General features: G+C 34.1%; 5 protein-coding genes across 9 annotated transcripts; 3 read left to right on the forward strand and 2 right to left on the reverse strand.

Moving 5' to 3' along the window:
* The first annotated feature begins 624 nt into the window (after positions 1-624).
* On the forward strand, positions 625-1532 carry LOC110918805. The gene is made up of 4 exons (XM_022163091.2): positions 625-708; positions 787-901; positions 972-1032; positions 1156-1532. Exons 1-4 carry the CDS (start codon positions 678-680, stop codon positions 1441-1443), a joined length of 495 nt encoding a protein of 164 aa, XP_022018783.1. The 5' UTR covers positions 625-677; the 3' UTR covers positions 1444-1532.
* LOC110918804 lies at positions 1473-8309 on the reverse strand. Of its 5 annotated transcripts, none has more exons than XM_022163087.2 (6): positions 8162-8309; positions 6853-7332; positions 5574-5881; positions 5425-5481; positions 2732-3174; positions 1473-1969 (listed from the first exon to the last, which is right to left on the reverse strand). In XM_022163087.2, exons 2-6 carry the CDS (start codon positions 7191-7193, stop codon positions 1694-1696), a joined length of 1425 nt encoding a protein of 474 aa, XP_022018779.1. In that variant the 5' UTR covers positions 7194-7332; positions 8162-8309; the 3' UTR covers positions 1473-1693. The 5 variants fall into 5 exon arrangements, with proteins under 5 accessions (XP_022018779.1, XP_035841241.1, XP_035841243.1 ...); XM_035985348.1 differs by having other exon boundaries at positions 2732-3177; XM_035985350.1 differs by lacking the exon at positions 8162-8309 and adding an exon at positions 7974-8051 and having other exon boundaries at positions 2732-3177.
* A 15825-nt stretch (positions 8310-24134) lies between these two features.
* On the forward strand, positions 24135-25187 carry LOC110919866. Its single transcript, XM_022164114.1, has one exon. It carries the CDS (start codon positions 24135-24137, stop codon positions 25185-25187), a length of 1053 nt encoding a protein of 350 aa, XP_022019806.1.
* A 3628-nt stretch (positions 25188-28815) lies between these two features.
* On the reverse strand, positions 28816-37776 carry LOC110915886 (E3 ubiquitin-protein ligase RGLG4). Its single transcript, XM_022160630.2, has 11 exons — positions 37500-37776; positions 33458-33542; positions 32912-33052; positions 32721-32834; positions 32542-32639; positions 32203-32282; positions 30402-30507; positions 30073-30200; positions 29797-29905; positions 29435-29491; positions 28816-29173 (listed from the first exon to the last, which is right to left on the reverse strand). Exons 1-11 carry the CDS (start codon positions 37692-37694, stop codon positions 29087-29089), a joined length of 1200 nt encoding a protein of 399 aa, XP_022016322.1. The 5' UTR covers positions 37695-37776; the 3' UTR covers positions 28816-29086.
* A 29489-nt stretch (positions 37777-67265) lies between these two features.
* On the forward strand, positions 67266-69220 carry LOC110917171 (actin-related protein 2/3 complex subunit 5A). The gene is made up of 6 exons (XM_035985545.1): positions 67266-67336; positions 67421-67493; positions 67597-67697; positions 67793-67913; positions 68051-68059; positions 69062-69220. The coding sequence occupies exons 1-6, from the start codon at positions 67266-67268 to the stop codon at positions 69218-69220; spliced, it is 534 nt and encodes a 177-aa protein (XP_035841438.1).
* Positions 69221-72089: the final 2869 nt, after the last annotated feature.

Here is a 72089-nt window from a genome sequence, read left to right on the forward strand (position 1 = left end):
GCTTTCAAATGAACGGAGACCAAACCACAAAGATTCGTTAGCAACCGCAGTCAGATCATGAACCAAACCATCATATGACTTGAACAACATAACCCTTTGGATGAACTAAATTGCAGACCCACCCATGAACCGGATCAACATGACAATCAAATCCACAAATAGAACCAATGTGAGTGACCACCACAATCCATATAAATCCATGATGCTGCGAAGGCGTAAAGTGTACTCATGTTTTAAAATTTGAATTAAAATAAAAGTATTACCAAAATATATAAAATTAGATAATCTCGAAATTCTTCTGGTATAACCCGGAAACAATTTTTGAGCGACTGTTCGGTTAGTCATACTTCCGGTTTGGGTTGAGGGCGGTTTCTACATCCGAAAAACGAGCTAATCCATCCAATTAACCTGAAATAAAAACCAAATGAACAACCTTTCTCAGTTCAGGTGGTGATACTTAACAAAAGCATGTTAGATTCTCCTGTTTATATGCCACAAACCACATGTAAAGGATCAAGATCTAGGTTCACTTTTCACTCATGCTTTGGGTAAGCCTAAAGCAACCATGGCCCATGTTGGTTTGATACCTTGCTTGCATTAAGCTTTCTAAACCTACCAAATCTTTTTCTTTATAACATTTGTCCTACATTTCACTCATATTCTGCACAATCTTTACAATGGGTTTGCTTATGAGCTTCATGGGCAAAAGTAAACTCATATCTTTCTTTTGTTTCTCTCTTGATTTCATGAAAACGACATGATATGATATCGTCGATGTTTTTGTAGGTTTGCCAACCAACCAGATGTTGAGTCTGGTAATGGGCACATTACACAGTAAGTTCATGGAGAAAGAGATCAACTGCTTCGACGACTTTCACGTTGCCATCCTCGACATGTTCAAGTAAAAACTTTCATACATTTTATTTCCTCTGATCGTATCTTTATACGTGTTCATCTCAACCCGAATGCAGCACTATAAATGCAGCACTGCCTGGAAAACACTATGATGTTCCACCACCAAACAAAGTTCAGGTCACACACTTTCTCTTCATCTCCATAATTATATAGCATAAAAGGCAATAAAAATATTCGAAAAATCAAGCAAATAACCTAATTGGTTCTAGCCATGACCTAATGGGCTCATATGTAATGCAGGAAATTTTTGAACAGTGGGAAGGAGCCAGAGAGTCCGAAAAGAAGAAATTGTTTGTTGACTTCATGAAAACGAGTGTAAGCATGAGCAAATTCGACGACTCAGCTCTGATGGCCGGATTAGTGACCCCGCCAGCAGCCATGGCTGCAAAACGAGCCGGCGAAACCTTACCCCAGTTAAAGATGATCAAAGTCATCCCCGATGTCATCTTTGTGCCATCTGCAACCGTTTTGGCTCTCATATCCGCTAAGCTCTCCAAGAAAATGTTCTTAGGAAACGTAGCATCATAATTGTAAAATATAAAACCATAAACATTATAAGAAATTTAAATTCCTCTTGCATTTAAAAAACGAAGAAATACCAATCAAACCATTGCAAATTGCAAAGCTAAAATATCTACCAAGATTCATATACATGTATCTCCAAAAATGGTGATCGAAAGAAAAAGTACGCAAACGCGACTTTTTTATTCACAAAGAAACAAAATAACAGAACTACGGAAGAAAGCTCGTTAGCGGATGTACAAGATGATGCCAAGGCCTAACCTGAGGTTCTTCGGGTCCATAGGCCTGCACCACTTTTGCGTCGGCTCCTTGCAGCTCTCTTTTTTGTGTTGTTTGGGATGTTTAATCTAGAACCAGGCCGTGTTCTTGGAGCCGGTTGTTCGTTTTGGGTTGAATCTTCAGAAACGGGAGTTGTGTTACTTTTTTCTTCCACGGGATCCTGGAGATTCTCTACTGGATGAATCTTTACATCCCCTGAATCTGTTTGCGGCTTCTTTGCTCTGCGGTTGTATATCAGAATTCCATCTGAACCCTGCACAAATAAAAATGACCAGTTAAATTATTTACAACCTTGGCAAATGGGAACAACGATCAATTACCATGTAAGATTATTCAAGGGAAGTAGTCAACCGAATCGCCAACCCTATAGAAAATGGAACAGTTACAACACAAAAATCTCATACAGATAGGGCTGCAAACCTTGTTCATGTTCGTTTGTCAAGGAAATATGTGTTCATGAACTGTTCATGAACACTTACCGAACGAGATTTTCTATTCATGTTCATCCGTTAAGGAAATTGATGTGTTCATGTTCGTTTGTTAATTTTAGGTAATGTGCGTAAACAAACGTTCATGAACACAAACGAACACAAAAGAACACAAACAAGCGTTCATGGACATAACATATGATACATTGATACTTATTAAATATTTTATCGGTCATAATTTTGAAGTAATTAAATAAAATATAAAAATTGAAAACACCGAACATAAATGAACACGCTACCAAACGTTCACAAACATAAATGACTAAAATTTCTTGTTAGTGTTCGTTCATTTATTAGACGAACGAACACAAACGAGCTTCCCGCCGAACGGTTCATGAAGTGTTCGTTGAACGTTCGGTTCGTTTGCAGCCCTACATATAGAAGTGGAAAAAATGGGCAAGTTACAAAATGGGTCTAAACAGGTTTATTCAAATAAGCAAATACCCCTCAACAACAAGCAAATAGAAGAATATTGTAAATCACTAAGAACGGTCGACCTCAACGATGTAAAAGGTGTAGACACTCACTCGTTTTCTTGAATTAACAGGAGGCTGTTCCGTGGATTTATTTGCGTCTTCAGAACGAGTCTCCTCAGAAGCTGCATTTTCATCTTTGACCAGATCATTCGGTTTAACCAGATCATCATCACCTGTGTTTAATTTAATTAGTTGAGACGCAAATGTAGCAGCTACAGATGGTCCTGCCATGTTTGTTGGATAATCCGGTTTCTTAACGGGGCATGTCAACGCATTATTAGATTCATGCAATGTTATCTCCACAGTGGATAAGATCCTTTCGGAATTTTCAGTCATTACGGTGTTCAGTTTGTTCTTCATTTCGGAAACTTGAGACAGTGAGAGTTCAATCTTCCAAAGTATTTGTTCCAATGAATAATCATCTCTGAATTCAAGAGATAACAATTCATCTGGAACCCTAAATTCGTTGCCGGCATTCTTAGGGGAAGATGGACCTGACAAAGAAATAACCAACAAACACCATTAAAAATATATAAAAATTAAAAGAAGGGTAAATTACATTTTTCGTCCTTTATGTTTGTATCGAATTGCAATAGATAACCTTTAACTTCAATAATTACAGTCACAATCCTTTATTTGGAAAACTCGTTACACATTTCATCCTTTAGCACTAACCAAGTTAAAATTTCCAGTTAAATTTAATCACTTAAGGGTATACTATTCATTTCATGTTTTTATTTAAAATGTTTCTTAATGTTTCTTAATTAATGTTTCTTAATTAATTAATAAATAAATAAATTACATATACCACAACATCAGCCCCCATATATCTCGATTCCTGTAACCACCTCCACCACTCATTTCCACTTCAGCCACCCTCACTCTCTTATCCCTCCATCTTCAAGAACCCAAATCATCCCTAATCTCCTCCTTCACTTTCAAACCAAACCCCAAAACCAAATGTCTTGTTCTACAATCCCATTCAGAATGCATCAGACCCGCCATTTTCAAGCCAAAAAATTCCACTTTTTTGGTCTCTGTGGTGGCAGCTGAAGCTGAGGTGGGTGAAGATGTTGATGAGGACGTTTCCGGTGGCGGTGGTGGTGTTGTTACGGTGGCTCAAACCGCGGTGGTCGGACCTTAACAAGCCGGAGATTCCGGCGATGAACATCGCCATAAAAATAACTAACAATGTCCGATCCAATTAGGTTAAGAACCGCATTAATCTTAATAATATTATTCGAATTCGTGTGGTAGGCTTTTAGGATTGTAAACGATGCGATTTAAGATGAAATTGGGTTGAAATTGAATTGGGGGGTTTGAAACCCCAAGCTGTATACTGCTTTATCTAGCCGGAGAAAATTGTTGTTAGAATATTGGGTTTCGGTTGATTGGTATTCTTCAGCGACGTCGTTGCAGTATTTGGAGTACGAAAGTTGGGAGATTTGGTGTGGAATTAAGTTTGATTTTGTGATGAGAAGAGTGGAAATTAGAAGGAGGTGAAGGAGATTAAAAGGAGGGAATGGAACCTTAATTCTTGGTTCCATTGAAATTTGAAATCCAGATTTGTGGAATCTTTACATTCTCTTTCTAAATCTATATGTCTGTGTCTCTCTCTATACATATATTTTCTCTCACTAAATATAATGTACCATCAACCAGAAGCTTTGTAGAGAGAGAGAGATACAGTAAAGACTAAAGAGATAAAAAGTGGGTTTTATTGAGTTTGGGGATGAGTAAGTTTTTATTGGTGATGAATGGGGAGGATGATGATGATGACGACGAAGAGAGTGAGGGAGCAGTTTTATTGATTATTATAATATACAATATAAATAGATAGGGTAAAAAGACATAAATGCCCTTATGTGTAGGGCACATAGTTAACTGAAAATTATAACTTAGTTAGTGGTAAAGGACGTAGAGTGTAATGAGTTTTCCAAATAAAGGACTGTGACTGTAATTATTGAAGTTAAAGGCTATCCATTGCAATCCGATACAAACATAAAGGACGAAAAGTGTAATTTACCCTTTAAAGAATTATATGATCATGCGTTGTGCATACTCTTTGATTTATATCTTAATGCATTGGTTTTAGAAAAGTGATATCTAACGCCAATGCATAAACCAAACAACACTTTTAGTAATCATATCCATAGTTATCGATAGCGAATAGTGACAAGCTACCTATATGCTACGTAGTGATAGCGACGAAATAGTGCCCACTATTTCGTGTTTAGCGATAAGGTAGTTAAATATTTAAGAAACAAAAAATAGCTATTTATAATTTTTATGTATATATATAATGTTATTTTTATACTTTTTATGTATAAATTTATAAGTTTAAGGACCAAATGTAAACTAGTGAAATAGAGGGGGTTAAATGTTTAAATACAAAAACTAATATTACACTTTTAATGTAAATTTTACACATTTTACAATTTTAGGGACTAAATGTAAACTAGTGAAAGATAGAGGGGTTAAGTGTTAACATCCATAAAGTTATTTAACCCTAAAAGACTAAAATCGATAAACACGCAGCACCGGAGCCGGAATTCGTCATCGGAAAACAAATCCCGCTATAATCACGCTATGGAGTCACTAATTAACATATTGCAAGATATGGGCGATACGCGATGAAGCGTGTGATAGCAAACGCTATCTTCGCTATCGATAACTATGCATTAAACAAAGCTAATAAATGATCATCATCAGAAAAAAAATGTAAAAGAGAAATTCTTAGTTACCGAGATTAGTCGGATCAGCATCCATTGTTGGAGCATGAGGAGGGGACCCGCAAGTAGCTGTATGTGTAACACATTAGTTATTCATTTATAAGATTAAAAAAAATAATTAAAGTGTTTGTAACTGGAAGAATAATTAAAAGGGTATGTACCAATATAGGAGAATAAGCTGTGTTGCGACATGTACGCTTCTGGGTCCCGCTCTTCATGTCGTTTCCTTATCTTCCTCTTCATAGGTTTCTCTCTTTGAGAATCATGTAAAAAAGGCGTAGCCTTTGCACAACCGTAGTCTAATTCAGAGTTATTATATTTCAATCGTTTTGTTTGTTTATATTTCTCGATCTCTTTGCCGTACATGATGCCCATGGACTGGAATTTCCTAAGCTGCAATTCAGCCCATTTACAACGCCACATAATCGGTTGTACATACTTCCTCCAATGAGACGTCACCCTTTTCTTCCTGAAAATTCACCGTTTCATGAAATAAAAATATAGCACAAAATACATTTTATAATTGCAGATGCTCTCATTAGATACTATGATTTTGTTACGTATTCAGAAAGTACACTCATCCTTGATATTTTTTAGTTTGGTAACTTTTTGGTGTCTATATGGCTCTACCGGTGAACGTAATCACAAGCTTTATGCATGGTGTGTATTTCCATCAATTCGCACATGATTTTATAAAACGTGTTTGGATACGTTCTTATGTTTTTAGTATGTTTTTAGTGTTAAACCGTCACCACCATTCACCGCCCAAAATACGAAACAAATCTGAATTGTGATACCAAATCCGATAGCAAATCGCAATAAAAAACCCTAAAATCTTTACCAAAATCGAATAAAGATCTGATATCAAACAGAATCGAGACTTGGATCTTTCGTTATTGAATAAAACCTAAAGTAAAAAGATAGGGTTTATGATACAAAATTAACATAAAGATCATGATTCTTGGTCTTGGGTTTGATTTTAACTAATATTCACGTTCTGTTCGAAAAAACAATTTTGGTCTAAACATATGATTTTAGAAATTTTCTTCAAAAAAAAAAAAAAAGTTCAAAAAAATAAAGTGAAAGAACGAAAAATACTCATCACATGCCAAGCACATGACGGGCTTAGCAGATGTCTTAATATCTTAGACGACGGAGGAACCAAATCATTACCAAAACTCAAAAGTAGGGACGATAAATGGAATTTTTAAAACACGTGAATCAAATACACGATTTCCTACATACAACAAGGATCATTTTAGTACTTCACGATTGAAATAGAAACAACCATAGATCTCATCTAGCAAAAATTTGCAATAAGCAGAATATAACATTAATTAGTTCCATGTGGACGAAATAAAGTTAACATCCATAATTGTGCTAAGCATGATTCCCATATGCATATATTACGCAAAATAAAAATATTTAATGAGACATTACCTCAGGGGTATCAAATCCCCGCGAAAATCTGACATAACTTCATTGTCGCTTTCAAATTCACAAGCTCCAAAGTCAGAAAATGCGTCACCAAAAGAACTTGAAGACGCAGTAGAATCACCAGACTGAGGTTGGTTCGAAGCACCGCCGTTCTCATTTTTAGACTTCGATACGTCAAGGTCTTGCTCATTTAATGGAACTCCCATAGCAAATTTTCCCTTATACTTACTATCAAGTTTCATGTTTTTATCGTTTGGCATTGATGCAAAAGCTGTATGGTTTTTACTAGTCGAGGCTTCCATTGCGGTTTCGTTTCTTTCTTTAAAGTCGAGAACAGGACCCATGTTATGATATTACACGACTGAAACCATTCTTATTCGATGAAGGTATTCGTTATTCCAAACAAACAATAAGAGTAAATAAGACTACTCGGTTTTGTCAACGCGGGTGGACACGGAGGGTCTAAAACTCTAAATCGCTCACCTGCATTAATAAACAGAAAATGAAATGGTCGAAATAAGAAACTCGATAATGAACATGGCAAAACAAAACACAAAAAATAATTAAAAATATTGTAAGATTCCAAATTAGTAGATCAAATGTGTATCCATTATACCCCCCCCCCCCCCAAAAAAAAAAAAAAAAAAAAAAAAACTACACAAAGTGTTCAAGATACACATATTCTTCAGGTAATCAAGCATGTTAAAAACAGATCATAAATTTGTCGAAATAAGAAACTCGATAACGAACATGGCAAAAAATAATTATAAATATTGTAACATTCCAAATTATTAGATCAAAAGTGTATACCATTATAAAAGATTAAATTAAAAAAAAACTTATTACTTATGAAATTAAAGCGTTCAGAATACACATAATTCTTTGGGTAATCAAGCATGTTAACTCCATGTTGTGAACTTAATAAATTAAAAAAAATAATAATAAACAATTTGCCATTAATCATAAAAAATCCCCTAAAACATTAAAGTACAATTTCTTGGTGAAAATGACATAATTACATGAACCAAATTACCAAAATATCAAAAAACTACACAAGATTAAAAATTTACTCATCACAAACCCCAATTTCAAAATTAGGGCTTAAAGAAAACCCAAACCCTTACCCAAAATTAGGGCTTTTACATGAAAACAATCAAGATTTACGTGAATTACCTGTAGAGAAAAAAAGCAATCAAATTTACATGATAAATCAAACTAATTAGTCATTCAAAACTCACGGGGTCAAAATCCAATCTTTTTATTTCAAATTAAAGTGAAAAGATAAGAAAGAACGTGTGTAGAGTGTGCTTACGTGGACTCCGGCGGTGGAGGACGACGGCGTGCGGTGGTGGTGGTGAGAATTTTGAAGTTTTTGAGAATTTGGTGGAAGAAATTTCGTCAAGAAAAGTAGTGAGTGAGGATTTGAAGGAGAGAGAGGAGGAAATATTTAGTCTTTTTATTTTTTTACTTTTTCTTTTTTATAGGAGTTTGAAATTTCAAAAGAAAAGTTTTAATGGATTTATAACGTTTCCTAGTTTAAAAGATTTTCTTGATTATATTTTTATTTTATAGTTTAATAGAAAAACATAATTTAATGAAAAACACTAGACTACTACTTTTTGTGTTTTGTTTATTTTATTATAATAATAGAAATTTTTATTTTATATTTAATAGAAAAACATTAACCTACTACTTTTTGTACGTTGTAATATGATATGATATGATTTTGTATTAATTATGTGTATGATTTGTTGTTATGTGATATGATGATCATGTATCTACTTTACCTCGTGTATTTCACTTTAATTTGTTAATGTTGTCTAAAATCATATCGTACGTGAGCTGACTCTCGCAGAATAACATTTTCTTTGTGTATCCTCGACAAAACATATTGTTTGCTTATGAAATTCAATGTATGTGCGAAGAAGAGTGTATTGCATGTAATAATAGTGTATGCGAGTATTAGTAATTAGTATCCATATTTAATACATGTAATTTAGACACAACTGGATACACACATAAATCAATATGAACCAGTAATATTTTTTTTTTTTTTTGTTAATAACAATGCTTATAGTATGTCAAATGTCTTTAGAATCACAAAACAAATTGTTGTTTTTTGGTTGGTTTGTAAGATCAATCATGTTAATGGTTTGTGAAACGTGATCAACAAGATAAACGGTCAAAACATAAGTAGTGTTGATTTTCATGACGACTGTATGGAAAATGGTGGGACATGCATTTAATCTATTATACGTTTATACAAGGTCGGGTTGTCTTAACTTTTTAAAAAACTTCAACCTACATTCTCACTCGTCTTGACTTTTTAAAAAACTTCAACCTACATCCTTACTGGTTACAAGTCTCTTAACACCCTTATAGGATAGGGGCAAAGTAAAATTGTCTTATATTACCTACCAACCCATCCCACCTAGCTTAATTTTCTTGCTCTAGTTCTACCTAATGCATATTATGTGTGTTTAATATTGTTTATTGTGGTTTACTACTCTTTAAAGAGATCATAGAGTTAGATGGTCTAGAATGTTGGCACAATGCTGTATCTACACTTTCAAATCACAATTTGTACAATTTCAACATTTTACGTTGTTGATGGTGCTCATATATTCTCACCATTTGCTAGTTCGATAATGTGTAGGTTTTTTACCTTGTTAATATATTGGTTGCTGTTAACAATATAATGTAACATTGGTAACCTATCATACTTATTTATAGTGCATGATTTCTTATAGAGAGCGACATTTAGGGGTAGGGGTGTTCAATATCTAGTTCAAACCGATTCCTAAATTGAAACCGTTTAAAATACAAATTGAACGATCTCCGGTTCACTTTTTCCATAGCGTGTCCCTTAAAATTTGTAACGATTCCCCCATAACCAATATCACATTTTGTAGACTCCAAATCAAGCTCAACATCATTAATTGACATGGTGGTAGGTACCCATATTTTTAATTGTTGAACAAATTCAAAATCACAATATGGATAATCTGAAGTATGCCCAGTATCATTACCTATATTTGGTGGCCATTTATTCTCCCCTGCCACATCAAAATTTGCAAACATGGACTTGCAGTCTATCTTTTTAGTGGCATCCACCTTATCTATAGAAACCAAATTTTTATCTATGGCAACCGAACCATTTCCCTCACATTTATAATAATCTCCTATTTGAATACCCACATTCTTAGGAGATAACTTTATAAAATCGGTAGCCAAATTCACCATACTAACCTGTGTGATATGTGGATCAACCAAGGAAATCTCCTGACCAACCTTAGCCATCATAGGAACAATAGCACCACCATCTGCAGCCATTTTAATATCCTCAACAAAAATACCCGAAGAAACCAGATCATTTTCACGGACGTTGTTGGCCCCCTTTTGAGTGGGTAACTTGTTAAGAACATGTTTCACAAATAAACATTCATCTTCATCTAAATCACTTCCATTTTCATCAAACTACGGTCCATCATCAAACTTAGACTCGTCTTGCGACTCGCCCTTGGGATAAGTCAGCTCATAGAACCGAGGATGGGGATAGTCGAAAGGATGCTCCTCTTCGTCGTTAACATCGTCCAAGACGATGCTTTCCAGGTTGGTTTCCTTTACGTGCATCTCCTGTTGTAACTCAAGATCCCGGACTCGTTGACGGAGCCGTCTGATCTCTTCAAGGTCCCAGACTCGTTGACAAAGCCATTTGATCTCTTCGATATCTCGGACTTGTTAATGAAGCCGTTTGATCTTAAGATCTCACGGGTCTAGATAGATTCCATCGCTGCCTCGATCGGCGACTCTGCAAGTAGAGTGTCGATCTTCTCCCCGAGCACGTGAAATGAACATACTTCTGTCGTTGCCTCTGTCGGCGAATCTACGATTGAGCAAGCATCTTCTTCCATGTAGAACCATTTGAAAACCAAACCTCTGATATCAACTGATGTAGTTGCGCGAGCAATCAAATGGCTTAAGATCACTTCGTTACTCAAAGTCTCATAACGAACTAATAGGTTCAAGAACAATGTTCTTTTTCTATTAAAATTCAATAAAAAACAAACTAAACTAAATAAAACACAAACCCTAATACTTATAGGAGTTCTAAAATTTAATAAAAATAACTAACTAACGGATAAACATTAAATAAAATAAACTAAATAGAAGATAGTTGCAATTCAAATTAATACTTCTAACAGTTTCGAGTGCAATCAAATGGCTCAAGATCACTTCGTTAGTCAAAGTCTAATAACGAACCGATAGGTTCAAGAACAATATTCTTTTTCTATTAAAATTCAATCAAAAACAAACTAAACTAAACAAAACACAAACCCTAATACATATAGGAGTTCTAAAACGTAGTAAAAATAACTAACTAATGGATAAACATTAAATAAAATAAATTAAATAAAATATAGTTGCAATTCAAATTGATATTCCTGCATCAATAAGGTTTTCTGAGATTATTGTCGAACATATATATGATAAATTTGACTATTTGTAGGTTGCTTGTTTTACAAATATATTACATCAGATGTGTGATATTATTAATCCTTTATTGAGAACATCAGATGTGTGACATTGTTAAATTCTTATTTAGAATATGTAGGATATATTTTGTTGTGTGTATGTTAATTGTTTTATAAATGTTTACAGTAGATTGGTTTGAACGAGTCCATCACATCTATTTGTGTTTCTTTAATATTTTATGGGTGATTTATTTTGCTCCAACTCCCTCATATAGTTTGTGTACAATAATGTTTGGTGTGCACCAACTCATCTTAAGGTTCTGTGTAGGATAACATTTATGCGTAGGAAATATATAAAAGGTTGTAGCTAATTCTCTTTTAAGTATGTAATAGGGGTTAGGTATCGTAATATGTGTGGTTTTAGAAGTTGTAGCAAATATATTTTTTGTGTAGAGCCAGTGTATAAATTTGTTGATGTAAAATAGTTATGTATAGTGTTTTATCACATACATTACATTGATGCCATAATTTGTCTATTAGGATTGATACATTTGTGATTTTTTTTTTCAAAATGTGTATTAAATTATTTATTTGTGTCTTTAATAAATTAGTGTATGTTAAAGTTATTTCCCTATTACACCAATCATTTCTATCACATTTGTGTCTCCATACAAAAGAAAATGATACATAACTTTTTTCTTGATTGCATATGAATCAGATATAATAAATGAGTTGTTTTGTTCTATCTTTCCTTCCTTTTTATTCCTTTTTCAGTCAAGATTCAATAGCACAAAAAATGAGGTTTCACTTTTTTTACTCCATAAAGCAATCATTAAGGATCTTTATATCTTAATTTATGTTATTAACAAAAATAGGATAACACAAAATAAACAATACTTGCAAACATGTTTTTTTTCTCAACCTTAGAGTTTTTAGAATATAAAGAGAAAATAGTTCTTGAATTTTCTAATGGTTCAAACAAATTGGGCTCATCAGATTGTGGTCAAGAACTTACTCTTATGCGGATATTTATAGAGGGAGACTACAATGGATCCTCGATCCAAATTATTGTTATTCTACTCCAAAAATGGTTGTATTTTGTGTTTCTTAAAGTTCACACAGAGAGATATCGTGTTTAAAAGAATATTTGTATGTTAAAAGAATATTTTGTTGGTACAGCCTATAGGATGATTCAGAGGTTTACTAAGAACCATACCAAGTTAGTTATAAAAAATTGATTGTAACTTAGTTAGTTAATAAAAAAATAACTTCTATCTTAGGCGCATTAGATAATGTGCCATGTAGTTAAGATTAAGAATTACTTTGCACTAGCCCCTCATTTTATAGGGAAATTATTCTTAAGCTTTAACGAGACTAAGATAAAAAAAAAAAAGCCTTGGACAAAAGTTCTGGTTAATTCTCACACCTGCGTAAACCCTATATCTAACAAATCTGCATAAACCCTTATTTCTTTACAACAATGTATACTGAAATCAACCATGGTTATAACAGATCAATCAATAAGAAAGTTACATTGTTGTTCCAGCATAACACAATAAATAAAATGAATATTATTGAGTTCAACCTTAATATAGTTTAATCACACATGACGAGTTATGATCAAAACTTCAATATATTCTACAAGATAGTTTGATCGAAAGCAAGTATAAAAGCACGCCTAGACGAAATAGAGTCATCCATGTTGTAAGCTAATTTAATCACATCGGGCTTTAGAGATAATCAAATCATCAATGCAAATGCTCCATAATCGAAAAGTTCAGTTATTATTTTTTCCTTTTAAGGCAAATTTTCATTTTTTACATCACATATTCTATTTAGCTTTCTTACCTATGTTATGTGTAATCATTAATCACCTATATTTTTGTAATTTCTTCATGTTAATGTTTCTACTTTTACTTAACATTCTGTAGTTATTTGTTGCTAATATTTTATCTTTATTTGCTTTTTTACTTAGCTAAGTTTTATCTCCTCATGCATCTGAGATTTTTTTATAAAAGAATCATTTAGTGGTTCATGTGACCGAAATGGAAGCAAAACAAATTTCATGTCTTTCAATACGGGAGTATCTTCAAACATGCATGTGTGATCTATGATTTACCAATATCATTTGTGAATACATCTCTGTTTTATTTGAGTCGACATGCTTGCATAAATATGATAACATATATACTTTTGTAAGTGGGATCTCATTATTACACTTACCATAATCTTATTCCGGTGCTAGAAACTTGAGGGTCATTTTTAAACATGTTATCTAGTGACATCTTTATCTCATCAGCTAAGGGCTTTCCCTTTCAGACTATTGATTGAAAACAATCTTCATGAAGTGAGCATGCAGCAGAAGCCTACACACGTTGATAAATATGATTGGGAAGTTGAGGTAATGTCGACTATTAATTTTACATGTGAAAGTACGTATCATTCTTTGTGAAAATGTTACTCTGTAAATTTAAAGACTTATGTAGCGGTAGCAAGTCGAAATTTCTTTTTGAGTTCATAGTTTAGCAGCAAGAAGTTTCTCTCCTAGATACAACAAGCCACAAAGAGTAAAACAAATTCACAAAAAATAACAATCTATATCTATATCTATACTATATAATTAAAGAAAACTATTTGAATACGTGTCATAATTAGAGCTATATACTTTTCAAACACTTGCTATATACTTTTAGAACACTTACTTTTTAATTGAACATAGTTATTTTATCATTTTACCGCTTCTCTTTCATATCTAATTATGGACGTTTACTTTTAAATAAACATAGTTATTTTAATATTAACCAAATGAATTTAATATGAATTAATTATTATTTAAAAAAACTTATATATATATATATATATATATTTACTTAAAAGATTGGTGGTATTAAAATATCAAAGTTAATACCCAGTTGAAAAAAGAAATAATATTTTAAAAATTAACTTATTAAAATCTATAACATTATATTTTATTCTATTAGTATAATACTCATGCTTATTCAACTTTGCAATGCATGTGTTTTTTAAACTTAATTTTGTTATTATTAATTATATAACATTACATTATATTTATTAGCTCGTGTAATACACGTGATTGTAACATAGTAAATAATATGTATAAAAATACCAAATTATAGAAAGTTTCAAAACTAATGCCATTCTTCTTCCTCAATTCAGCTCTCCTCTTTTTTGCACCAGAAGACATGCTTAATTGCTTATATTTTACGGAGTTAGATCAGATACAAACCACATTTCGCATACAAACTATAAGAACCATTTAAAAAGTGTCACGTGGCATCGAACCAATTATATAGAAATGATAAAATAATATCAATTATATTGAATTCACTATAAATATGATAACAAGCAATTAATCCTTTATTTGGAACTTCCTTTTATTTTCAATGTGTTGATTAAAAAAAGTGTTGATATCATTCAAATATGTGCTAAAATAAATTATCTTGATTAATTTTCATGTGCTAATATAATTCAAAAGTGCTACTTTTATGTATGTATTGTTTTAGTATGTGCTAATTTAACTTTTTTAAGTGCTAGGATCTATTCTTACGGTTTGTAGGATAAATATGGTTTGTACTGGAATCAACCCCAAATTACAAATATTATACTACAAGCAACCGGGATGGAGGATTGTGATGAAGAAAGAACAATAATTTATAGGAGTTTTTTTGTCTATTCAGTTTTCCTCAAATAATTATTAGTGCGTAAAACTTTCTAAGGAGTTGTGTCCCTTCAAGTTCTTTTAAATTGCTATCATGTTACAAGTTAATTAAAAACTATCGGTTTCTTCTCAAAATTTAATGGATTAATACTAATTAAAATAGTAATAAGAATTATATTTAATATTCATGTAGAAAGACTACCCCTTACTAACTTAATTAAGTATTGTACAATAAACATAAACTGTTGTAGTTACTTAAATTTTGGTAGAGCCCTTCTCAAATGCATTATAATATAGTAAGTGTGTGTGTGTGTGTATATATATAGTGAAAGTTTTAAATACAATTGAGTTTTAACGTGCGAAAGTGCGAAGTGAACAAATAACGTGCGTAATTTGAGTTTAACCCATGCGTAATTTTCGTGTTTGATGGCATGCAGGATTTGGATTTTGTAACGTGCGTATTTTAAAAATGAACATACGTAATTGTAATTCACTTCGTACCTTCGCACGCTAACGCTAAGGGGATATTGTACAATAACCTTCCCATGTTCATTGCAGAACCAAATTTAAGTCAAGAATCATGAAAAAGATTTACAACCATAGATTAAACAAATCAAAGGCCTCGACTAACGATGAGAATTTCGTAACTATCTTCGAAATTAGAAACTGTAATAGAGAGTATAAGGGTAGATTGAGAATTTCGTTCCCATTTTTGTAAAATCCCTCTAGATAATATGGCACCATGTAGAGATAATGGAACTTTAATGCTTAGAGAAAACATGTGGATGTTAACTTTCTTTTTGTCACAAAAAGATAGTCTAGGGAAATTTGCATATGCAATTTATCTTCTCGACATATGATCAAATTGATAAAATGCCACTATCAACTCAAAGATTTATTTCTTAACGTTCTAGGATATATGTCATTTCCCCTCATTAAATTGCTCGAGAATATTAGGCTATTACAATTGTATAAATATATACATTCAGCACATAGATGGCCTTTATTATGTTATCTCAATGTGTGGTACAGATATAGATTGATTAGCCCTTCATATATATATATATATATATATATATATATAGGGAGCCGCTAGAATGAGAACCACCTCGAGTTGTAAGAACCGCGAGAACTACACCCCACGGAGCGCCGTTCACCATGATTTTTTTTACAAGTAGATGTGTATATTATAAACACAGCCGTAAAAAATCATGGCGAACGGCGCTCCGTGGGGTGTAGTTTTTTACACCACAAGTTTGGTGAAAAAAAAGAAAAAAGAAAAAAAATTAAAAAACACCAAACTTGTGGTGTAAAAAACTACACCCCACGGAGCGCCGTTCGCCATGATTTTTTACGGCTGTGTTTATAATATACACATCTACTTGTAAAAAAAATCATGGCGAACGGCGCTCCGTGGGGTGTAGTTCTCGCGGTTCTTACAACTCGAGGTGGTTCTCATTCTAGCAGCCCATATATATATATATATATATATATATATATAACAAAGTGCATGCTTGTGAATAGTGAGGTGGTGCTAAAATGCACCATCTCCCTTTGTTATGAGCAACCCTATTTAAGCTACAATAAGACCTTTTTATGGTTTTTGTCATTTTGTATGTTTCTAGAACTTTCAGTCGCACCCTATACTTTAAATAATTTGTGTGCATCAATTATACTGATTGGGTATTGTACTTTTGGAGCTTTTCTTTTCGGTTGTTACAGTAAGTGTCAGCACTATATCGATATCGTAACGAATTGAACTGATACCGACTAGATTTCCGCTGGAAATTTACTACTTCAATACAATTAACCTTTTTGGTTTAATTTAATCACTTCACCATTGTATTGGCTGAGTATATATGAACGCAATGAGTTTTGTAATAAGTGTAAAAACACATCATATTCATTGCTGAATGCACTATATAGCCAAAAACCAATATACATTAATAGAAGCTATAGTGTATTGAGTAACGAATACATGTACTCACAACATCACAACGTATATTATATATAATCCATTAAAGATCATCCACTTGAACATTGTTTAATTTTTATCGGGCCACATGGCACCCACTACCTTTTTTTTTTTATTTTTCTAGAACTACTATGTATAGTGTAAGTATTGAGGAGAAACCCCCATTTAGTGAGAAAACAGAACAAACCCTATTATGTGGCTAAGGTTGAGCCGCATCACGACATTCCAAGAGAAGATTCCCATGTCTTCAAGGGCAATTTCAATATTTGCACCATGTGTTCCCTATGTACCATCACCAACTCCATATCTATAGTACAAGTCATATCATACCCACACCAACCCATCACCTTTTGTACTTGACTCACCAACCCATCTTCTTATCTCCTTTTCTTCTTCTCATTTGCTTTTTTACATTCTCTCATTGGAAAAAAAAATAGATGCTCCTCATGACTTTGTTGCTGATTTTGAAGATCATACTCCTCCTCATGTTACCTCTAACAACTTTTTTGGAGATTCACCCCCTTACATTTTTCAGTTCAACAAGTATAACATATCATCAAGTTATGGTTAAAACATCAGTTTGTTTATACATTTTTTTTGCATCGCTATGTCTTGGATGATGGGTTGTGTCTTTGCATATATTTATGTGAAACATGTGTTTTACTTTGTTTTCTTATGGTTATAAACTTGATTTTTTCTTTTTCTAGGGTTGTTGAGTCATGGCCTAATATGTTTCAATGTTTTTCAGTGTTTCCTTTATGTGACGTTTTTGGGTATAGTTTGATGTGTTCATGTTATTTTTTACTAAATGTTGTGTCTTATACAGATGTGATCATATGTTTTTTTAGGATATGATGCTTTTGACAGAAATTTCGTGTGTTATAGTTTGTTGAAGATGTGTTCTTTTTTTTAAAGTTACGTTGTTGAAAATATATATGGAGCTAACTCGTAATCTGGGGGGATACAATTGTGATGTTTGATTCCTCACTTTTGAGAATTTTTTTTGAATTATTTTTATTTGGTTGATGTTATTTTTTAAAATGTGTGTTTTTTTTTTCATTATCACCGGTGGTGATTCTGCTGGATGCTCAAATGTACTCTTATACGGACCCGTCACTCGAAGAAGGTGTTAATGCATGTCTTTACCTTTGTTTAAACTTTTTTTTGGGTTCTTGTATCTAATCATATTGTTTCCACCAATACGTAGGTTAGTGGTGTGATATGGATGATGAAGACTCGCCATTATCTCCACGTATGGGCTCATTTACTCACGAAGGTTTTGAACTGATATTAGTACTTTCATGATACAAAGCAGGGCCCAACCCATGTTTAACCAGGTTACACATGTTACATAAGATGTAATATGTGTAACACGGAGTACATGTGTTAACATTTCGGTGTAATACATTTACAATTAAAAAATGTGTCGCCAAAACATGTTTACCTATAAGTACTTACATGATATAAAGTAGGGACACAACTTTTAACCAGGTTACACACAATGTATAGAAGATGTTACATGTGCAGACATAAGTACTTATATGATATAAAGAAGGAACTCAAGTTTTGACCATGTTACACATGTTACAAATAAGTTGTGACATATGTAACACAATATAAATGTGTTATATATATGTGTAACACATGTAACATTTGTGGCAACATGTAAAACATGTTACATGACTCACGTAACTTGTGTAACATGGTCACACATGTCATGCTCTGTATCTTTTTTAACACATGATAACACATGTACAACTAGGTTACCATGTTACATATAGGTAGTTACATGAGTTACACCAGAGACTAACACATGTATAGTCAGGTTACACATGTGGCCTATATGTTGTAACACGTGTTATATTGCAGGTAACATATATTGCATACAATTGTTACATGTGTTACACACCCAGTGAGTTAGAGATGTATACCTATGTTACACATGTTACATCTTGATGGTACTTGCGTTTACAGCCTCTTGTCTAACGCATGAGTATTTATACTTGTTAATGTAGTTCTTAAATCTATGCATGTCTACTTTCTAAAGATGATCAACAACACCCACCTCGCTACTATGTTTATGAGAAGACATACGACACCAAATAGGCAAATACTGGACACCTATTGTCGACGGGCAATTTCATCCTCTTATTAGTAAATCATACGGGATGTTCTTGCCGTGTATAAGACTTATGACGACCAAGTTGGGGTTCAATGGAAGAAATATACGTTAATGTAGTTTTGTTTTACCTACATACGCTTTGAGTTTGATGAACTTGTTGTTGGTGTAGATGAATATATTTTTTGTGTCTAAGATAAAGATGCTTATCAAGAAATGAAGCACACTTAGATTTTTATTAGCTTATGATAGTTTTGGATCATTATTATATTTTTTAGTTGTATAAAACACTTTGTTATGTTTAAATGTGATTCTAATGATTTTTTTTATAAATTTATACAATTTGTTTGTAAATTTGATTATAATGATATTTTATAACTTTATACAATCTGTTTGTCCATTTATTTTGTTACACCAGTCTCATATATAACTAGTTTATCAATTGGTGTGACGTTTTGAATGATGCAATACGATGTTACATAAGTAACTCTGTATGTTTTCAGCTCTAAAAACAATGATCAAATTATACAAAAGTTAGAGAAAGAGGGTTGAAAATGTGAAGAGAGAGAGAGAGAGAGTGTGGGAAAGGTGGAGAAGGAGAGGAAAAGGTGTAGAGAGAAAGTTAGTGAGAGAAAAATATGAAAAGAAAATGTGCATAAGTTGAAAAGTGGAGAGAGAAATAATATATTCTTCCTAATATGCCCTTAATAGTCATTTTCTTTATTAAACATTATTTAATTTAAATCAAATTACCATCTAACAATCTCAACTATTGGATCATGTTCATCAGTGGCTACCATAGAGTTTACTAGGTTTTCTCAATAACCTAAGGTCTACTATATAACCCTCCCCTATGTATGTACGTACGTACGTACGTACGTACGTACGTATGTATGTATGTGAGAGTGCGCGCGCACATGTTAAATAAAAACCTTAACAAGTATGCCTAGTGATAGTGTTATCCTCCCTTAACATGAAGGTCATGAGCCCTGGCCTCTTTCCTATACTCGGTTTGATGATGTCAGCAATGTATCATGCTGACGTTGCATTTAATAATTTTTATTTATTTTTTTCACATTTTAAATCTTTATACTTACTTTTAGACTAAAACTTTAAAATATTATGCTTTTTTATATTCCAAATGTATTGTTGTAACGTTTTTATCTTTATCTATGTTTTAAAACGGAGCCACCGCACACTAATTCGTTTTATATTTCTTTTTAACTTTTGTTTTTTGAAGTCTTATATGTTATTGTTTTAACATTTTCAAAATCGTTTTTGTGTTCGGCCCGTAACGTTAACATTACTTTTTAAATTGAGTCGAGTCTATGTTACCATTCAAATTTTGTTAAAAATCATTACCTTTCATAACCGAGTTGCCCTATACGCGCCCCGCCACCACACGCGGTTTTTATAATATTTTTTTTAACTTTTGTTTGTTTCTAACTCTTATTCATTATTTCTTAACTTCTTTTTAATCTATTTTGTGTCTGTTCCACCACGTAAATGTTATTTTTTACACGCTTACATTTCCATTAAAATTTTGTTAAAAGTCGTTCCGTTCTGTCACGGAGTACGAGTTCACTTTAGTTAGAAAAGTTTCACTACATTTTAATAAAGTCTTAAATGGTTGTTATATTTTTATTGGTTCTAGTATAATATTTGGTAAATAAGTAGTTAGGCACAAGGATTAAAAAATATGTAATATTATTTTTAATAAATGTTGGTACAAGATATTATCTTATAATGTTTCAAATCCAATAAAATTACAAGTTATTAGTCCATTTTTCATTTTTGACATTAAATACCTTCTCTTTTTTTTCTTTTTCTTTTTTTATTGAAGAAGGATTAATAGCTTACCTGAAAAGTGAAAACTAAGAGCGTCATATTAGTCCTTAACAATTTAATGTTCCCCATTACCATTTAATACTAATTTTTTAATCAAGCAAAACAAAGGTGGACATAACCTGATACCGTTTGAATTAACACATAATCACACGTGTAAAATAGGTAATGTAATTAGTATTACAAAATGTATTAACTCAACATTACTGATGTGCTTAAGAAAAAGAAACACAAATAGAAAACAAGTTAATTCTTCAATATGAAACTATTTTGAATGAAATTTTGGTCTTAGCTGTAAATTCAAATCCACTTTTGAAAGAAAATCTTATTATCAACATATGATATTAAGAGTATGAACACCATTTATTGCCCTTATATTATCGTTGTTGTCAAACATCCGTGTGTCTATATATTCATGAAATCACTTATCATATTTCATTCACTTTTGTGTTACAAACTTGAAGAAACAATGGCTTCACAAAACTCTAACTATCCCCAAATTCATGCTTTTGCTGATTTGGCACATTTTGAAAAGAAAAGTCCTGATCTAGGACAAAGCAGTACTGGGATCAATGCATCACAACCAACTGAGACAACAATCTCAAGTAGGGTTGCTGCAAAAAACCAAAATGTCAAGTTGAAGAAGCAGCTGGATCTACAAGAAGAAGGTAGTCAGCCAAAACCTCTAAGATTCTCCATTTCGCTCACACCAGAGGAGATTGAAAAAGATCTGATTGCCATGACAGGCAAAAGGCCACTTAGGTCCAAGAAGAAGAGAACCAAGAAAGTGCAGAATGATCTTGATGTAAAGAAAACACTCTACATATGTATTCACTATTATAAATAAATTTATACATCATTATGTCGTCGCTAATGTACTTCGCTACTACTTTTGCAGGTTCTCTTTCCTGGGAGTTCACTCGATGGCCATACCCCAGAGACTCTTCGCAAGACATATGGGTCGTTTTCGTCAAAACGCTTTTAAATCTGTTGTTTTTTAGTTACATAATAATAAGTGGACTGTTTGGTTTTAGTTTTCAATGATTATCATTCCTAAGTTTAATAAAACAAACTCCATAAAATAATGTGGCATGGTGAAGTATTGCTGTTTTTAACTTTCTTTAAAAGTTGAATATTTGAGTGTTTGATATATTGATTTACATGTTACATTAGTTCCTAGCCCATTGGTTTATTTATTCTATGGGGCATTTCAATATAAAGTTAGTTGATATATAAAGACAACTCATGTAAATAAAAATGGCAGCACTTCAAATAACATTTGATTTTAAACATTATTAGTGTAACAATAGTTGCTTGTTACCCTTACTCCTAAACCACACCAATAAATACTAAATTACACCTCATGTCAGGTTTGAACCCTGGTCTTTCTCCAAGAGGCTCTACCACAGCCTCTGCTACCGAGCCAAAGCTGGAATGGCAATTTGAGGCTGAAATACATTTATTTTTTAGTTTTGATATAGATCCTGCCAAAGTGGTTTTTTGCATAGTAGTTCCAAGTATTTTCATTTGCATAAAATTGGTTGGCTTGCCATATGATGAAATCGAAAGAGTTCATTGCTGTGATTCCATATGATTCTTTTCACTGTCAATAAATATCATATCAATCGAATTTAGACATTTGATTTCTGCTTTGTCTTCATAGTACTGTCTTTTCAGATCTGTAATACAACAGATACCGGCATGGACATCCTTAATTCTTTTTGTTCATCATGTCTGAGTTTATGCAAGTCCCTTTTGTTCTGGAAAATTAATTGATTAGCTGGTATATACACTACTAGATTTGGTGCCTATATAGTATCCTTCTAAATCGAGCTGGAGTCTTGGCGGGAGCACGCAATCTCTCTATCTCCTGGGATAGAGGAAAAGTTTGCCCTCATCCCACCTTCCCCTGACATAAGTGGGATTATATTGGCTACGTTTATTTGTTGTAGTATCATGCTTAAGTGGGCACTGTGATAACTAGTGAATTTGGTTGGGAAGGGATAGTTATTTCTTGAAATGCATTTTAAGTAATTCAAAACCATACCAAGCAACAATTTGAAACCATAACTAACACACTGAAACAAATTGAACAACTAGAAATGTTTATATGATTGAAAGAAAAACTCGTGTCCTTGGATGGGGTGATCCAAGAGCTAAAACCTGAAACTTTTTGAGTGTTAGAACATTATCTTGGACATCTCAAACAAACAAAGGTGACCTGACTTGAAGCCTGTAATAACATTGTGATTTGATAACTGATCTTGATACCGAATTCTTCCAACCTGTGAGCTTGCTCTTATTTGAAATGAAGAATTCCATTTACTTGAAGGATCCATTTACTTTTTAATATTTCCTTAGTGTTAGGACTTAAATGTGGGTAACGGACGGTGCAACCCAGCCAGCTTAGAGTAAATTAAATATTTTAGCCAAGTCGATCTATTATACTTGTTTTACGTTTTGACCAAAACATTTAACAATTTTTATACAATTGCCGTCGGCATTTTTATGACAATGGGGATGTAGTACAAGAAACTAGCTAGTATGTAAATGTTGAGCTTCGTTTCTCCCTACAGCTTTCATATGATTTTTCAAACATTAGCACACTGTTAGTTTAATAAAGGTTGAAATACGATTTAGTTTTTAGTCTTGAGTATCTGTTAGACAAGTATAGTTAATTATATAAGCTAGATATAATGCAAGTTATTATTATTATTTAGTCATATGTCACGGCGGTTATAGCCAGGTTATGTACATACATATATATTTCCTGTATCGAACATATGTTTTAGTTATCAATTTATGAACAAAAGTAGATCTGGTAGAAACCCTAATCCAATTCGTATAATTCGTGGAATTCCAACATAGTGGTATCAGAGCCACAGCGAGCGATCGGATATCGTTTCAATACAAACAACTGTATTCGCACAGAATCAAGATGAATCAAACACAAGGGATTCAAACCCAAATTCCCAAACTTACTGGACAGAATTATTACCATTGGCATATTCAAATGAAAGTGTTACTCGAATCACAAGAATTATATGGAGTATCGTTGAAGACGGATACCAAGAGTTGGGAAATAATCCTACTAATGAAGCCACTGCAGCATATCGTGAGTCAATTAAAAAGGATAAACGTGCACTGCACATCTTATTTCAATCCGTAAATACCGTTTTCGAGAGGATCGCCATGGCCAATTCATCAAAGGAGGCTTGGAATATTCTGCACAAATCGTACAAAGGAGAAAATCGGGTAAAAACTGTAAGACTCCAAACTCTTAGATGTGAATTTGATGCGTTAAATATGAAAGATGGGGAATCTGTTGAGGAATATTTCAATAGAATAACCCTATTAGTGAATCAATTAAGGACGAATGAAGAAAAGGTCAGCGAACAACGAATTGTAGAAAATATTTTACGTAGTATGACTCGAAATTTTGAGTCTGTTGTAATCGCTGTAGAGGAAACTAAGAATCTAGAGGACGTTTCCACTGAAGAGTTGATGGGAATTCTGCAATCCCATGAGTTACGAATGAAAGGATATGAAGATCCTCCGATTGAACATGCATTCCAAATTCAAAATGCAAGTCAAGATAAGTTTCGACAAAATCGAAACAGTGCAGGAGGAAGAGGAAGTTGCAGATATAAAGATCAATATTTAAGTTCCATTAGATGCTATAATTGCCAAAAACTTGGTCACACCGCCAAGTTTTGCCAAAAGAAAGATGAGAATGAAAGTTCTGATAATATGTTGATTCACCGAGAAGATGAACCGGAAGGAAAGGAAACGGATGACTCAATGTTTATGATTTTCAATGTAGAAGAGACAGTTAAAGATGATTACTGGTATTTAGACAGTGGATGTAGCAATCACATGACAGGAAACAGAGACTTGTTCATAAACTTGGACGAGTCCTTAAAAAAGGAAGTGCGAACGGGTGATGACAAGAAGTTGGAAGTATTAGGCAGTGGAGAAGTCATGATTACAATACAGGGACGAAGCAAAAAGATACTAAACGTGTTTTACGTCAAAGGTTTAAGACACAATCTTCTGAGCGTGGGACAACTCATAAAAAGGGGTTACACGGTTAAGTTTCAAAAGGATAAATGCATCATAAAGGATGCTAGCAATGAAACCTTGGGTATCATAAGAATGACAAACAACAAGATGTTTCCTCTCAATCCTGAAAGAGATTTAACACTAGCAATGACCATGACAACAAAGGACACCTCTATACTCTAGCACAAACGGTATGGACATGTAAATCTAGATACTCTAGCAGAAATGGGAAATAAAGAATTAGTATATGGGTTGCCCAAGATTTCGAGAGATATAAGTATATGTGAAGGATGTGTATCAGGCAAACAAGCAAGTAAAGGATATAAGCTGTTTAATCCTTTAACCAACAAGATTACAATAAGCAGAGATGTAATTTTTTATGAAAATAAAAGATGGGTCATCAACAATGAAACAACCGAAACTCCGTATATGATAATAGAGGATAATGCAGAATCTGCAGGTCAAAGTATAAATGATCAGGAACCTTCGGATGATCATCATGAATCGGATCCTGTTCAACATGAAAATATGACAGATGATGCAGAGGTGAACTCCGAGTTAACTCATTCTCGACAGACACAGCAACATCAAGACAACGGTGAATTAAATTCTACATCAAGTCAAAATCAACAACAGCATCAACGTGATGATGAGACTTCCTCCACAGACTCGGAAAATGAAACGATCCATACAAGAAATATTAACAGTATTTATAGAGACACAAGGGCTCTAACCAATGAAGAAGTATTACGTAAGTATAATGAAAATCAAGTGATTAATTTCGTACTTTATGCTAGTGCTGATCCTACCACCTATGAGGAAGCCAGTAAAGATGTGAAACGGATTGACGCAATGGATAAGGAAATGGAATCAATTTACAAAAATCAAACTTGGGATCTGGTTGATCCTCCAAGAAACCAGAAACCTATAGGGGTTAAATGGATCTACAAGACAAAATATGATGAAAAAGGAAATGTAGATAAATACAAAGCAAGATTGGTGGTAAAAGGGTATAAACAAAAGTTCGGAATAGATTATCAAGAGGTATTTGCACCCGTGATTAGATTTGAGACAGTACGTTTAGTATTGGCTCTTGCGGCTCAAAATGACTGGTATCTTCATCAAATGGATGTAAAAACTGCATTTTTGAATGGAAAACTAAAGGAACAAGTCTATATAGATCAACCACAAGGATACATCAAACCAGGAGAGGAAACAAAGGTATGTCATCTCAAACGAGCTCTATATGGTTTAAAACAGGCACCAAGAGCTTGGTATAGCAGAATAGATACGTATTTCATACACCACGAGTTTAGGAAATGCACATATGAACATACCTTATACATTAAAGACACCAAGGAAGGAAAGTTGGTGATATGTTTATATGTAGATGATTTGATCATAGCTAGCAATTCTATGAAGTTAATTTCTGGGTTCAAAGAAGATGAAATGAAAAGGGAATTTGAGATGACTGATATGGGAAAATTACATTATTTTCTCGGCATGGAAGTTTTATATGAAAATGGCAACATAATTTTATCTCAAAGAAAATACATGAGGAATTTACTTGAAAAATACAGAATGACTCAGTGCAATACTGTCTCGACACCAATGGAATACGGGATCAAATTATCAAAGGATGATCCGGAAGAGTTCATAGATGAAGGTGTGTATAGAAGTCTTGTAGGCAGTCTAATGTACTTGACAAACACGAGACCGGATATTATGTTTGCAGTAAGTAAGATAAGTAGGTTTATGGAAACCCCTAAAAGAAGTCACTGGGAGGCAGCTAAACGCATACTCAAATACGTCAAAGGGACTCTTGATCAAGGAATCACATACTCAAAGGGTGGAAAACAGAAACTAGTAGGTTTTAGTGATAGTGACTATGCAGGAAATGTGGATGACAGCAAAAGCACACCAGGGTATATTTTTCACCTAGGATCTGGACCCATATCTTGGCAATCAAAGAAACAAAAGGTAGTAGCACTATCTTCAACGGAAGCAGAATATATGGCTCTAACCCTAGCCGGTTGTCAAGCAATATGGTTAAAAGGGATTCTAGATGAATTGCAGGGAAAAGATGATTATCCAATACCTATTTACTATGATAATAAGTCCACCATATGTCTAGCAAGAGATCCTGTGTATCATGGAAAGAGCAAGCACATACGAGTCAAATATCACTTCATAAGAGACCTGATCAAAAGAGAAGATGTGGCAGTACTGTTCTGTGCAACCAAAGATCAGTTGGCCGATATTATGACTAAAGCGTTGCAACCGAAGGATTTTCTACGTTTAAAGACTCTACTACACATGATGCTATGATGATCTAGCTTACGGGAGGGTGTTAGACAAGTATAGTTAATTATATAAGCTAGATATAATGCAAGTTATTATTATTATTATTTAGTCATATGTCACGGCGGTTATAGCCAGGTTATGTACATACATATATATTTCCTGTATCGAACATATGTTTTAGTTATCAATTCATTTTATGAACAAAAGTAGATCTGGTAGAAACCCTAATCCAATTGTATAATTCGTGGAATTCCAACAGTACCCACCATGCTATTCAGGAAGACCACTTTATCGGTTTTAACCTTTCAGGGCATTTTATTCCAAAGTGGTCCATAGATAAGTTGGTAAGGGTGAAGACATTAACTTACAGTGCAGGTTCTGCATAATTAGTACCAGGTTCTCAATGTGCAATCCAAATAGCTACCACACTCCTTGAATTAGGATAGGTATCAAACAAGAGCTCGACAAAGATTCTCAATTTGAGGTGCCTAATGAAGCAACTCATCCTTATTTGGTTCAACATATGTAGCATATGTTTTCTTTAACTCGTGAAGGAGTTGGCGCACCATTACTGAATTCAGCTTACAATTTGATTTCTTTTCTTATGCAGTAAGTGCAAATCTTCATCAAAATCTGAGACAGCTAGTTTTGTAGCCAAACTCATTCGTAGGAGACGTAAAGGTGATGTTACGTAAACAGAAAAAGTTGCAACGTATTGCTCAGAATTATGGAGATAAAAGTGAATATGGAAACACATTTACAATCCAACTTCATTCAAAGCACAATCAAGATTTTATGGGATCCCATTAACTAAATCCCAATTTCACGAATGCATTTCCACACGTCTCTCACGGTTCCTATTCTTAGCTCTCTACTGTTTCGTATGCACTACAATTGTTAAATGAGTGCTAAACAGTTACATGAATCTTCTTCGGCTACGTACTAACTACTAATCTCAAGCTTCGCCACTTATCTAATGTTATTTATAGGATTTGAAGTGGTCACCTGTTTGTTTAATTACTGTTTGATAATTGTTGATCCATCCTAAGTCTGAGGAACCGATTATTTAAAATTCAAATTAAGTTCAGATAATTCCTAGTTTTTAGAGTTTAGTATTTGGGTCAAATTAGTTTCCTTTCCATGTTTTGGTTAAGTATAAATAGATGTGTTAGGGCTAGGTATTTTTTGAGTTTTTTCTGTTCATTAACATAAATAAAAGAGTCATGATCATGTGTTGATCAAAAATTACATGCTTGATAGCATGCATGGTTACCAATTACTTGGTGTCAAAGCTGGGAGAAATGCATCTGCTTTGATTCCATTAAAATGAGGCCTTGGTTGTCTATGATAGTGTGATACCTTTTACGAAATGGTACGACTTTTCAGTAATAAATTGCAAGAAATATCTGCTCAGCCATTCAGTTCAGGGCGGGGAGTTCGTTCTCAATTTTTAATATATCTTTATAATCTACGGAAGCAGAAAATTTAGCCAAACAATTATTACATAAAACACACAAAGATTATTATTTAATTTCCAAACAACTATACATAATGTTTGGAAGTTTTCATGAATGCAAATACACACAGTCTAACGGATAGACATAAAATATGAGGATACTACCAAGTACCAACTATCCATTTTAGGATGATAAAAATGGACACATCAATGAAGCAATAAACCTAGAGTATCCCATATAGTTTGCATTTTCCATAACTTAATTTAAAACTTTCATATAGCTTAATTAGTTAATTTGTACATATTATGCATAGCCATATAATCACCCAGTGTATAGCCTGATCCGGGAGCTGATTTGTTGACGACATATGTGGCAACGACTTAATTGTGATCCACATTCTTTACAAGCCTGTTGCATCAGTTAGTTAATAAATAATCGACAAATCTCACTGCAAGTAACACTTTTGTAGTCATGCTTGCTTAGTTAATTAGTGATGATTTTAGTGACAACAAGTGGTTTTTGTGCCATATCAGATTAATGGGCAGAAAACATGCCACAACATTATATATTCGTGACACCTTCGAACAAAACTTTTGGGCCACTACTCATTTTATAAGATGTCTTACAAAGAAACAAGAATATAAACTTAACAAGAGCAACGCGACTCACCATGTGTCCACATCCGAAGGCCATATCCTTTTCATTTGTTAGACAGATTGGGCAGATCTTCATTGGAGCAGAAAAAAAGAAAGAAAGGAGTCAAGTCTAATAAAAATACAGGGGGAAACTAAACCGTTGAGGTCAAACTTTATTATTGAGTTAAAAAGGGATGTGAGTTTTGTAACAAATTTAAAGATACAGTTTCCTAGTTTGGAAAACCTTTTTCAATATCAATGCAGTTAAGGGTTTTTTTTTTTTTTAATTTTATTTCCAAAACTTAGAATAATTTCATATCAGTTTGGAAGCAATAAGTAGTTTGATCTCCAAAGTCAATGAAAGTACTATTGTAGTATTGAGTGAAGTGGTAGAACCTTATTTTCATCATCTTGTGTTGGTGTTGGGTCATTTACGGACTGTGTGCGGCCCCTTGGACGAGGAGGTCGCCGTGGAAGAATTCTCTTTGCCTTCCCAGTCACTTGTCTTGTTTGGCCAATACAAACATTAAAAGAATCATTCAAGATTAATCATATTTACTGAAAGTGTGTCAGAAATTAAGTATTCCTTTTCTTTATCATTGATCATGTTTATCTTCTGACGAAAAATGGAGAATAAAGTAAAATACATCATAAACTTGATGGTATGCATACCCAAGTAAGCCAAGTTCATTGACTGCCATATATTGTATCGGAATCTCCATAAGCGCAGCGAGTGCAAAAGCTGCTTCCTTGTGATCTGGGCTTAGATCTTTGGACATGATACCAGTAAAATTAACAAACTGCAGTTAATAAAGCCAAAGTACTGTGAGTTGTCTTTTGAGATAAAAACTACTAATGTCATCTTCAAACCAACAACAATCCCTCCAACCTTTTAAAAAATTTCCTAATAACCAAACCTCTATAAAGAAAATCACTACTAAACATTCTAAAAAAACTTGAATATGAAAAGAGTTTATTGAAAGTGAGGGATGTGTTTGTACCTGAAAGTTATCAAATCCACGAGTAGGAATCTTGTCATCAAACCTTTTCATGTCATCCCAAGGACCGTCGCCAACGCCAACAAGGACGATTACTAGAGGATACAAACTAAAAACAAAAAAAAAATGTAGATTTCTAGAGTTTGATTATAAAATAGGGTAACTAGAACAGTAAAATAATAGTCAAACGGAATCGATCACCCACACCCAGCAAGTTGAAACATGATTCTGTTGGACATCCGGTTTCATATCAGCGGAAGCATTACCGAATTACCGGTGTTCGATGAATTGGTTTTCATTGTGTTATGATTAACCACACAAAAACAAAGTATGAAATATGGGAACAAGAAGAAAACAATTCTGGACAATTCGTATGAAATGAAATTGTCTTGGTAGTCCAGCAAAGATTGTCGGCCACTATCATATATACATAATAGAAAATGGTTATGCAGCGGTTAATTACGGCGGGAACAACCGTCATTGGAAACGGTGTCTCACCAACCTACATGCCTCTCCGATTATATTGTAATACATAAATATAATCCTAAGTTAATTAACTAAATAAAACATAACATATAATAATAATAATTAAGTTTATTTACTAACACACTCCCCTAAACTTAATTGCTTCTTCGAGAATGCATCATAACGCTCCTGTTTGCTTCATCCATTGTCTTCCAGCCTGCTTGAAATCGAAACGTTTCCTTTCTGCAGCCTCTTCATTCCATGCCAGTCACTTCCAGCAAACAGGAGCGTTATGATGCATTCTCGAAGAAGCAATTAAGTTTAGGGGAGTGTGTTAGTAAATAAACTTAATTATTATTATTATATGTTATGTTTTATTTAGTTAATTAACTTAGGATTATATTTATGTATTACAATATAATCGGAGAGGCATGTAGGTTGGTGAGACACCGTTTCCAATGACGGTTGTTCCCGCCGTAATTAACCGCTGCATAACCGTTTTCTATTATGTATGTATGATAGTGGCCGGCAATCTTTGCTGGACTACCAAGACATTTCCTTATTCAATAACGATTTGTCCACCATTTGTTCTATATTCTGATTTCATCACAAACACACACACGATGCAAACCCAATTTGGTACATTACCAAATATGTATTCAAACGATGTGAATACTTCCGCTGCAAACACAAATTCTGATCCCCTACATAGTGGTATCAGAGCCACGGTGGGAAATCAAAGAAAATCGATCGATGTTATACGATTCCGGGCACAACCGGATGAAGAACAAAACAGAGTGTACGGAGACGGAGACGAATTCAACACTGATCGCACACGAATGTTTGCAAGAATGAAGCGAGAAACAATGCGATGCAAACACTGTTCGGATGAAATGAATGAAAGACGAAGGAAGATGCGATTGGAACAAGATGTTCCAACAATGAATTACGTCTGCAAGAAGAACCGTGGAATGAAGAGGCTGCAGAAAGGAAACGTTTCGATTTCAAGCAGGCTGGAAGACAATGGATGAAGCAAACAGGAGCGTTATGATGCATTCACGAAGAAGCAATTAAGTTTAGGGGAGTGTGTTAGTAAATAAACTTAATTATTATTATTATTATATGTTATGTTTTATTTAGTTAATTAACTTAGGATTATATTTATGTATTACAATATAATCCTAAGTTAATTAACTAAATAAAACATAACATATAATAATAATAATTAAGTTTATTTACTAACAGATTCAAACTGATAGTGAGAAAAAAAAATTTAAAAGGCATGGACCAAGGCATTTTTTACACATAGAGAAAGTTGATTGTCATTTGAATTTTATACCTTGCTTCAACAATTGAGCTAATAGTTTTTTGTTCCTGTGGACTGAGTTCCCCATTACTTGTATTGACGCTTCTTGTAACCTTCACTTAAGATGAACCTCCATCACAAAAACATCATTCAATGCATAAAGCTGAATTTGCAGTAGAATATTATAGTTGTTTGAGACTAGAATCTTTTAATCCGTGGAAAAATATTGGGAAAAGCATGAATTGGGGTGTGTTTCTTTTTAAAAGACCAATTATAGTGAGGGAGTTTAGCTCTTGCATGGGGGCAACACACTTGCAAATTGATTTTTTTTTCTTGTTGTTAGAGATAGGGAGATTGATCTTTAATACAGACCTGGCCATCTGCTATGATAACTAGTATATGGAATTGACCTCCACGTTTCTCTACTATATCCATGGCAGCTTCGACAACAGGCGCATAAGATGTTGGTCCTTCAAACAGAAATTTGTTTATGGGTTCAATTTTCAATAATAGTCTGTTTTCCATCAAGAATAGAAACATATCAAATATACCAGCCAGCTGCACGTTTGCGACAACCCTCTTGTAGCAAGTTAAGACTTCTTCAAATCCATGACATGGGGAGCCATCATCATGAAAGTTAAACACTTCTTGATCATGTGTTGTTGCTAGGAAAAATAATGAACATATTTAGATGACTAGTAAACATTTCTTTCAAAATTGTGTTTTTGGGATGAAGACCTACCATCACCAAATCCAAAACAAGGAATTAAATTGTCATCATCAAAAGGAGCAAGAGTTTTTCCAATAATTGATATGGCCTTTTCATATGGATTTGGAGAATCCCCAATGGCATGAAGGCTGCGGTTATTAAACGAAGCTTTACCTATCACAAACAAACCTTGGGGTTTAGATTTCCTAGCTTTTATGATCATACTGATTATAATTGTGGCAAAATGGGAAAATCGAACACGTACACATACGTGATTCGGCAATGTGCTTACATATATCTATCGTATATGCTAAGATTCATGTTCTGTTTCTTATTTTATAGTACTTGAAGACTATCTTTTATGGCCTAACTATCAAACTAGAGTAACTTTTTTTCTTGAAAAGCCTGGTCCACATGTACACAGATTGAAAAGATAATTGAAAGAACATCCAACATTTGTACTAAAGATATAGAATCTAAAACTATCATATAGTTAGGAAAAATGATTAGAAATCATTGCAAAAGTAATGGAATCACAAAGCAAAGTATTAATGCTAGAGTTTTCTCATGCCAACAAACCTGTCCATTCGTTACTCTTAGTGAAATCTACACCAAGGATAAGGTTAGATGACTCCAATCCAGATTCTCTTAGTGCCTTTGTAACCTACAAAATGAAATTCAAATCCAGTTCATATCTCTCTATGCATAAGTAGTAACTTTACCATGGCATTCATGTGCAAGAAACTTTCATGTATGCTTTATTAAAACAATCCTTTTCGAAGGGGATGCATCAGCAATCAGTTTGGTTCTCCAGAAGCATCAACCCAGTTATGGCCGGCTCGTATGGATTTTTAACCATATAAAACCTCTAGAAATACAACTCTTATGTAGTGTTACACCATGATAAATCTCTACCAAAAATAGAAACAATAAGATTGCTTTTGTTACCATGGCTGTGGACCATGTCTTTCCCTTAGACCCAACCTTGTAAAAACCGATCTTTATGGGTTTCATGCTTTATTTGATTCAAGTTTCATAGAATTGTGTTTGTGTGATCATGATCATATGTTTGTTGGATGATTTATCCCAAGAGTTCATACAAGGCCTTTTAGGTTCATCAAGAGCAATAATAGAAGTCAGCAAGACGAAGATTGTCAAGTTTGAAGGCCGTGAATTAAACTTTTGGACAATCTAACCAAAGACTACATACACAAGTGAACATGAGAAGACGCATCACACATGATGTGATATGGTATGTGTGGCTAAGAATGTGACTCACAATAGTGTCACTTAAAAGATTACTCGCAATTTCATCGTTTGTTGTCCAACAGAGAACTGGCCTATAAAAATGTATTAATTAAGAACTCGCCTATAAAAGAATGTATCAAGGAAGGCCCACGTGTTACCTACAAGTTTGAAGGCCGTGAATTAAACTTTTGGACGAATCTAACCAAAGACTACTTACACAAGTGAACATGAGAAGATGCATCACACATGATGATATGGGATGTGTGCCTAAGAATGTGACTCACAATTTCATCGTTTGTTGCCAACAGAGAAGTGGCCTATAAAAAATGTATTAAGGAAGGCTCGCATGTTATCTACTAAGCAGACTATTTCAATTCAATAATGTCAAGACTAACGTGTTAATATTAAATTTAATGATGAAGTTCGAGACACTTGTTATTATCTTCATTATGTAAGAGCTAGTCAAGAAACCTTACCATAGTTAGTAGTTCATACAGAACCACTAAGGTAACACTTGAAGGTATTTGAGATTTGATTCTTAGTAAGGTTATCTAAAGAATATATACACAATCAACTAGTTTCCATACAGAGTAAGGAAGATGCAAGAGCGTATAGAGACTTAGAGGTATGTTAAGATCCTTAAAGAAAGGCTAGTGAAAGCAATGGCGCAATATAGTGGGGGCGGGAGGCCGGGGGCGGCCGTCCCCCCGAACTTTTCGCTCAGTAGTGGAGAGTATGTAGTTTTCTTATACAAATTTTTTGGTATATACGTTTTTGACCCAGTTTTATATAAATTTTTGGGTATATACGTTCTCGACACCCGGTTGGAAATCTCAAGCTTCGCCTTTGCCATTGAGTGAAAGAAACATATGATGTTTCAATATTACATACTGAAATTACATAATAAACTAGGAACTTATAGAAATTAGTGCCTGTGTGAAAAGGTAGAACACTTCAATGTTGATATTAGAGAGAGTAAACTGTCGTTTTGGTCCCTGAGGTTTGGTTACTTTTACCACTATAGTCCAAAACTCAAACTTTTTGCATCTGGGTCCCTGTGGTTTCAGTTTTATTGCCATTTTGATCCAAAAATAAATCAGGTCATACTTGTCTTATAAAATCCTGCAATTTTGTCATTTTCCTCAGGGGCAAATCAGGTTATATTTGTCTTATAAAATATGGTATTTATTTATAAAAAAGAAATGATCATTTTGCCCTGCGGAAAATGACAGAATTGCAGGATTTTATAAGATAAGTATGACCTGATTTCATTTTTGGACCAAAATGGCAATAAAACTGAAACCACAGGGACCCAGATGCAGAAAGTTTGAATTTTGGACTAAAGTGGCAAAATTGACCTAACCACAGGGAGCAAAATGACAGTTTACTCTATCAGAGAATATAGTGATACATTAAGGGCTTTATTATCATTTTTTTAATTTTATTTTCTTTTTGTCTAGGAAGTCTTATTTACTATATAGGCTCATTTGGAGTTTAAATATAGAGCAAGAGCCTTATACCCTTTAACATTGAAAGACTTTAAACTCTAATAATTTTGCAAATCTTGGCTTTGAGGAGCCTCTTTTAAAGTAATTTTCTTTGACACCACTTTGTTCCCCCATCAATGTTGGATGCAGCACCTATGTTATTGATATTTTCTTATCTCATCAATGTGGGATAATTTATTTATTTTTATGTTTGCACTTCTTTCTTATTCACCAATATGGGATGATAATTTGTAGATGTATTAAAATATACTGATTATGAAAAAGGCACAAAACTAAAAATTCGCTTGAGGCCTGAATCAGTTTGAGCTTGCCCGTGTTTACGTCATGAATTCATCAGTTATCAAGGATGATGTGAACTTGAGATAAGTATGTTTTGGTTGTGTTTAACTAGCTATCTCACTCGCTAATAATGAATCTCTCTATAGATAGGCATATGAAATGTAGTTCTCAGCTCACCAAATGGGATTACTTGTTTTACATTGTGTAACACACTTGAGTTGATGTTATCAACCTCCATGTGGAGATTGTAAAGTGGAGCCTAATGGGGTAACTTTGTAGAATAGTAATCAAGTTTTAAAAGTGTTCCAATTAGGTCACTCAAGTTTTAAAAGTGTTACAATCAGGTCACTCAACATTCATTTTCGATTAAAATTAAGGGTTTTTTCATCCTTTTCATATGTAACCATGGTGATGTGGATTTTTGTTTCTTTTTTCCCTTTTTTATGCTAACTTCGAGTGATGAAGTGGATTGTAACTTGTTTTTTTAGTTTTTAATGTAATTAAAATGTTTTTAATTTTTATAAATATAATTTCGTATACTAAAATAATCCGACCCCAACATCTTATTCTTCATTTTTTTCTTGACACATAGAAAAAAGGACATGACTCGATTTGATTGTTAAGTTATCTAATTGGGACAAAAACGATATGAGTGACCTAATTAGAACACTTTTAAAACTTGGTTACTATTCTGTGACATATTCCCTAATCTAATCGCAATCAGAATTGTTGCGACACACAATTTGTTTTACATGGTGTAACAAATTGTGGGATTCTATCCTCGAGGAACAAGTTATAGAATACTTTGTTGCCACTATACTGCGGAGAGTCGTGGACACTCCGACTATGTAGTGAGCGGGTGTAAGGGGGGATGCCCTTTGCAAAGATCTCCAAGAGCGAATTAGAATTATGAATTATGGGCTTGGCACTATGGAGATTTTAACACAATAAACATAACTCTTAGGTAGTTGTAAACCTAAATCAATGTGTATCCAAAAACATATATAGGTGGATAAGATAGGCATACATGCATAAGGTCTTTTTCCTTGGACCAAAACCATGAAACCTTTATCATTCTATTTTTAATATTCCTATGCTTTGTGATTTGTGATCATATGTTTCATGGACGAGTTATACCTAACAAACACTCCCTGTGAAGATTTTTAACCGAATAATTCAACTTCTATTAGATCGTATCCTTGGGGAACAACTACTTGATAATCTACTGCTGCTATGGCGCAGGATTTACGGACACCCAAGCGCCTCAGCTGAGATTCGGCTGGTTAGCTAGGAGTCAAGGGAGACGTGTTTGCGGAGTTCTCCTAGGGAAATTAAGGATCAAGTCCAACCCTTGTGGTATATAATTAACATAATCTGCTCTCCACAAATACTACTTTTAAGCACTTATAAACCTTAATCAACCAGGATTTTGCGAAACTACGATTTATCCCTAACAGTACACATGATCAAGAAATGTTTTGCTTATAGTAGTTCCTATTAGATTAATTAATTTATGTAACTTGCATTGGAAAGTTATTATATTTCAAAACTACACATATACATACAATTAGATGTGAAGAATGAACCTGTTCTAAGGATGAATAGTTGTCTGGGATGTATTCATACTTTTTCCTGAAGCTTTTTCCAGACTTTGAAGAACCAAAACTTGGACCTTTCCGATTAAAAGACGTTGCTGTATCCCGTTGCGATGATGATGATCTGTTTGCTTGTGTTTTCCTTTCTCCACCAACACCACAAATTATAGATACTAGATTTCCCATAATCGCATTTTGTGTAAATTCTTTCTACACAAGCACCCCTCTCCGTGGCCTTTTATCGTCGATTCTTTGCTACTTTCTACGCAGTTTCGCAAAATCCATAGTAAAATATCTTGTCTTGTTCGTTAAGTTATTCCATGCTTCTACATGGTCAATTATTATTTATCACTTTAACTTTTTCTTTAGTGGAAGAATATTCTTATTTACAGTTAGATTTTACAATCTTTCAAGCGTATGCACTCAGGAAGCACATATTCTATTCTTCTTAAGCTTTAAAGCCTCATCACGAACTTTGGTTGCATAGAAATTTCCACCTTCTTTCCTACAAGTTGATGTTGAATTGATGATGTCCAATCTCCTTTTTTAAGCCAGATAATTGTACAGAAAACTAGTCAAGAATCTAATGTTCAAAAAAGATACCCCGACGTCGGATATAGGGGTGGATCTACCACACCCGTGGGTGGGCGGCTACACCCCTTGAAAAAAAATTAGTGTTAATTTTCCTTAAAATCCCGACCGCACCCCTAAGAAAGTTTCAACCCCCCCCCCCCCCCCCCCGAAAAAAATTTTAATTTATAAAAAACTGACTGATTTTTATAAAAGTATAATCTAAACACTGATTTTTATAAAAGTATAACCTAAATACTGATTTTTATAAAAAGAAAAAATACAACTTAATTTATTAGTTTGTAACACACTCAATTTCATTAAACAATTTAGCCCAAGCCCACTTATCCCAACTCAACAAAATTTGAAGTATAATAAAATAACCTAACCGAAACCGCCCTTTCCTATTTTGTTTCAATTTTTCTGCCACTCTCTCTCGTCTGCAATCCCCAGCTTCCCACTGCCCAGCGACTGCAACAGTAGCAAACCCCAATAAAATAACAATTTAGCAGCGTACCTTCGTTTTTTAATGTTGTATTGTTGTTTTAATTTATGTTGTTTTTTAGAAGAAATAGAGTTATAGAGATGATAAAAAGGTTTGAAATTTTATGTCTTTTGATGTTTTTTTGTTGTTCTAGTCTTTAATAGGGTGTGTTGATGCAGATTTTGTGTCCGATGCTTGTGGAATAGATTAGTTATTATTTTACGCTGAATTTGTAATAGTTAGTGAAACGGTCTATCGAACGTGTATAGACCCGCTCGTTTGAAGTGGTCAAACGAGAGGGTTATTCGGTTGACCGTGTGTGTGTTTGCTAGACAAATTATGGTTGTATATGTTGATGTCGAAGGATAAGGCATCGAAGGATTATGAATATCCTTCGATGAGCTCGAAAGATACCATCAAAGGATGAAGATGGACCTCGAAGGATATGTGATCCTTCGAGGTATGTATGTGTCTTTCGAAAGCTGGATGGTCGACAGATGATCTGTCGACCAGTCAGCTTGATCCTTCGACTGTGCAACCTGTGTTTGGTATAAATACCAACACCTTGTCTTGTAAAACACAAGAGTGAGAGCACAAGTGTGTGCAAGAGAGTGTGAGGAGGTCTGAGACCTCACCGGGAGAAATCACCACTTGGTTTCTCCCCGGATGTATACTTCTTTGGTATTAGTTCGGTTGTCATGTAACCGGGCCGACTTGTAATGTTTACTACCGGATTAATACAAAGTTTGTTTGTTATCATCTCTCTTATCTCTTCCATCTTTGAACATAATCATGAAAATCACGGTTTGGATCCCGAAACAGGGACCTACAATTGGTATCAGAGCCATGGTGCCCGATTTAGTAAAACTAACCGTTTACTAAGTCACATGTGCTCTAGATCTGTGATTTTTGTGGGTTTTTGTTCAAGATGTAAAAAGGGGGAAAATGAGAAAAACTCAGATCTGGACCCGGATATCCAGATCTGTGCTAAACCGGGTGTTGGGTTTTATGTTTTTCTCCTAAATCTTCAAGTTTCCATCATCAAAAACTGTATACAAAGCATTTTCGTCAAATCTGCAGATCTCACCGTCACTGTGTTCTTCATGTTCTTGACAGCTTCATACTTCGAAAGATGTAGAGTTTCATACTTCGAAAGATGTTCAGGTACCCCGAAAGATGAAAAGGGGGTATCGAAGGATCATTAGTGTATCGAAGGGTCATCTTGTGGTTTCGAAGGATCAAGATATTTTTCAACAATCTCGAAGGATCAAGATATTTTGGATTCAAGATCTGATATGATCGAAAGATAGCAACTGAGATGTTCGAAAGATATGTTCGAAGGCCAGTGTTCGAAGGGTCATCCTTCGGTCTGTCATATCTTTCGATTGTGGAGTCTTTCGATGGATCATCCTTCGGTAGTGGCAAGACAGCTTTCGAAGGATCATCTTTCGGTTGGTCAGTCTTTCGATGGAGATCAGACAGATTGTTGGGGTTGCGGGGTGATGCAGCATGATGAAAAGAAGAGATGATGAAGACTTGATGTTTGATATATGTGGGGTAGTCACGTTTACCAATGCAAATGGCAAAAATGGTAACGCGACTATTATGGGCCAAAAACAACACGATATGTTCGCTTCCGCGCATCAGTATTTATGATTGTTACCGGTTATTCGGAAATGTTCGAAAGGATTTTGTTTATTGTCATATTCTCGCATTTGAAGACGAACGTATGAACCTGGAACGTCTATACCGGTCCTAACGAGTTCACAAAGTCTTTGGTCTTTGGGGGGATACAAGTCAGATCCTACGGGGTACCAGGGGACGTTCTTATTCAACTAGATTATGCAAAGAAGAAAGTCATGTTCGTGAATTTTCAGAACCGAGAACATTCAATGAAGATTGATGACAGTTCCGCTCAGTGGAGGGAATTGGTGAACATTTGACGACAGTTTCTTTGAAGTGGAAAGAATCTGTTAAGGTTTAGAGATTTTACCAAAGAAATGGGGGGATAAAAATTTTCAAATGTTGAATTTCTTCGGTAAATTTCTAAACGCAATCACAGGTGGTAGAGTTTGTGATTTTCTGGTGATACAAACGGTTCAGCGTGGAATGTTTTACACAGACACTTGAAGATCAAGACTTGATGTAGTTGTAAAAGAATGGAACCCTTATCAAATGCCGGTTGGAGTATTGGAAGATCAGCGGAAGATCGGTCAATTGAGCCTTTTGAGGAAATTGCACAACACTCAACACGGATGCGCGTACTCTGAGGGGGAAATCTTATACAATGAGCATCAAGATACTACCTACCTGGATCATCGGTCAAGGGGGAATTTGTCAATACAGAGAAGATGAATACTTGACTGAAGATTGATTGCAGTTGCATTTTCAGCATTCGACAGCAACGGACAAGGGGGAATTTGTTGATGCAGATTTTGTGTCCGATGCTTGTCGAATAGATTAGTTATTATTTTACGCTGAATTTGTAATAGTTAGTGAAACGGTCTATCGAACGTGTATAGACCCGCTCGTTTGAAGTGGTCAAACGAGAGGGTTATTCGGTTGACCGTGTGTGTGTTTGCTAGACAAATTATGGTTGTATATGTTGATGTCGAAGGATAAGGCATCGAAGGATTATGAATATCCTTCGATGAGCTCGAAAGATACCATCAAAGGATGAAGATGGACCTCGAAGGATATGTGATCCTTCGAGGTATGTATGTGTCTTTCGAAAGCTGGATGGTCGACAGATGATCTGTCGACCAGTCAGCTTGATCCTTCGACTGTGCAACCTGTGTTTGGTATAAATACCAACACCTTGTCTTGTAAAACACAAGAGTGAGAGCACAAGTGTGTGCAAGAGAGTGTGAGGAGGTCTGAGACCTCACCGGGAGAAATCACCACTTGGTTTCTCCCCGGATGTATACTTCTTTGGTATTAGTTCGGTTGTCATGTAACCGGGCCGACTTGTAATGTTTACTACCGGATTAATACAAAGTTTGTTTGTTATCATCTCTCTTATCTCTTCCATCTTTGAACATAATCATGAAAATCACGGAATCGATCCCGAAACAGGGACCTACAGGGTGATTTTGTTTTTTAAATGATTTTTTGGTTGCTACAACTTACAAGATACAAGTAATCAAGAATTACTTGGGCTTGAAAAGTAAAATTGAAAATTATGGAGCGATGAACTTATGGAGCGATTCGTATGTATATGGAGCAATGAACTTATGGAGCGATTTATATGTTTAGTAAAATTGAAAATTATGGAGCGATGAACTTATGAAAACCCGTAGGGAGACATTTTAAATATGTCTGTAACGATGTTTGACGTGTTCTTGATGATTATATTAATTTTAGGTAGATGTTCTTTCTATTTACATGACCCGACCCGACCCGAACCAACCCAATATGAACTGATTTTTTATATACATAAGGGCCTAAAATCTTTAAAAATATTTCGCACCCCTATGAAAATATTCCTGGGTCCGCCACTAGTTGGATACCATATATATTATATACTCCAACAAAATGATTACAATATATGGGTGAGGTTCCTGTAAAAAGGACATTTTTCGTAAGAAATGTGAGTATGTATAGGAATTGAGATATAGGCATCATGTTTTGGACTTAGCCATAATGTTTTGACAAGAAAATAACAAACATAACAATTGAAATTATTATTCTATTTCCATGATTAGGATATTGTGTTTTACTAGTTTATCTATTTTCCTATTTGTTTCCTTGACTTTAGCTGCAAGATAGAATGTGGCTATATATTATGTTTTGATCGATCATTGAAATAATAACAAAAACCAACAGATTGTTACCCCAATCAATATTTTCATGGTATCAGAGCAGGTCATCAAGAACCGCTCTTTATAAGTCGACATGGCTGGAGAAAAGGCAAGCGACATTAGCAAGAGTGTAGGTCCCTGTTTCGGGATCGATTCCGTGATTTTCATGATTATGTTCAAAGATGGAAGAGATAAGAGAGATGATAACAAACAAACTTTGTATTAATCCGGTAGTAAACATTACAAGTCGGACCGGTTACATGACAACCGAACTAATACCAAAGAAGTATACATCCGGGGAGAAACCAAGTGGTGATTTCTCCCGGTGAGGTCTCAGACCTCCTCACACTCTCTTGCACACACTTGTGCTCTCACTCTTGTGTTTTACAAGACAAGGTGTTGGTATTTATACCAAACACAGGTTGCACAGTCGAAGGATCAAGCTGACTGGTCGACAGATCATCTGTCGACCATCCAGCTTTCGAAAGACACATACATACCTCGAAGGATCACATATCCTTCGAGGTCCATCTTCATCCTTTGATGGTATCTTTCGAGCTCATCGAAGGATATTCATAATCCTTCGATGCCTTATCCTTCGACATCAACATTAAACAACCATACTTTGTCTTGCAAACACACACGGTCAACCGAATAACCCTCTCGTTTGACCACTTCAAACGAGCGGGTCTATACACGTTCGATAGACCGTTTCACTAACTATTACAAATTCAGCGTAAAATAATAACTAATCTATTCGACAAGCATCGGACACAAAATCTGCATCAACAAAGAGCACTGCCATCGACACCAACTCACCTTACTACGTACATGCACCCATCCGATCTACCAAAACAAACACACGTAAACGATGTCTTGACCGATGGAAACTATAACGATTGGGCCAAGGAGATGGCCAATTTCCTGTTTGCGAAAAAACAAGATGGGATTCGTTGATGGAACGATCCCGAAACCAGAAAAAACCTCTGATGAGTATATGCAGTGGATGCGATGTGATGCTATAATTATTGGATGGTTCACAGCGGCGATGGACAAAGAAATTAGAGCAAGTGTTCGATATGTAAATACGTCTTCTGAGATATGGAAGGATTTGAAAGAATGATTCGGTAAAGAAAGTGCACCCCGGGCCTATGAGTTAAAGCAATTAATTTCTTGTTCGCATCAGGATGGAGCCTCCGTTTCATCTTATTATACCAAGCTTCCAGGTATATAGGATGAGATACGATCTGTTTTACCAATCCCACAATGCACATGTGGGAATTGTTCATGTGATATTGGAAAAAGGTTGAATAAATTTCAAGAAAAAGAACGATTGTACGAGTTTCTAATAGGACTCGATGACGACTTTTCAACCATAAGAACTCATGTTCTCTCATTGAAAACGACACCCACTCTTGGAGAGGCTTATCATCTTGCCTCCGAAGAAGAACAACAAAAACTGATCACTTCATCCAAAAGAACAGTTGGAACCAGCAGCGTTCAAAGCATAAGAATGGCGTGAAAGTTCTTCCAATTCACAGCGGAATTATAAAGGCAATGCTAGAGATTTTAAGAGAAACGCGGATGACAAGGCTGATTATTGTAGCGAGTGCAAGAAAGAGGGTCATAAGCGTGAAGGTTGTTTCAAGCTCATTGGATATCCCTAATGGTGGCCGGGAAAGGGTAAGATTGATAAGCCTAAACCGAAAGTGGCACATATGGAGACCGAATCTGGGCTGGCTGGACTCACTAATGCACAATACCAATTGCTTATGAAACATTTTAATGCGAATGAACATAAGACAGAAGGCGACATCTTGCGTAAGGCAAATATGGCTGGTAAGATCGATAAAACCTTTGATTGGATCGTAGATTCGGGTTCCACCGACCATGTGGTTAACAAACTTGAATCTCTTGAAAGTAATGTTCCCATTACACAGGAAACACCTATTATGATTCCCAATGGGGATAACATACCCGTCCATGCTAAAGGAGTTTGGACCTTAAATGGTGAAAACAAAATCAATGAAGTGTTATATGCTCCTGATTTTAATTGCAATTTGCTTTCTGTTAGTAGACTTTCAAAGGAATTGCAATGTGTGGTAAGTTTTTTTCCGGATTTTTTTGTAATGCAGGGCTTACACTCGAAGAAGTTGATTGGCACGGGCAAATGCAAAGGGGGTCTTTATCGGATGGGGATGGTAGCGCAAGCAAGGAAAGCCATGGCAATCAAGGTTGACGCTAAAGTTTGGCATTCAAGATTAAGTCATGCTTCTCATTCTAAATTGTCGCATATAGATTTTTTAAGGGATGTTTCTTTTAATTTTGGAGATTATGTGTGTGATTCTTGTGTTAAAGAAAAGCATACATGAACCCCTTTTCCTAAGAGTTGCATTAAGACCAATGATTGTTTTGAGTTAATTCATTGTGATATTTGGGGAAAATACCGAAAATCGTAAACGACTCATGCAAATTTTTTCTTAACTATTATTGACGATTTTAGTAGGGCTCTTTGGGTGTTTCTTATTAGACATAAAATCGATGCTACCAATTGTTTGATCAATTTTCATAAAATGGTCAAGACTCAATTTTCGAAACCCATAAAAAGAATTAAAAGTGATAATGGGGGTGAGTTTACTTCAAATAGGATGAAAGAGTTTTATGCTAACGAAGGCATTTTACTTGAGACAAGTTGCCCTCATACACCTCAACAAAACGGGGTCTTAGAGAGAAAACATAGACATTTACTTGAAACCGCTCGGGCCCTCATGTTCCAAGCCAACATTCCAAAACGTTTTTGGGGAGAATGTATAGAAACCGCTACTTATATTATAAATCGTCTCCCTTCCAAAGCTATAAAAAATAAAACTCCATATGAGATAATTTTTGGAGAAAAACCAAACTATGATCACATGAGAGTTTTGGGGTGTTTAGTTTATTATAGTAGCATAGAAACAGGAGGCGATAAGTTCGAATTCAGGGGGAGACCGGGGGTGTTTATGGGTTATCCTCAAGGAACTAAAGGATATAAGATTTTTGATATTGAACATGGCAAAATGGCAACTTCTCGTGATGTTAAATTCGTTGAGACCAATCTTCCTTTTTTGCATTTTAAATCTAATGATGAAATGAAAGAAATTTTTGATATCTCAAGTTGGCATGAAAATGATCCCATTAAAAAAGATGATACTGAGATTTCTAATGACACTACTTTTGAGCCGTCCTCTCCTCATGAACCCTTACTTTAAATGATGACCAACCTCTCACTAATGAAACAGTTGAACCAGTTCATAATGAGAATCCAATACCGAGACCATCAAGACCCAAATTTCCTTCATCAAGGTTACAAGATTTTGAGGTTGAGCTACCACCATCCATCGACCATGCAAAGCTCGTGCATGATCAGACTTCTTCTACGGTACACCCTCTTACAAATTATGTTTCCTATGAAAAATTTTCGGATTCTCACAAAGCTTTTTTAACAGCCATTACTTCGGTCAATGAGCCGAATTCTTTTAAGGAAGCCATGCAGGATAAAAATTGGCAGGATGCAATGCAACGTGAGATTAAGGCTCTAGAAGATAATGAAACATGGGTCTTAGAAACGTTACCGGAGGGAAACATGCAATAGACTCAAAATGGGTTTACAAAGTTAAATATAAACCCACTGGAGAAGTTGAAAGATACATGGCCCGTCTTGTTACGAGAGGCTTCACTCAAATCGAAGGAGTTGATTATCATGATACGTTTGCTCCGGTTGCAAAATTAGTCACGGTTTGAACACTGATTACTATAGCTGCCAAACGGAATTGGATGTTGCACCAATTAGACGTCAATAATGCGTTTCTTCATGGCGATTTACAAGAGGAAGTATATATGAAGATTCCGCAAGGTTTTTCCAACAAAGAAGAGACTAGAGTTTGCCGGTTAAAAAAGTCGTTATATGGATTAAAACAAGGTTTACCAAAAAATTCACGGTCTCTTTGTTACAGATTGGTTTTACACAGTCGAAGGCGGATCATTCCCTTTTTATTCATCAAGAAGGTGATAAGTTTGTGGTGCTCTTAATATATGTTGATGATGTGATTGTCACAGGGAACAATGTTGAGATGATTGACAAAACCAAGGCATATCTTTACAAGACTTTCAGCATAAAGGATTTGGGATCCTTGAAATATTTCTTAGGAATCGAAGTCGCTCATACCGAAGATGGGATAGTTCTCAGCCAACATAAGTACTCCATGGGTATTCTCTCTAATTGTGGACAACTTGGATGTCGACCTAGTGCTTTTCCGATGGAGCAAAATTTGAAACTTGATCAATGTAGTGACAGTCATAAGGTTGATGCCAAACTTTATCGTCATCTTATTGGCCAGCTGCTTTATCTCCAAGTGACGCGACTAGACATTGCTTATGCGGTAAATATTTTAAGCCAATTCGTTTTGGATCCTAGGGAGGATCATATGAATGCTGTTGTTCGTGTTCTTAGATAGATCAAGTCTACTATTGGTCAAGGTATATTCATTCCCAAAACAGGTGGTTTTGATCTTGTTGCTTTTAGTGATGCGGATTGGTTGGGATGCCCATATACTAGACGTTCTCGGACAGGTTACTTATTGCTATTGGGAGGTGCTGCTATATCTTGGAAAACAAAAAACAATCGGTGGTCTCTCGTTCATAAGCAGAGGCGGAATATTGGGCCATGACTACTACAGTTAGCGAGGTCCTTTGGATCAGATGGTTGCTCAAAGACTTTGCAATTGACCTGGATGAAGCTACACCCCTCTATTGTGACAATGAAGCTGCCCGACATATTGCCAATAATCCAGTCTTTCATGAATGTACTAAACATGTTGAAATGGATTGTTTTTTTTTGCTCGAGAACGAGTTGAGTCTCAAGAAATATTGCCGATATGTGTGTCTAGTAAACAACAAATTGCGGATCTTTTCACTAAACCATTGGGAGCACAAGCGCTTCAGGACTTACTTGGCAACCTGGGTGTTCGGAATCTTCACACTCCAGCTTGAGGGGGAGTAAAGGAATTATTATTCTATTTCCATGATTAGGATATTGTGTTTCCCTAGTTTATCTATTTTCCTATTTGTTTCCTTGACTTTAGCTGCAAGATAGAATGTGGCTATATATCATGTTTTGATCGATCATTGAAATAATAACAAAAACCAACAGATTGTTACCCCAATCAATATTTTCAACAATGCGATGTATTATAGGCATGAAATTTAAACACAAGTAAAACACACTACTTAACACTTAAAGCACACTAGACATGGTGTTTTAAGTTTTAAGCCTAGAATTCATTGCATCGTGTCTTAATTTTTTATGTTTGGGTTTTTTTTTTTTTACTAAAACAACTCAAAACATAATGTCTAAGTCCAAAACTTAATGCCTACATGTCAATTCCTGTGCATTCTCACATTTCACATGAAAATATCATTTTTACAGGAACCTAAGACTATAATATATATATATATATATATATATATATATATATATATATATATATATATATATATAGGGTAGGGTTCTAGAGTGAACAATGGTTCATTTGTGAACAAAATGAACAGATCTTGACCTTTGATTTAGTAGATGATGAGATCTAAGATTAATGGCATTTTTGTAATTATTATGTTATGTTTCAGTAATAAATAATTCTTACAAGGGTATTATTGTAACTTTCCATTAAATGTAACATTGGAAACCTAGAAAATGAGGAGTAATCATCGCATCTTTCAGTTTATAGGAGATCATCATATCAATATCCTTATTAAAACAAGAAATCATAAGGTGTCATCAGAAAATGAGGAGTCATCGGAATCCCACCGGCGAATGATTGTTGCCACCGTCGATACACAAGGTGTCATCGGAATCCAAGCAAAGGTACGATGTGTACATGTTCAATCATTGGAATCTAGATAAAAACATGTTGCCACCGTCGATACACAAGGTATCATCGGAATGCACATCTGTGAGTTCAGTCATCGGAATCCAAGCAAAGGTAAGACGTTTTAGTTTATACCTTCATATCCTATTTGTATAGTTTCTATTTTGTTTGATGCTATGTAATCGGAAGCTGGGGTTTCGTTCATTCAATGTTTAAATGTACATATAATTGTGGTCTGATGTTGGTTTTGAGCAAGAAAATTATTTGTATAGCAATGCGTTGTTGTAGGCTAGGGTTAATTGAATTAAGTTCTTAATTTTACTCTGTTTTTTTGTTGATTTTACTATGTTTTTTTTTTCATCATCATCAAGACAATATGTGGCTTTTTTTGATGAGTTGTTATTACGGGGATGTAGGAATGCGTTGATGTACACTTGTGTATTATACTGATTTATACTGAATTTGGGGAAAAAAAATTTATGAAGATTGTACACTAGGTTGTACACATATGAACAGAGTTTTTTTTTCATTAATAAACTGGGTTATGAAGATTTATTAACACATCGTGTACACATGTGTATACAGCGATGTACACATATGTATATTTTTATGAAGGTTTATTAATAAACTGGGTTGTACACATATATAAAGGGAATTTTTTTATTAGTCTGCAACCTGGGTTGTACACTATGTACAAATGTATATAAGAAGTCGATACACAGGTGTGCAAAAGGTTTTTTATTTGTCTGCAACCTGGAATATACATCGGTGATATTAAGACTGTTAGGTCATTTAAGTTTACGGATAATGTGCAGGCAAATGGTGTTCCTAACATAGTCCGGAATAGGTTTAATGTACTTACAAATGAAAGATTTGCAACCTAATGTGTGGATCGGAGATGAGATTATCAACTCCTTTGCTTCGATGCTTAATTATGAAGAGGCTAATAGAACAAACGGAACAACTCCGCGGCTTTTCTTCCACACAGTTTGGTTTGTAAGTATTTTATTTAGTTTATTTATAAAATTTATTAAAATATGTGTTTGACCCAGTTAAGGAAAAAGTAAGTTGTTTTGGATGTCTATGATGAAATAACTCATATATTGTTTGCTCAGAGCATCATTATGTTAACATAACAGTAAAGTAATTGTTACCTGTAATGATTTATTGAACACTAGGATGCGGTTTTAGAAAAACAATTTAACTTTTGTGTAATATAATATTGTACATAAGGTGTAAAGGATAGTGTACACTTATGTAATGCATTGTTGTGCACATGTGTATAGACTGTTGTACACAAGTGAACATACAAGTGTACACCAAAGTATAAATTGTCTTATCCATAAGTATCATTGTGACAGTACAAGTGTTTAATTTTATGGAGCATGTGTAGGCAAACGGTGTTTCAAATTAAAGGTGGAATAGTGTCACATCCCCCGACCCCTATCCTGGGAGCAGGCGGCCGTGAGTCAGTTTCAGTGGTATCGGTGTTTATCAATTTGGCAGCGGAAAATTTCATGAGGACCGTAGTTAGGAAATATTTTATTAGAGTTAAACACCAAAAATATTTAGAATAAAGAAATGGGATAAAACCCCAGTTTCTCTAATATTATGTTTATGAGTGGGACAAAAACCAATTTTCATTTTGATCTATTTATAGGGAATAACCCTAATTATTGAAAACAATTCTCCCTTTTAATTAGGTAACTTTTATTGCCACTTTTCTAAGCCTTCAGTGCTCTCCAGCTGGCTTTTATAGGCTTCACACTAAGTTACTTACCTGAAACACATGTTTAAAACATTTTATCAGCAGGAAATACTGGTGAGTGAGTCCAAGTTTAATCAAGTTTTAATAAAGACCATTGTACAATATTGAGGGCGGTCTCGCAATTACATTTGTTTCCAAATCATATCAACTAACACCCACGGTACTGTCGTTCCGACTTTTGGTCATGTTACCCCTCACAAGGCAGCAACAAATTTTGTATACAAAACCCCAAATTTACCGACGATAATTATATCTTTACAAATACTCAATAACTGTTTAATATATAATTAGTCGTGTGAGGTTTTGTAAAAACAATTTGCAAAAAGGAGATTACTCACATTGCTATTGTAGGTCTTTCCTTTGTGACTTCCTGGTTATAATCTAATTAAATAAAAAATGCACACGTGTTAGTATAATAACCCATTTTAACATTAGTAATACCCTCCCCGAGACGGCATTCCAACGATTACGTTGGGCAGAACCACGACAGCCGTTACGGAACCCTAGACCAATCCGGCAGCGTATCTAATACGTATCCAGGGGTTATGATACTTACAACGAGGCAGAGCTTTACTAATTAGGGGGTATAATACCTGGTATTATGTCTACACTTTATAATTAGAGAGAGAATCACGAAATTTGAGCGAGGAAAATAAACTTCCGATCGTTCCAATTTATAGGGCCTACTTTTGGTTTCCTCGCGCCCCGCGTAAGATACAGAAGGTAAGGCGGCGACGACGGTGTTGCTGAGTCATCGGGTGTGGCGACGCGTGTAGGGACACGTGGCGGTTCAAGGGCTCGCCCTGACTCCGGGCTGTCCCGGCCCGTGTAGGCTACTGCCTACACGTTCGCGGCCCGCGAGAGACCATAAAAACTGATTTTTATTTACTTTTTATTAAAATAAAGGTATTTAGGGTCATTGCTCATATATGGGGTGTATTTTATGACGTATAGGGGAAGTCTAAACATATTAGGGGTGTCGAAAATATTTTTGGATGGTTAATATATCTTGGTATAACTCCTGGATTATTTAATAAAATATATAATGCACTCGCATTAAGTATAGTAACCCGATTCAACTTCATCCCTACGTCACGAGACAGAACCCCAACGAATTTAGGCAGAGCCTTGACATGCGTTACGGGTCTCTAGATCAATCGGACAGGGTATCAGTTAAAAGGGGCTAAAATACTTAAAACAGGGCAAGACTTTATTATTATTATAGGTTAAAAATAAAATAGAATTTAAATATTTAGAGAAGGGGCCGAGAGAAAGCAAAGAAATTGCCATCTCCCTGTACATATATATACTACCATATAGGAAACTTGTTTGGCAAACTTTCAAAGATTCCAATTTGCTTTGTGAAGCTACACGTATCCACCACCAATCATTTAATTCATACTTCATCTTTTGGCCATGCACACACGTGTACTTTAATATTATTAAAGTTAGTTTTAATTATTTTATTATTTATATTATAATTAATTTAACTGCTTCACTTATTTGACGCTTATAACTTCTAAAATATGACGTTTTATAAAATAATGAATATGTCATTAGAACGAGAATAATCTTATCTACATTTTGAACCAAGTTTTATTAAAAACGGAGTAGGTTTAATTATAATGTATTTTTATTATTATAATTATGAAACGGTTCCCTCGTTTGCTAAAATACCTCATATTTCTATCGGTCAACTTACCCGTGACCTATTCGTGTAATAACTTTATTTTAAATTTAAAAATTTTGGGAATGTTACATCCTCCGCACCTTGTTTTAAATCTCGTCCTCGAGATTTGGGCGACGATATTTTCTTGGGGTTACATCACGTCTTTTTAGTTGGTTATCAAGGTGTCTGGGATAGAATAAAAAGATAAAGATATCATAGGATAGTTGGAATTCAATGGTCCCAAAATTTTGTTTCAGGATTTGATGTTAACTGAATGAGATGAAATGATACCATTATCAAGGTGACTAAGTTTCATAAATTAAAAGAGAGGCATAGAATTTGAAGTGCAATGACTTGTAGAAACAATAGGATTTAATGCCAGAAAAGAACTTACTTTGATTATCAATTGAGGGAGATTCTGAATCAATAATCTCAATTTGAGAATGGAAGTATGAAAAATGATTTGTCAATGATTAACCCAGAAATCAATAATGTTTATTTAAATGGCAAGGATACACTAGACAATAAAATAGAATTTAGTGTATCATGGTCTGAATACATAATTGTATCAAGACTACTTGAATGATGAATCAAACGAATGACGTATGAATAGGGTTTATTATTAGCACAGGCTACAAATTTATACTGACACCGTAAGGTGTTGTAGTGACTAAAAGAATTTAATAATTACGGTGACTGAATGAATTCACCGTTTTTGAGATTAACTGAAAGTTTCAAGGAAGCGAATCTGGATATTTCAAAAGATAGGATGTTTCAGTTGAAGAAAGAATCGAATAGTGTGGAAATAAATTCAAAGATGAAAGAATTACTGGAGGTACATTGGAATAAGAATTTTAGGTACCTTTACCTTAACACAAATTTGTACTAAGACTGGTTTAGGATAATGAATCAATAAATTTGTACCTCAGGTGTGAAAATGAAATGAGTCCAAGTTTCAAAGAAATCGCCACCGCAAGGTGTCGGGTTTTAACAAATAATACGTCGAAATTCAGACAATGAGATTACCTTGAATATGATGACCTCAATTCATCATATGGAATTTTGAATTGAACAAGTTCAAACAATTGAGCTTAGTTTGGACATATTCCAAGAATGGATATGTGTATTGACAAGAAATGAAAATCTGGTAACTCTGAAAAGAAGAGGAGTTTTCCAAGAAATCGGTTGACTCGATTATCAAAAGTCAGCATTTAAAATCAGAGGGGGGGGGGATTTATTAAAACTCATAAGTAGATGATCTTTTTTTTATTGAATTCACATGCATGACAACCAATGCACACGTACAACATAGGAATTTGTCAAGAGATGAGACAAATAAGAGTTGACTCTATAAAAGAAAAACAAAGACCTTTTATTGATGAAGTTTTGTTCGGAATCAAAAGTCAACTAATACTTAAGTGCAGACAAAACATAAAGGTGTTTATTTTAAAAGTTACTATGGTTTCTGGTGTTTATGCGTTCTCCTTAACTTCATCTGGGGTTCTGTTCTTGTTGTCGAGAGCCTTAGATAGTTTTGGGCAGTAGCGACGGAAGTGGCCTGGATCTCCACATTTGTAACATACGTTGGTTTCCCTTCTCCTTCTGCATTCTTCTTCTGCATGCCCAGCTTTCTTGCAGAAGTTACAACGAAGTTACTTCTTAGAATGACGTTTTCTTGCGTGCTTTTTGTTGTTGCTGGTAGACTGTGTGGTTTCTGGTTTCATTCCTTTGTCCTTGGAGGTTTTGTTAGAGTAGAATTCCTTATAGGAGTAGCCATAGGTTGTGGTTTTCTTTCGTTTGAAAGAGGGAGTTTTGATACGAATATCATGACTTCCGTTGATACTAGGGCTAGGTATGAAGTGGTGGGTATGCTTACAGTGTATAGTAGGATTCTCGTTTATAGACACAGAAATTTTAATAGCTTCAATGATCGAAGGTATGGCATTCGATATTCCTTGAGCTATTATATTTTCTATAGTATTTCTATCCAAAGAGTTTTCATTATTAGCCTGAATTTCTTGATCACATGTTATTTCCTTTGACATCTGAATTACAAACATGTTCAGATTTAATTATCACAGAACTAAACAATCAAACAGACATATTTTGTTTAACACAATGATAGTCATAACTCATCAGTATTATGTGTTATTAAGGTATACATATATACATGTTATATCTTAACATTTTCTCTTAAAATATAAGGAAAATGTATATCTTATATGTGTTGTTTCTTCCTTTGATGTAATAGTTTTTATATATTGCCTTAATTATATTTCCAGGGCTTATGGCTGGATTGGTATTCAAAAATAAAAGTAAAAGCTTTATATGAAATTCTAAGATTTTCTATCATTGACCCACTTATTGTTTTTCAAGAGGTGGTGCTACTACAGATATTCTTAAGGTATCTTTTAAATTAAAGTTGGGTATCAAAATAAATCATAAGTAAATATGTAGGTTTGTTTCTTCTGTTATATAAAAGCTTGTCCTTCCGCAGAAGACATTTGATTCTTATATTGTATATATATTATCAAGAAAATTTGTGTCTTGTATATACATACGTATAAGTATACAGTTCTAAAATTTCCTTTATAATATCAACTTATAAAAATCTAGTTTACATAACTAATTGCATTAGCTATCCTGTTTATAACCTTGATATTAATCAAATAAATTTCTATCAAATTTATTGAAGATAATATTTTAGAATAAAAATAAAAGAATTCGTCAAAATTTAATATAGATAGAATTTTCTGGATTCTTTTTAGAGCAATTTAATCTTGGCAGGTTGACTCAATTCTGGTTATAACATATTTATAATTTAATTCAAATTTTACTTGTTTAATAATCGTAATAACCAATACAAAGTCTGGTGTTTCTAAATTCGATCCTTAATATATTAAGAAATATTAAGAATGAAATATTATCATAATATATATACATATGAATTAAATATAATTTAGGAAATGAATCAAACTTATCCAATGGTAAAAAGTGTTTCCTTTACAAATATATATATATATATATATATTTAAATCATATCGTTATATCGTACTAAATATTTTTGTACATATCTTATTTCATGGATGAAATACTATTTATAATATTGATACAAGTCGTATATATAAAATATACATACATTTGATTTACAAATAAGTTTTAAGTTATTTCCTGTTGATACATAGGTATTATGTATTAAAATTATTTAATTATACAGTATTAAGTTGTTGTACGTATTATGGTTTCATAATTACTGTTTTATAAAATATTTTGCATTTTCTATGGTATACATATATGCGTTTAAATTTTAGAATCGTCAAACTGCACTAATTCGTGTTCATTATTAAATTTAAGGATTACGTTTTATAAAATCCTCTCTAGTGTAACTTTATTCAAGAGCCAAATATTTTATTCTTTCAAAAAGATTATTACTATTTTGGTTTAAAATAATAACAGCATATCTTAAAGATTTTTCTTTGGAGAGCACGTGTATATAAAATTTTTAGTACATTAATTATCATAAATGTTGACTTTATATATAATTTCTGAATATTACGTAATTTATCAAATTTTGATAATTACTATTTAATATTTAATGATAAAGAATTATAAAGTGATTTACAAAATATTTTAAATTATTGTTTTTAAATAATGTTGAAATATTATATTTTAATAAAATTAAAATAATTGTATGTTTTATCAAAATTTTGACAAATACATATCTTTTAATTCGAGTAAAATTATATCATAAATAATAAAATATACCGCTTTCATTAATGATATTTTTAGGGATATCATACATAAGGGTATTATTTTATATTTAAGATATTAATGCCAATATCATAATATTATTATAATTTATTTTGAATTGTATTCACATAAATATGTGGATACAGAAATAAATATTATATTATGAATATATTCTTCTAACATATTGTAAGATACAATAGGAGTTACATATTCGGGGAATTTATAAAATCATTTAAGTATAATATATATTAACTAAATATTTATATTATGACAATTAGGGTTGTAAACGAACCGAACGAACACGAACAAGGCCTTGTTCGTGTTCGTTCGTTAAGGAAATAAATGTGTTCACGAACGGTTCATGAACACTTACCGAAAGAGATTTTATGTTCGTGTTCGTTCATTAAGGAAATGAGCATGTTCGCGAACGGTTCACGAACACAAACGAACATAAATAAATTTGGCGAATGCGATGAAAGATAAAAATAGATGGCCTAGAGAGTGGCACTCGAACTTGAATCCCTCATTGTGGAACGGAGGTCGATTGTATTCGTGGATGTAAATAATGAGAAATGAAAGAGAAATGATGCATAAAAAAGATGAAAGTGGGTTTCCTAGTTTAATTGTTAGGGAAATAAAATAAATAAAAGTTTAATAATATAAAAAGTACAAATAAAATATAAAAAAGTACAAAAATCTTCAATTAAAACACCAACATACGAACATAAACGAACGCAAATCAACGAATGTTCACGAACACCTTACCGAACGTTCACGAACACAATCGAACAAACAAGACCTCTGTTCATGTTTGTTCATTTAACTAATCGAACGAACTTTCTTGTTCATGTTCGTTCGTTTATTAAACGAACGAACATAAACGAACTTCCCGCCGAACGGTTCACAAATTGTTCGCTGAACGTTCGGTTCGTTTACAGCCCCAATGACAGCTACAAAGTACCATATCTGAATTGCATTTATCTTTTATTAATATTCTATTATTATTATAAAATTTATATTGCATTATGTTCCCACATATACATTGATACGATAGATATATAAGATATCATGAATTTTACTAAGGCGTGATATTTATTAATATATATATCATTTATATATATACCATAGCGTAAGTGTAAAATACAGATATGGGTAACACATAAGATATTAATTTCCTAACACGAATGGTTAAGGGTTTAGGTATTGGAAGAACACCTAAAAGGCTTAAACCAGTGGCATAGCTCTGATACCACCTTCTATCACAACCCCCGACCCCTATCCCCGGACCGGGCGGCCGTGAGTCAGTTTTAGTGGTATCGGTGTTTATCAATTTGGCAGCGGAAAATTTCATCAGGACCGTAGTTAGGAAATATTTTATCAGAGTTAAACACCAAAAATATTTAAAATAAAGAAATGGGATAAAACCCCAGTTTCTCTAATATTATATTTATGAGTGGGACAAAACCCGATTTTCATTTTGATCTATTTATAGGGAATAACCCTAGTTATTGAAAACAATTCTCCCTTTTAATTAGGTAACTTTTATTGCCATTTTTCTAAGTCTTCAGTGCTCTCCAGCTGGCTTTTATTGGCTTCACACTAAGTTACCTGAAACACGTGTTTAAAATATTTTATCAGTAGGAAATACTGGTGAGTGAGTCCTAGTTTAATCAAGTTTTAATAAAGACCATTGTACAGTATTGAGGGCGGTCTCGCAATTACATTTGTTTCCAAGTCATATCAATTAACACCCACGGTACTGTCGTTCCGACTTATGGTCATGTTACCCCTCGCAAGGCAGTAACAAATTTTGTATACAAAACCCCAAATTTACCGACGATAATTGTATCCTTACAAATACTCAATAACTGTTTAATATATAATTAATCGTGTGAGGTTTTGTAAAAACAATTTGCAAAATAGAGATTACTCACATTGCTATTGTAGGTATTTCCTTTGTGACTTCAGGGTTATAATCTAATTAAATAAAAAATGCACACGTGTTAGTATAATAACCCATTTTAACATTAGTAATACCCTCCCCGAGACGGCATTCCAACGACTACGTCGGGCAGAACCAAGACAACCGTTACGGAACCCTAGATCAATCGGGCAGCGTATCTAATACGTATCCAGGGGTTATGATACTTACAACGAGGCAGAGCTTTGCTAATTAGGGGGGTATAATACCCGGTATTATGTCTACACTTTAGAATTAGAGAGAGAATCACAAAATTTGAGCGAGGAAAATGAACTGCCGATCGTTCCAATTTATAGGGCCTACTTTTGGGTTCCTTGCGCCCCGCGTAAGATATATAAGGGGCTTATGCGGCCCGCGAGAAGTGGTAGGGCGGCGGCGGTGTTGCTTAGTCATCGGGTCTGGCGACGCGTGTAGGGACACGTGGCGGTTCAAGGGCTCGCCCTGACTCTGGGCTGTCGCGGCCCGCGTAGGCACTTGCCTACACGTTCGCGGCCCGCGAGAGACTATAAAAACTGATTTTTATTTACTTTTTATAAAAATAAAGGTATTTAGGGCCATTTCTCGTATATGGGGTGTATTTTATGACGTATAGGGGAACTCTAAATATATTAGGGGTGTCGAAAATATTTTTGGATGGTTGATATATCTTGGTATAACTCCTGGATTATTTAATAAAATATATAATGCACTCACATTAAGTGTAGTAACCCGATTCAACTTTATCCCTACGTCACGAGACAGAACCCCAACGAATTTAGGCAGAGCCTTGACATGCGTTACGGGGCTCTAGATCAATCGGACAGGGTATCAGTTAAAAGGGGCTAAAATACTTAAAACAGGGTAAGGCTTTATTATTATTATCGGTTAAAAATAAAATAGAATTTAAAGATTTAGAGAAGGGGCCGAGAGAAAGCAAAGAAATTGGCATCTCCCTGTAAGAAACTTGTTTGGCAAACTTTCAAAGATTCCATTTGCTTTCTGAAGCTACACGTATCCATATCCAATCATTTAATTCATACTTCATCTTTTGGCCATGCACACACGTGTACTTTAATATCATTAAAGTTAGTTTTAATTATTTTATTATTTATATTATAATTAATTTAACTGCTTCACTTATTTGACGCTTATAACTTCTAAAATATGACGTTTTATAAAATAATGAATATATCATCAGAACGAGAATAATCTTATCTACATTTTGAACCAAGTTTTATTAAAAACGGAGTAGGTTCAATTGTAATGTATTTTTATTATTATAATTATGAAACGGTTCCCTCGTTTGCTAAAATACCTCATATTTCTAACGGTCAACTTACCCGTGACCTATTCGTGTAATAACTTTATTTTAAATTTAAAAATTTTGGGAATGTTACAAATTGGGCTGGATATAACGATGCTAAACGTCTGGAAAAGTTCAGAAGGATTTAGAAGGCGTATTTGACACGGTTACGGAAAAAATATGTTGCGAAAATAGTATGTTCATATGCAAATAAGCGTCGTGAAAGAATATTGGTAGAAGTGGATGCATATCACAAGATGATCAAAGACTTTTGATGCTTATATTTTCACGGTAGACAATAACAATTATGACACTAGTTTATAAAACTTTGCTAGATACTTTGTTTAGAAGTCGGTAGACGGTTTTTATTGTTGAAAATATGTTCGTGATGCACAATTCGAGTTTTTATTTGCTGCTTTGTGTTTTTTTTTTGGTGTTTTGGACATTTTGATGGCTTGTGTATGATGTTTAATCGTTAAAAGATATCTCGACTGGGATTTTTGTATATTGAGTTTGTATTATATATGTCAAACAGAGTATATTCATATGTAATATACACCAGCGTATTGTAATTAAACACTTATGTATTGTTTATAATACATCAGTGTATTAAGATCAAACAAATTGGATAATGAACATAAAGTATCTGTGTATACATGTTAATGGTATGTGTTACTAAAGCTATGCTGGTGAATTGATGCAAAAACATTAGTGTAGTGAGGCAAAAACATTTATGTAATAATCCAATGGTGAAGATGAAATACATGCCAACTAATGTTATAAATGAATGTAATCGTGAATATATACGTAAATGTATTCAAATAAAGGAATATAATAACTGGCTATATATGGAACAAACCGGAAAAAGGTAGTTGAAACATTAAGGAATATATATAACCACTAGGTATGAGTTTTAAAACAAAAGAAACATTGGAATTAAATAAATGAAGGTTTTTAATAAATCTATATTTCGCTCACATTGTCTTCGCTTTACATAAAAACATTTATGTAGTAATCTAATGCTGAAGATGAAATACATGCCAACTAATGTTATAAATGAATGTAATCTTGAATATATACGTAAATGTATTCAAATAAAGGAATATAATAACTGGCTATATATGGAACAAACCGGAAAAAAGGTAGTTGAAACATTAAGGAATATATATAACCAACATGTATGAGTTTTAAAACAAAAGAAACATTGGAATTAAATAAATGAAGGTTTTTAATGAATCTATATTTCGCTCACATTGTCTTCGCTTTCTAATTCTTCAGTTCCAGACTCCGTTTCTTCATCACGTTCTTCTTCGGTCGACGAATCGTTCACAGTTGCATCGCCTTTTTTAAGCGAAAAATTCCTAGTATCGTGATACCTTACCGTTTTGCCACTTTGTCTCCATGTTTTTCTTTCTTTGAAGTACCCTACCTGTACAACATCCTTCCAGATGTACATATTACACGTACATTGCAATTGCTACTTCAATTGTACTAAATCTTGCACCTTCAATTTGTAGCAACAAACTCTACACGTTTTAGATTAGCCAAACAATTAGACAAAGATATGGAATATAAAACAAAGGTAATTTGGGTATAACATAAAACAAATAACAAACGTATGGAAAAAGGTACTACAAATATGCATCATACATATGAGTGTTTAAAACACACAAACTCTTTAACAAACAAAAACCTAACTCCAAAATACACAAGCGTATAACATAAAGGCAGAATATTTATGAACCCAAAAAACAGAGTATCTACAAAATTTAGGAAAAACATACTGGCAGTACATAACTATCCACCATTCTATAAAATCGACACACAAAAAATAGCTTTTTGTCGACGTATAATCCAGATCATCATAATGCTTCAATCTGAAAAATTAATTGTTCTACACATGAATAAACAACAAACCCCAATATAAAACAACAAACCGATAGAAATCAAACTGATCGAAGAATCCATGTTGCTAGCGACACACAAAGTTAAAAATAAAAAACCTGGACGATTCATCGTTGTGTAAACAACGAAGTTGAATTCTGCTTGTAGTATTGCGTCTTGGCTGTTGGGATCGATGCTACTAGCATCCTGCATAATCTTGTTCGTAATTTACAAAAAAAAAAGATGATACTATGAATCTCGAAAATAATGGTTAGAGATATGATCGAATCATTGAAATTATCGTGTGAAAATCTTCTGGTTTCCAAAAATATAGGACATGTAACTGCCAATCATAATAGAAAATTAAATTTTAAAAAGATAAAAAATGTAAAATTGCGATCATAACATTTTCATCAACTAATCAAATGAATGGCTGAGATTAGTTCACTCTGTTCACAAACAAGTATGTTGTTCACTCATGATCCTAACCCTATATATATAGGATAAAGATCCGTTAGGAACCACCCTTTATTGCGAGAACCGCGAGAACCAGTGTGAACACATGGCAAAATTGTAAATATATTGAATTCTATCAAAAAACACACGCTGTCATAATTGTAAATATATGGTCTGTAACATAAACATGTGTGTCCCCTGTTTTAGGGTTTCTTTATCACATTTGTTCCCAATCCACAATCTGCATCATCATCATCATCTACACTTTGATTGAGGTTCACAGCTGTTCACGGCAGCTTACCGGCGGCACACATGAGTTTACGGTGGTTCTCGCGACATTAGACAACAGTGTATCCCACAAATTTCATCCCACAAATTTCATTGCTGGGGCATTCGGGATTATTGCTACATATGGCGTCCTCTGATTCATCCCGTGTTGAAATATCTCGTGTTGAATCTACCACATCTGATGATTCTAACCCACCAATCTCTGAATATCATCCTCATACATCTGATACTACCTATCTTGGTGGTCCATCTGCTGCCAAACCCGTATATGCTGTCAATCCAATTGAAAGTTGCAAAATTGTGTACACAACAGTTGATAGTCGACATTCCCTTCATGGATTTGAAATACCTACTCTTGATTCCATGTCAATACCAGCTAATGTTACGGTATCATCTGGGAATGCATCCGGGAATGTCAATATATCTGACCAATCGTTGTCAATTGACACTACTTCGACTGGTACAGCACCCACAAATACAGAACAACCTCAATTGCAGTTCATTCGGTTTGAGAATAAAGGTATCCCATGTCTATTTTGTGTAATTTATATATTATTCAATGTTATACATGTTTAAAATATGTTCACATTCATATTATGTTGTCACTAATTAATAATCAACAATATATGCACATGTGCATTGTGTTAACTGAATCATATTATAAATTATGATACATTATAAATATATGCACATGTGCATGATGATGACAATTAATTTGTTATATTGTATATTAAATTACATTGCACATGTAATTTGTTAAATTTTCTTATTAAATTCACAGGAACGGTTACGGCTGTTATACATTTTACACCCAATTGCACCCCATATTGGATACCTGAAGTTGATGTTGAATACGTACCTGAAGTTGCAGTCCATTCGATTTGTGACTAAAGGTATTATCTTGACTGCAATTGATGTATATACTTTGTAAGTGGAAGGTTCAAATGAGAAGAAATTTTTTGTAAGAAGAAAAAAGAATAAATTTCAACCAATAACAATGTTTCATTTTACTTCATTTAATATTTGCATTTAATTTTGATGTAAGGGTATATTTGTAAAGTTACATATATCATTAATATCTAGTCTTCCTTTTTAATAGCTAACTATATTAAATTTGTAACTTATTTTCAAAAAATATATATTTTTCAAAAATTTAAAAAAAATAATTTAGAGTGTAGGATAAATTACTAGGTGTGTAGGATAAATTACGGGTTGTGTAGGATAAATTTAAGCATGTGTTGGATAATTTTCGAAATGTGTAGGATAACTTTTTATGTGTGTAGGCAATGAAAATTAGTGTAGAGAATAATAGTCTTTAGGAGTATTTAATTACTTAAAGATTGTAATAAATGAGATTATAGAATAACTACATAATATTTTACAATTGTACCCTTTTGTTCTTTTTCTTCTCAACTAAATTTTATTCTCAAATGAACCTCCCCCTACTTTGTAAATGATATATATTAAATGAGCACATGTGCATTATATTTATTGTAAATGATGTTGTATTAAATTATATGCACATGTGCATTATGTTGATTGTAAATAATATTGTATTAAATTATATCCAAATGTGCATTATGTTGAAAATTAGACTATGTCGTTGATGTATGGATTCTGAACAGGTGCCTTATAGATGACTATCCAATTATGTACAGGATGGCAGCAAACAAAGGGGCTTGGGTGGCGGACAACTACAAAAAAATAGGGGAGGTGACTGTGTGGGATTGGCAATAGAAGAACAATCCAATAACCGGGGAGGCATTGGTGGAGTTTATGTAGCTTTTGGCGTTGCTGGGGAGGCATTGGTGGAGTTTATGTAGCTTTTGGCGTTGCTGAGAGACACCAGTATGAAGACGGTCAATATGGGTTGGGTTGGCACTTGGAAAAATAAGTCGACTTTCAATGTTAAACCCGTTAGATAGGATCTGTGTGTCACAAGCGGGGGCCCGTCGAGTGGCTTTGTAATGACCTAGAACGGTTGGGCTACACCTAAAGCCGATATGTTAGCATGGAAAGACGTTGAAGGCAGGTTACCGACAAAGACATAGCTGTAAAAAAGGGGGATTCATATCAGTAACACATTGTGCCCGGTTTGCAGATACGAGCAATAAACTGTTGAACACATCCTCATTCCGTGTTTGATGTCGAAAACGCTATGGTGGATGGTCAGAGCATGGCTGGGAGTAAAAAATTTACATTCTTACTCAACAGTGGCATATATTATCTCTTTTTTCCTGGAAGCTGGATATTTCTAAGAAGAAGAAAAAGGCAGTCAACTGCATAGTGATGGTTACATTATGGATCATATGGTCGAGCAAAAATGAGAAGGTATTCAAAGTCGTGCAGTGTTCAAATGCTAGAAGACTGGAATAAGTCAATGAGTGTACTTTGTTGTGGATGAAAGTCATAGCCAAAATGGAGAATTTAGTGATTGAATAGTGGTACACCAGTGGTGTGAATGTAATAGAAAAATAGGAGTTTATATGTTTACTGAAAGTGTACTTCTCTAGTTCATGTCTAAAGTTATGCTTTGAATATATGGCATCTTGTTATGTTAAAAAAAAATGTCGTTATATATAAATTGATAATGCTCGTGTGCATTATGTTGATAATTACATTATGCACACATGCATTATATTGACAATTACATTATGTATACATTTGAAAAAATATAGGATGATAAGGATGATGCAGACGAGAGAAAAAATCAAAAACTGTTCTAGAGACAAACGAGAGACGTACGTCTATTTATCGGTTAACGTGATTCATACATTATACTACATACAATGAAACCCCAATTTGCCAACCTCAAAGACTTTTATTTTGATTACGTTATAGTTGATAACGAGCTACAATTGTTCTTAGATGTTCAACCAGACGTCGTAAATTGACCAAACCCAAATTTATGATTCTTGAATTAACTATTTATGACGATAAACAAATTCCAATCAGTATTCACTTTGATTCTGTATTTTTTTAGTTGTCATGATGTGGATTATCAAATTTACATTTTGATTATGCTTTTTAGTTGTTTTCATGTGCTTTACCAAACTTAATGTATTGACAGAAAGATGCACATGTGCATACATGTTTTTCTGTTTAACTTAACGTGGATATTTGATACGGAATAAAAATATGCACACGCGCAATATACATGTTCTAATAATGCTCATGTGAACCCATACATATTTTTTAACAACATACCAGCACGCTTTGATGCGTATATACATTGCTTTAATAGGCCTTGGAGGCGCCTAACTCTTTCTTATTATTAGTAAGATAAGTTGTCTTAGTTTCATAACATGTTTCAACCCCGGCTTTTCATGAATATGGAACCGGATCCACTAGATTTTAGTGTGCTGAAGAATTCTCTTCGTACTCCAATCCGTACGAAAGGCCCCCTTTCTTTAGGCGGGTATCGCCACGTGGCTTAATCCCGGATCACTCCTTCAGGAATAGGACACAATAATATAGCGCACATCAGAGAAGAGAGTACCCCCTTTATTATAAGACAGGCCCCCCGCGTCCTTTCTTAATAGATGGAGCAATCGTCACTCGACAGCTCGAAAGCGGATCAGTACAAACCCACATGATCCGTATTCGCTTACGTACCAGGCGTGCTTCATACATAATACATCCTTTGATATACATAATACATCGACATATGATTACTAATTTTGAATAATGCACATGTGCATCCATACATAATTTATCCTATACAACTACTGTCAACCAAATATACCCACACCACATCAGTTAGCCACTTACTACTGCCCAAACAAAAAAAAAAGAAAAAAAACGAACACTACGTGTTTCATGTCCTTGAATCATCCACATATAACATCCATAACATCATATTGTCTCTTTCTTTTTCCAGTTGTTGAGCACACCCCATCATTCCTATTGCTTCAACGCCTCTTCGTCTAACATCTGCTTAACTCTTTCATCTGTTAGTCCATGTACTTTTTTCCATCGATGATCTACAATGAGCATGTGTATCAACATTAATTTATGATCAACATATAAGATATGCACACAAGCATCATTATATACATGTGAATAAACATTAAATACCTTAATAATCTATGTTGACAAACTATGCACATGTGCATAACTATATATCACACAATTATACCTTATTAACATATTCCAAGATGAACTACACGTTCTCATAACTGTATAACACACCAAAAAACACCTAAATAAAACTAAATACCGATTACAGATCATTGATGCATAGGTGAGACTCCTATTCAAAGTCATATACATCAACATTATCTACCTTGTTAAACTATTATTGCAAACTATGCACACGTGCATATTAACCTATTATAACAATTTATGCACATGTGCATAACTATATAGATCACAAATTTAGTTTATTATCCTGTTATCTGTCAATCTATGCACGTGTGCATAACTGTGTATCACACAATTATACCTAATCAACATGTTCTGTGTAAGCCTGTTCTGTCAGAAAATATGCACATGTGCATATCTATATAGATCACAACATTACGTTATTATCCTATTCCGTGTAAGCATATTCTATCAAAATATGCACATGTGCATTAACATGACATAACTTATCAACAGTTATAATTCAGTAAAAAAACCCTAACACTTACTAAATCAAATTTCATGTTGCCCATCATATCTAGCATTATTCACATAACATTATTCAGCAAGAGAAACTATATGAACAAACACATAACTACCTCATTACATATAGTTCTATCACAACATTCGCCCCTGTTCACTCAAAAAATCATATATATAACACAATTTTCAATAATGCAGATATGAAACAGATATGAAATGGCTGCTTAAGTGTCATAATCACATAATAACATATCTGAATCGATGATTAAGAGTTGTATTGTCATATACGACTACAAAACAAAATGTATGAACTTACAAATTCACAGAACGGTGCAACAGAGAATCATGATTCCGTTAGACGACATATGTTCTTCAAATTATCCTTATTTGTACAACAAACCTTGATGATTATGATCGTTTTGCCCTAATTTCGAATCGAAGACGAATGTGCCATCGATGATTATGTTCATATTGCACTAATATCGAACATATGACGAATTTTGATGACGAATTGCTGACATTGTGGAGTGACAAACTTGATTTTTTATGAATCGCTATGATGAATTGCATATTGATGATGCTTGGGGGATTGTCGGACATGAATACTTGATAGATTGTGATTTATTTTTTATTTGAAGTCCAGTAGTATAGGATGCAGGGAGAGGAGTGACTAATTTACAAGTTGTATATATTTACAAAATTGCCCCCTGTTCACATTGGTTCTAGCGGTTCTCGCAATAAGGGTGGTTCTCGCATGAACTCTACCCTATATATATATATATATATATATATATATATATATATATATATATATATATATATATATATATAGCATACAAACTGTAGAAAACAAATCAATATATTCATGATATTATAGCTTTCATCCATGATTTATCACAGAATTTTGAACAAAAAATAAACTCTTTAACTTTTTTTTAAAACAATCCATTTGTACACTTAAATTCCACGTAACAACGTGTCACCATGTAGGCATGTACCAAAGTTTAGATGATTCATGCTTGAAAATCACATCACTATAAAACCTCCTGATAAAAGAGCTCAACTTAGAGTTATACAAATTATCAAAACTTTATATCATAATTTGTAAAAAAAAAAATATTAGTCTTGGTTTAAATTCCACACGAATTTTAATTAATTAGATGGAAACATTCTATTATACAGAAACACCAAATTTATCATACAACTAAAAATAGCAAAGGCCTACCTACATGTATGGATCCTGTTATAATATTTTCACTTGAAGCCCCTTAACATCTCAGTTCCATACTCCATAGATCGGACAAAAATTGTGCAAAAATGGTGGACGCAGAAGACATGATCACAAGGATCGAACAAAAGTCTCGAAAGATCGAGAGTTTAATCAAACAGTCAGTTAATTCACCATATCTGTAACTAATTTTCTAAACAAATTTAATCTTTTCCGCCATAAATGAATGGTGAATTGATCTCAGGTACAGGCCGGTAGAAGCACTCAAAACCGCTCTCGAAGGATCTCCACCCAAAACCAAAGATGAAAGATGCAAGGTTTGATCACTTGATACGACATTTATGATTCATCGCGTTAACTTTTCGAATACTTTGATCTAACTGGTTGAAATAAAAGACGGTCTGTGCGGGTTTTGTGTAGTCTGCAAACTGGAATGTGGTGCATAGAGCAATAATGGCAATAAAAGCTGTGGATCTAATGTTTTCCTCTTTGGACCCCGAGTACTATGATATCCTCATGAAGTTAGTTCCTTGTTTTTGTTTTTAAAAAAGTTTAAATGATATTAACTCTTGCACTTATAATTTAATTTTTATGTTTTATATTTTACATTCGACAGGTATTTGTATAGAGGATTGTCTACAGGCGATCGCCCGACCTGTGAACAATGCCTAAAGATTCATGAAAAACTAACACAGAAAGCCGGTCTTGGATGCATTCTACGAGCACTAAGCGATACTGTAAATACGGTTTAGTTTCTACAATACCCATTATTACAATTCATCAGGTTATTTACAAATAAATCATCTCACCATTTATCATGTTTTGATCTTCGGAGTTCGGATGTTTGTGAATTTAAGTGTTTTTTTTTTGTCAGGTCAATCAGGTAACCAATGTTCCAATAATCATGTACATTTTAAGATCAATGAGTAAATACATATAATGGTAGACACATAATAATTTAACTCATGGTACTACCTATCCAAAAGTCTGAAATTCTTAGTTGTTAACGTTTGCTTATTTATTAAGGTTTTATGGTTTTATTTAGTTCCATGTATAATGTTATTAGTATCGTAAGAAATCTTTAAACGGGCTTGAATCGACCCAGATTAAACAAGCTTGAGGTGAGCTTAAGCCTATATGTGAGCCTACTTGATAAATGAGTTCGAGTATGAGTCCCACTTATACCACCGAACTTGGAAAATGTGATCAGACTTACGAGGTTAAATATAATGTTACTTATTTGAATATGCGATATATAACATAATAATAATTATTATATAACAATGATCTAAAAAGTAAATAATGTATATTGATTATACATAATACCATAAAAATACACTATGTGAGCTTATATATTTAAATTAAGTGGTCGTTTGGAAAATGTGATCAGACTTACAAGGTTAAATATAATGTTACTTCTTTGAATACGCGATATATATATAACGTAATAATAGTTATTACACATATAATAATGATCTAAAAAGTCAATAATGTATATTGTTTATATATAATACCATAAAAATACACTATGTGAGCTTATATATTTAAATTACGTGGTCGTGGGTTCAAATCTTCCGAAGTATAGGTGCGGTGATTTTAGATGTAAAGTAGAGTGTTATAATGTGTGTTTGCGGCTAAAAAGACAAAATTAAATAAATTTATAAATATATGCAACAAGTGGCCTGAGTCTCAATTCTTACGAAGTGTAGGTGCGGTAAATTTTAGGTGTAGAGTAGAGAGTGTCACAGTGTTATATGTGATAAGTTATAAGTTGGATAGTGTGATATAAAGCTCGTATGCTAGTTATTTGTCACATTAGCGCCACTTAGGCAGGTGAGCTCCACTAGCCCACCCTTTTAACTTTGATGCTATGTTTTAACTAAAGGTTAAAAAAGAGAAAAAAAACAAGAAAGTTGGCGATTTGTGGATAGGAAAAGGGGCTTCACACATGGAATGGATGGCGCTAATCAATACATTGGCGGAGGTGATGATAGTGCCCCTTAATGGTGTCAAAGTTGTGGTATTACAGGTGTTATCGGTGTGAGGTGGCAGGGACGCCACTCCACACCTACTAGCCTAAGCGTGACTTGGGTCTCACCCGATTTTTAAATTGTGGCCAATTAATTTACACACTTGGCTTTCGAAAAAAGAAAATAATTTACACAGTTGGTCCTCTAGTTTTGAATGTTTTTTACCTTTCAAATTTTCTGTCAATAACTAGAAAGTATATCCTTCGATCAAGGTCGTGGCCTTTTTGAATTGACATAAAAAAACATTGGTTCTGCTTTATGCCTTCCAAGACTCAATCATGAATTTGCAAGTACAATATCAATATTCAAATATTCGAACTATCAATTATGGATTTAGGGCAACAGTGATTGAGTAATTTGCATTAACTATAAAAAATAGTTGTTAACCAACCTGGATTATCCTTGTGACACCATTAATTTCTCCTAATTTTGACAATAATTTCTCACCAATTGCTACGGAATGAGCGCGCTCGCCATTACAGTTAGCCAAAATGACGACGACGACCTAGATTAAAGACGAACTGTATATTGCTTAGAGTTAAAATTACGTCTTTTTTATATTAAAGTTGGTTTTTCGGTTGAACCATGCAATAAATATAGTTTTTATTTAGTTTATTTGGTCCGAAAACAATATTACACTATATAAAAGGTTTTAAAAAACTAGGACCCCTGTTTTAAGGATCCTAAGCTCTTATCTAGCCCGTAATCAGTTTCTATATATATACCAGGTTATAAAATAAAGAGTAAACTTCAGTTTTCGTCCCTGTGGTTTGCTAATTTTAACACTTCCAGTCCAATAGTTTAAACATTGCATTTATCATCCATTAGTTTGCTGATTTTAACAGTTTCAGTCCATTAGTTTCCTGATTTTAACAGTTTCAGTCCACACCACTAACACTGGTGTAGACTGAAATTGTTAAAATTTAACACTAGTGTGGACTGAAACTGTTAAAATCAGCAAACTAATGAATGATAAATATAATTTATAAACTATTGGACTGAAAGTGTTAAAATCAGCAAACTACAGGGACGAAAATTGAGGTTTACTCTAAAATAAATTAACTATCACAACATTATTTTAAGCTGATAATCGGGTTGGAATAGACATCACTCACATCTTTTCAGCATCTTTCATATGAGATATTACATAAATTATTTATCGAAAAAATGGTTAATGTGTGAATGTCGATGTGTTAGTAGTAGTATGAAAGCATAATTGTCTTTTTATTTTTTTTCTTTGCAATTTAATGTAAAAAAGATGTTAATTTTGTTGCGAAAAAAAATACGAAAAAAGCTTACAATTAAATTGTTATTTATGTATGAAAGATGTTAATTTTGTTGTGAAAAAATTACGAAAAGAACTTACAATAGATTGTGATTTACGTATGATATGAAAGATGTTAATTTTGTTGCGAAAAAGTTACGAAAAGAACTTAGTTTTCAAACAAATCAATTTTGCAACGTTGTTTGATTTTAAAAGTTTTATTCACCATGCATAATACAAATTATCTATAAAGTAAAGGGATACATGAAGTGAACTTGTGTGGACAAGGACATGAATACACAGTGGCGGATCTAGGATTCCGACCAAGGGGTAACGTGTTATAAATAAGCCGTAACAAAATCAAAAAAACGTCAAATTTTTCCAAAATTTACACCAATTTTTCCAAATTTTTTCCGACCAAGTGGTAGCGGGGGTTACCCCTACCAAAGAGGTAGGTCCGCCCCTGTGAATACACTTCTCACATAAACATGTTTAAACACATACACTTGACACATAAAATTGTAGTGATCTATTAGAACTTACAGTGGATAAATCCGTCTAAAATTCACTTCGCCACGCACACAAACATCTTCGTACATGAATTGTTAGTGTTTTCGTCAATTCAATTGAATGAATGCTTTCTCGAATTTTCAAGCCTAACAAAAAAGTTTCAAGAATAAGGTTAATTTATATAATAGTTCTGTATTTTTTTAAACAGATATATGTATGTGAGATTAATTATGACATGTGATGTTCATTTACTAGGATGTTTTCTAAAATTTTACATATATACTCCTTAGTTTTTTTGTTTATAAGGATTTGATTAAAATGATTGCCACCTATAAATGTTTTTTAGTTTTGCTGTATCAAAAGATATTCTAGAAATTCGATAAATAGTTGCCTTTCAAAAAAAGTTTAATAAATTTTACACTAATATTTATGCAAATTGAGTATGTACAAAAACGATTGCGGGGTATGGGGCGGGGGTTTGGGCGTGGGTGGGCTGAAAACGCCCAAGCCACCACCCCGGGTGGGCATGGGTTTGGGCGTGGCCCTTTTTTCGTGGGTTTGAAGCCGGGCGTGGGGCGGTCTGACCAAGCTGACATGGCGGGCTCTAATTGGACAAACCAAAGAAGCCGTTGGGCTAGCCGTTGATTTAACTATCAATGGCTCAGATCTAGCGAAGCCCACCAAACCCACGCCCCCAACCCCCGCCCCACCATACCCTGTTTAAATGTGGGTCGCCCCATGTCTGCCACCCCAAGCCACGTGTCAACAAATGCCCCAACCCAAGCCCAACCCCCGCCCCACCATACCCCGCAGTCTTAGTTGCTTCAAAAAAAAAAAAAAGAGAAAAATGCCCGGATAGTTCCTGTGGTTTCGCATTTTTTCACCTATAGTCCCCAACTTTCTAAAATTACCTGAATAGTCCCCAAGTTTTCAATTTTTGTTCCCGGATAGTCCTTGAAACGGATGAGAGTTAGTTTTTGGTGTTAAATAATTGTAAAATTACAAAAATACCCTTCATATAAAAAATAACTATTAAGTAACTAAAATAAAATAGTTAATATATTAATTCAGGTGAGGCCCACATATTTATTATAAACCTATCCCATCCC

This window comes from Helianthus annuus, chromosome 16, assembly GCF_002127325.2.
Source record: "Helianthus annuus cultivar XRQ/B chromosome 16, HanXRQr2.0-SUNRISE, whole genome shotgun sequence".
In the NCBI taxonomy this organism is placed as follows: domain Eukaryota; kingdom Viridiplantae; phylum Streptophyta; class Magnoliopsida; order Asterales; family Asteraceae; genus Helianthus; species Helianthus annuus.

Coding starts and splice junctions, on each gene's coding strand:
- LOC110918805 (XM_022163091.2), top strand. CDS start 678: ATGGGTTTGCTTATGAGCTTCATGGGCAAAA. Junction 709..786: donor TATGAGCTTCATGGGCAAAA/GTAAACTCATAT, acceptor ATGTTTTTGTAG/GTTTGCCAACCAACCAGATG. Junction 902..971: donor GCCATCCTCGACATGTTCAA/GTAAAAACTTTC, acceptor ACCCGAATGCAG/CACTATAAATGCAGCACTGC.
- LOC110918804 (XM_035985348.1), bottom strand. CDS start 7,193: ATGGGTCCTGTTCTCGACTTTAAAGAAAGAAACGAAACCGCAATGGAA. Junction 5,882..6,852: donor GGGGATTTGATACCCCTGAG/GTAATGTCTCAT, acceptor GTGAATTTTCAG/GAAGAAAAGGGTGACGTCTC. Junction 3,178..5,424: donor TGCTGATCCGACTAATCTCG/GTAACTAAGAAT, acceptor TTATTTCTTTGT/CAGGTCCATCTTCCCCTAAG.
- LOC110919866 (XM_022164114.1), top strand. CDS start 24,135: ATGGCCAATTCATCAAAGGAGGCTTGGAATATTCTGCACAAATCGTAC.
- LOC110915886 (XM_022160630.2), bottom strand. CDS start 37,694: ATGGGAAATCTAGTATCTATAATTTGTGGTGTTGGTGGAGAAAGGAAA. Junction 30,508..32,202: donor AGCTCAATTGTTGAAGCAAG/GTATAAAATTCA, acceptor TTTTGTTTTTAG/TTTGTATCCTCTAGTAATCG. Junction 30,201..30,401: donor GTGGATTTGATAACTTTCAG/GTACAAACACAT, acceptor TATTAACTGCAG/TTTGTTAATTTTACTGGTAT.
- LOC110917171 (XM_035985545.1), top strand. CDS start 67,266: ATGGTGGACGCAGAAGACATGATCACAAGGATCGAACAAAAGTCTCGA. Junction 67,337..67,420: donor ATCGAGAGTTTAATCAAACA/GTCAGTTAATTC, acceptor AATTGATCTCAG/GTACAGGCCGGTAGAAGCAC. Junction 67,698..67,792: donor TACTATGATATCCTCATGAA/GTTAGTTCCTTG, acceptor TACATTCGACAG/GTATTTGTATAGAGGATTGT.